The 72089-nt window shown below is 41.2% G+C and overlaps 1 protein-coding gene across 1 annotated transcript; it reads left to right on the top strand.

The window, feature by feature from the left end:
* Nucleotides 1–21099: 21099 nt before the first annotated feature.
* LOC310995709 (uncharacterized protein) lies at nucleotides 21100–33279 on the top strand (the record flags this gene model as incomplete). The annotated part of the gene is made up of 8 exons (XM_083984833.1): nucleotides 21100–21153; nucleotides 24106–24234; nucleotides 25489–25682; nucleotides 25972–26119; nucleotides 26971–27175; nucleotides 28676–28779; nucleotides 29138–29367; nucleotides 33174–33279. The coding sequence occupies 8 exons, from the start codon at nucleotides 21100–21102 to the stop codon at nucleotides 33277–33279; spliced, it is 1170 nt and encodes a 389-aa protein (XP_083840959.1).
* Between the last annotated feature and the right edge of the window lie 38810 nt (nucleotides 33280–72089).

Below are 72089 nucleotides of genomic sequence, written 5' to 3' on the forward strand. Positions count from 1 at the left end.
ATTTTCAAAAATGTAGATATTGCACTAAAAAATGTTTCTTCTGTCTCATTATCATTCTGCAAAAGAGAACCCACTTCCATACAAATAAACTTGCATTCTGTCTTTTTTTTGTCATTCAGTCACATTATAAAATGTAATTTGTCAAGTATGGGTAGAAGTAACAGCTTTCAAGAAAAAAGGGAAAAGGATGATAAGTAAGGAGGCAGGAATACAAGGCGAAGGAGATGAGATAAGAGGAGATGATTCTTTTAAATGTCAGAATTCTGTGAAATTGATTTTATGCCTCATGCTACATGCTGTCTCATCCATATACAACCATCTCCCTCTCTCTGTCTTTTGCCTGCTTCTGTAACATTCCTGTCACTTTTCCCCGTCTCCCTCGTCCCCCACCACCAACCCACACCTGTGCTCCTCCGCCTCAGTCCTGCCACCATGCTGGCCTCCATCCCTTCTCCTCATCCAGAAGTATTTCCCTGTCTTTTTCTTTCTCTGTGTCCACCTTGCGTGTCTCCTTGTGTTCTTCTCACACTTATTCCATGTCTATCTATTTCTTAGCCACATGTCCTTTTATTTCCCTCTCCCTCCGTCCCCTCCACCCCTCACCCCCCACCCCTCCATCTGTCCTGCTGCTCCGCGGTGATATGAAGTGATGTGTCAGCTGAGTTGATCATTCCCTCCAGCTGCTGTCTGCCATCCGCAACTTTCTTTCCCTCATGTGTCACTGTCCCTCTGTCTCTCTTTCTCTCTGCCTCTCCTTGTCACTCTCACGGCCTCTCTCCCCTCTGCCTTCTTTCACTCCATCACATCTACTCCCCTCTCCATCTCTCCCTCTCTCTCTTTTACCCTCCCACCCTCTCTTTTATTTCCCTCTGAGACAGGCCTGTCGGGAAGAGTCAGCCACTTGCCCGCAAGTAGTCTGATGCTGTTGTCTCTGCATATGTGCACGTGTGCATGTGTGGCATTGAGTCCATATTTGTGTATGCATAGTATGTGTGGGTGCAAGGGACAAATGAAGGGTGAGGGAAAGTGTCTGTGTCTCCTAGACATAAACCAGGTTTGATCACAACAGGGCCTTTCTCTTTATTCCAGGGGATGGGAAAGGTACAAAATCAAAAAAAAAGAGAAGACATTAGGTGTGTTTCCATCCAAGTAAAGATGAACAGACAGAGTGATCTAAACAAATTCAGGGCCCTGGATTGGATGAGAGAGAGGGGGATGGAAATAGAGCGTGAGGCTGGAAAAAGAGCGGGTGGATGTATACAGATTTAGATTGCTGTGCACAGATGGGAGAGGGGCAGAGAGCGAGGGATGTCAGATGGAAAGGGATGGATAAATATTACCACATTTAGATTCTCTGTGGAGTAAGGGAAGAAAATCGATTGAAATGCCCCTCAGATGTGCTGTGTTCTTCAACAAGTGTCTAATATACCTCGACCGTCCACTTTAACAAACTGGAGGGATGGACAAAGTGAGGGATCAGTCGATGGGAAGATACAATCTGATGTCTGCTTTTTTCTTCTTTTTTGTTCTTGTTGTTATTAGTTTTGTTTTTTATATGGAATACAGTATATGGTTCTTATGAATCCACAGTTTGATCCTATGATCCTGAAATGTGATGCAAGAATTAGATTTTGGTGAAAATGCCATCATGTTCTGTTGAAATAGTTACTGCTGGCATTGCTGCTATAACATTAATCGTGATACTGGTGTGGTGTGCACTGTGCAGGTTGCCAGATTTTGGGTATCAATATTAGGAGCTAGGAGCAGCAAATCCTGCTAATCAGGCTAATAAGTAGCAGTGATCAGTGATTAACTCCAGTGTGGGTTAGAGAGGTAAATATATAAAGGTTTTGGCACACTTGATGGGGATGATAGCTGAGGAAGGGATGAAAGGATGGGACGGAATCTCACTGTTAGAGCGTTCAAGATGCCCCTTGATTTCTCATTGTCCATTTATATTCTGTTGTGGCCAAGTATGCTTTGTGGGAAATGTAATTATACAATATGTTCAGAGGGAAATTGTTTCTCTTGTCCACCTAAATTGTAGAGAGAGATGGTGATTTGAATGGATGTACGAACTGCAGGAAAATGAGCTTTGCATCCTGAGTCTAACTTGATAGGTTCAGATGGGGTAACACTTTACAATAAGGTACACAAAATTAGAGTAGTTAATGAGGAACTAATGAAGAACTAATGAGGAACTAATGGGTAGTTAGTGAGGAATTGAGGTACACAAAATTACAGTAGTTACTGAGGAACTAAGGTACACAAAATTAGAGTAGTTACTGAGGAACTACTGATTAATTAACTATTAGTTAATGGTCAGTTCTTCAGGAACCCCTGATCAAATTTCAGAGGAGTAGTTACTGAGGAACTAATGAGGAACTATTAATGATCAGTTCTTCATTAACTCATGATCAAATTTCATAGATAGCTAACATGTTGGATGATCGCGCTGTTTTATAACTTTGAACGTAAGTTGACATTTGTCTCAAACGCCCCACCTATGCGGGTCGTTTGAGACACAGAGGAGGGACGGTTGAAACAGCATGTTTTAAACAGAAACTACTGACCTTACTCTCGTTTTTATGCAGCATATCGGACAACATACTAGTGTACTCGTTATTGCCAAAATGTCACATAATTTCTCACAATATAAATAGGTCAAATAAATATTTTTGTCCCGTGCGTAATTGTCAAGATCCGCATTTCGATTAAACTCACCTTTCTTCTTTTGTACGAGTTGTTGGACGACTGCATTTTCATTTCATTGACTTATTTCCCTGTCCTAAGTCATGTTTATGGATACACAGTTGAACATATTGTCATTTACACACAGCCCCATGATACATTCATTTAGCCTACCAAACATGTGACAAACTATCATATTTATTTCGAAGGCAACATGGATGGTCATATTAATGTGTATGTGGTGTGAAATTAATGAATAAAATCTTCTCAAGAATCCTGCTGTCTGTGATTTTTTTTAAGGAACTACTAATGTAAAGATGAAGATGAAGAAATGAAAAACCACTCATTATGTGTCACTTTAGGTCATAAAGGTTAACTACTGGACATGTTATTGAGTAATTATTCTGTACTGATGAAGTAACTAGTTCACTCATCATCAAGTTGTGATTAACTTTCTATGAAATTTGATCAGTTTTAATGAAGAACTGATCATTAATAGTTCCTCATTAGTTCCTCAGTAACTACTCCTCTGACATTTGATCAGGGGTTCCTGAAGAACTGACCATTAACTAATAGTTAATTAATCATTAGTTCCTCAGTAAATACTCTAATTTTGTGTACCTCAGTTCCCTAACTAACATCCCTAACCTCTCAATCAGAGAGGTGTGGCTTATATGGAGGAGTAAAGGTGGAACCACTATAACAATGTGACAGCCGCGACTGGAGGTTGTGAGAACATGACAAGACACAGGCCACAAATCATGACTTGGAGCTTGGCAATAAAACTGCCTAGAGGGGGTTGAAGGCCTTGCTGACAAAATATTCTGCTATCAGGTGTCACGTGACGATTTGGGTAGCTGTATCCCAGTAATTGGATGGAAAGATTGAATCCTACCACACATTTCTGTCTCTTCTATCTGCTCAGGTGCATTGCATTCCAATTAAAATAAAAGTGAAAGGAGTTCTTACAATGCTTTTTAATTGAATTCAACTTTCTTATGCATTTGTGGTACTATCTGGCATATCAAAAAAAAAAAAGTGCACGGTATACTGGACTCCAACCCACACTCATACACACACACACACACACACATGCACACGCATACACACACACAGATACAGATGGCAATAGCCTACAACTCCTTACAGCAGAACGGATCATATTATACATGCCGTGCTTGTCGCTTAACATCTGTCAGATTTGCTGGTAACCTGTAGCCTCAATCCATATGATATTGATCCAAAAGAGCAGCTGACAATTTATGGTGACTGGAGTATGGGGATACATTCAGATAGTATGATCAACAATATTACATATCAAGCCTTAACAGTTTTGAGAAACTGGCTATAAATAAAATCCAAACCATAGTGTGAAACCAACACTGCCCGTGTGAGATGTTTATTCTAATGCCTCCATCAATAAATGCTGCAGATAAAGTGGAGAGAAATTCATCTAGCTATATTATATTATAATGATATATTTTATAATTTATATAAAGTGTGGATCAAGCTACTATGAGCATCAACAAACAACATTTTTTGACCACAGCAGCCACATCTGTTGAAATAAGGCTAATTAAAATTATTTGATGTGTTGCTTTTTGAAAATAAATAATAAATGAGTAGACATATGAGTCAGTAAAGTTGGAGAATGATACTGTCAGCAGGGAGTGAGATTTGAAAATGACATACTAGATCGGGGTTTTAAAAATGCAGCCACTCAAAGTTTACAGGGATGCACTTGTTGATCTGGTATTGATCAGCCTCCTTTAACTAGATTTAATTTGGCTCTTATGATACAACACATTTTCCACTCTCTAGATACATGTACATTTGAATCATTGTTTTGTGTATCATGCTCCCAAGTGTGCATGTGTGTCAGTGCATAAATGCCAATCATTGTTGGTCTTATGTAGGCAATGGCCAATCACCAAGCTGTGAAGTGGCCAATCATGCAGTCACACTGGTGTTAAATGTCAATCATCATTGGTGAATTGACTCAGGGATGAGAGAAGCCAGCTGGCAAATTAGTCAGCTGAATTGCACATCTGCGAGGCCAATACACACACACACACACACACGCACACACACCTTCATGCATGTGCATGGCTTGAACAGGGTTCAATTATTCTTGTCTTTGCTACCTATATAGATACACACTGATGTGGACAATGTGCTCACACAAACTGTTCCTACTGTATTACCCCAGGCATTTACATAACACATACTGTACACACAAAACACTGCAGCCAACACACCACATTCTAAATTTGTGATCCTAATGAGATGAATCAACATTTAACAAACAGAACAATCTGCGCGCACAAAGATGATTGAGAATAAATATTTGACATTCTTAAAAATATATTTCATTGACCATCACTCTTAAGAAATATAATTACTTTTTCAAACACATTTCATTAGCTGTAGAGTAGTTAGCCAGTAAATTCAGCCGATATCAGCACCATGAGTTTGATTTTAAGTGTCTCGGCATGTGTTTGACGTGGATGACATGAGCGATTAGTTGCCGCATATGGCTGTTAGCAGAATAGCTATCCCTAAAGGAATATAATTAGACACTGCAATGCTTTATTTCTTGCACGTCTCAATTAAATAATGAAGGTTTGCATTTCCACTTTATTGAGATGTATTTTAATCAGCTTAATATAAAATACCAGTGTTCAGTCTCACGATTGATCATTCTTAATGTTAGCAAAGACTTTATTTGGTTTAAGTATGCATGACATTTCTAAAATGAGGCAGATCTCATTTACAGTGTTTTTCATAATATATGTAGCTTATTTTTTCCAAACAGTTTTCATCAGTGGTGCTGTTTATGCTTTTTGTTCCATTAATCAATGTCTCTGAATGTGGACAGCTTTTCGCATATTCTTTTGCCTAATTACTATAGTGTGAACACCTGGGGAGAGGATATAGAAAGAAGGTTTCTGGCAGGTTTGTTTTTGTGTGTGGTGCACAGTCCCCACATGGGGTCTTAGACAGTTCTAAGGCAAAGTAAACAAAATCCCATGCTGACGGCTACTGTGGCCTTGAGCTGATAAATTACTGTTTGAGCTTGTTGTTGTTCTTATACTGCAAATCTTTTGCTGACAACTAGTTTGTCTTATTGACCTGTGCTTGTCTGATAAACTATATTAGTCCGAAACAGATCAGTCAGGCATTATATGGCAGAATCTCTCTTAATCGTCTAAAGCTGCATTCACACCGGACCTTTTATTTTTGTCGCTGTCGCTCGTATCGCTCCAAAAAAAATCGCTCCATCGCTCAGCTGCATTCGCTTGTCAATTTGCCACAGACTCGCATTTTCGCTTTGATGGCGCCATGCCCACTGCCATGTGTCTCTGTTTACACAGGCACCACCGGGATTACAGCAGCCAATCAGTGCTGAGCGACGAGCGACTGATGGCCGGAGAGTTGGGATTTCGCACTGTCGCTGTCGCTCGGAGCCCCAGCGATTTTTCGCCTGAGCGATTAAACGCTCAATCGCTCGTTTGCATTGACTTAACATGTAAACTCGTCGCCAGCGAGAAAAACAAAAGGTCCGGTGTCAACGCAGTTTAAGGAATATTCAGGCTCTAATTTTCATTTTTGTTTATGTCTACACATTCACTTTGTCACCTAAATGTTTTCAAAGGGCCACATAGAAACAAAAAGGACAGAAGAAACAAAAAAAACAAAAAAACTTGACACAAAAGAGTGTCTGAACTTTTCAACAGTGTCCAGTTAGACTGCACATGTTGTTGCAGGGTGACAGTTCAGTCTGAGAGGAGGTGTCACCATAGATTCTGTAATGTGGCACAAGCAGCAGCAGAGGCCACAGCTGTCTTCCTGTGACAAAAAAAATGTCACTTTGACTCACAGCACATCCTCTCTATAACAGAAGACATCCCAGAAGACTCTGCTATGGACAATGAACTTTTTCAAAGTAAAATATCTAGCTCATCTTTGGTCACATTTGAAAACTAGATGTGTAATAACTTCTTATGCTTCTTCAAGAAATGATCATTCTTTTTTTCTCAATTGTGAGGGCACAATTAGTTTATCCTTGAAGACGTTTAGTTAACCATAATTATTGGGTGCAAATCAGTGAAAAACCATTGTCAGTAAGATGAAAACACAACTCGTATCATTATTTATGCAAGAGATAACATCTTGTATGGTAAACTCGTATGTGAACACTGGTATAAGACAGGGTTATATTTATGTTGTTTTATAACATTAAGATGTACATTTTGTGCTATATCTTCAGGGTTTAAAATGGAAAAAGTATCATGATGTCTGAATAACCCCTTTTTTAAATTACCTTTTAAACAAACTTTAGGATATATTTCATATCTAAAATATGTATATTTGATGTTTTCATTTTAAGAGATGGAACCTGCCACTCCAGTTAAGCTCAACAGAGGGGAACTCTAATAAGCTTTGGAGCCATAGAGTTTTCATACCATGTCCTGTCATGTTTAGTTATTTTAGCAAGGAAACTCTGAATTCAGTGCAGTCTACCCGCTTGTGACATGTGTGGAATAAGGTTTTTCTTTTTTTTCGTACTTTTAGATTTTACAGCAGAGAAACGTGGATTATTTATGCGTTGGTTACGCGTAGGCCATGACAACCAGCTAAGACACATTTGTGCAGTGGCACAGTAAGATACTGTTGTGTAAGGGTGAGAGTCTGAGCATTTCCCCATTCTCCTTATTCCTGACCCCAGTCCCTGTCATTTCCTCTTGAGCCACACGACACAGTCTGCCGTCCTTAAAGGGATAGTTCACCCAAAATCGATAATTCAGCAATTTTCTACTCAACGTCATGCCAAGGAAGGGTTGGGAAAATTTTCAGAGTCATCAAAACGCTTTTGGAGTTCCAGGGGGGATCCGGCTAGCACCAGATTTTCATATAATGACGGTGGACAGAGCTCACTTTTGAATCGTCCAAAACACACTATGAAACATCCAGATACCTCCATTTTGCTTGTCCGTACTGACCCAAGTGTCCTGAAGCCATGACATGAAAAAGTTCTTCGGAAAAAAATAATTTGAGCTCTGTTTTTAGTCTTGTTGTAGCAGTAGCTCCCAGTGGCTCTGTTGATGTTTGTGTGCATGTGCAAGATTCATTGCAAGATGTTCTTCCGTGTTTACATCCATGGTTTACAACAGGCACTCTAACAATGACGAACGAACATCCATCGATTCCAAGTAAATCCATCTTTACTTTTCGTTCTCCTTTCCTCCACAACCTTATCCACCTTGCCCCTCCTCCTCTTTTCTCTACTCTTTTGTTTATCCTTCCCTCTCTCCCTCACTTCTACTCTTCTTCAGAGCTGCCATTGTTCAATGTCTCTGAGAGCCACAAGGCAGTTATTGAACTAGCAGCTTTAACTCCTCACTGTGTCGTATAGTCACCTATAACATAGATAGCCTTTTGAACAGATACACACCCACATAACCACAATCAACTTCTTTTTTTGTACTTGAGGATATGACTGCACTTGCATCAAGGATCAGTGATGCAACTGTATTCATGTCTCACAACTGCCAGCAGTGGTAAAAGTACAAACAAAGCGTGCTCGACATCCCTCTGACAAGTAGACAAAGTTTGAAAACTCCCCAGTAAATAGGCTGGCAGGGAAACCATGTGCGAACAAAGTGACTTCACCCCCGAGATGTGGTTTTTGTGAGTGCATTTCTCTTTAGAGTGGATTTGAGGACTCACTTTAATAGGATGTTGATGTCTGATGCTGGGCTTGAATTTGGAGAGTCTAAGATGTTGCTTTGATGGAGTATCCTTTAAAGACTTGATGATGACATTGACCAATGCTGTTCTGTTGCATACAGTAGGCTACCTCACCCTGAAGAGAAACATCCTGCATCATTTTAGTTTTGTGGTTATGTGGATCACAAAACATCCACTATATTACACCACTCAATAACTTACCAAAGTAAAAGTGAGAGTGGTAGTGAGAAAGAAACTGTAGTTGTACTGAACATGTAAATCTGAGCATGTTAGCTAAAGTGTGTCCTTACATGATTACCTGTGTGGCTGCAGAGCGGGGAGAGTGGGTGACATTTAGAGCTGAAAGATTTATCACAGGAAGTGCTTCCTCTACGGTCCGCAGTAAAGTGTTGTGAGGGAAGAAAAGAAAGGCAGAGTGACAGACTAACAGAAATGATGCAGCAGAAAAAAAGGTGGAGGAGGAGCAGAGGGAAGAGGAGGTGGACAGTTAGGCACTATGGGATCTGAAAGACAGGGTGAGCTTGGGTGAACATCTCTCACAGAGGCTCTCTCCCTCACTTTCTCTCCCTATTTATCTCTTTTTGCCTTTGTCGCAGAGCTTTTTGGCCTCTTATTTATCTTATGGTGTCTAATACCAATTAGATGAGTCTGCAAGAAAAGCAACTACAAAGTAGATGAGGTTGCACTTGAAAATCCATAAGCCTCACTCACTGAGCCGAAGTTTTGGGTGGAATAATACACTTCAACAAAGAAGTAAAAGGCTTTATTTGTCTGTTTCTTGACAGTCTCATCTAAGTTTGTGAAAATGGACATGAGTTTCAGTGTTTACAGCGGAGAACTCCAAGCAATAAACAGCTTATATGTCTCTAAACCCTACAGGGGCTCCTGCAGTAAATGCTTTCTGTCAGCGATCAGCACATAACAGCTTGTCCTCATCATCATTCATCAGATGAATTAGGGAAAAAAACAAAAGGAAATTAATAAATGGAACTAAATAAACTTGACATTACTGTGGGTGTGATGTGGCTCAGCAGTAACTCCTAGTTTTAGTTTGAAAAGTCCTCTTTTATTTTGTAATTCTTTGCCATTCTATTGTTTGCTCGTCACATGGGTAAGGCACAGGGCAGATCGGCCATCTTGGATAATGTTATGAATAGAAAATGTGCTCCAGAGCAGCATCGTGCCTTTAATCGGGTTTATCCACCGCCGTTGAGCCTTGGAGAAGCTTTGTTTGTGAGTTTGTAATATATCATATTTGTATAATTCATAATTTGTGCATATTGATTGTTTATTTCATACATTTTAACTAATGATAAAAATCTTATTTCATTGTATGTAGCATGTAGCTCTATGTTTTAAGCTAACTGTGCAATTTACCTTTTTTCTGTATCCATATTTCAGTTTCACAAGAAAGAGTGGGCTTTGTAAAGCAACTGACAAGACAAACAGTAAAGCGTCATTTTACTTCTACGTCTGAGTCATCCTTTCACCTTTTCAACGCCACACCAAGTGTTTAGCTATCTGTTACTCAGTGCAGTTACGCACATGCAGTGGACAGAATAGTGGGATAATATGCAGCACAGTTGCCAACTTGCCAGACTCTTCAGAGACACACTGCTGCTGAAAATGCTAAAAGTTAAATATAATATACTGCAGTAGTTAGTCTATCAAATTATTTTTTAATTTCAGTTGAGATGATTCATCAAACATACAAAGCTTTCACTCTGAATGTAAATGGGTTACACAACCATATGAAAATAAGTAAAATAATTGCTAAAATGAAAAGAGAAAAACAGGATATAATCTTTGGCAAGAAACACATCTTTCAAATATTGATAATGATAAGCTGAGTAAAATGGGTTTTAAAGGGGACCTATTATGCTTTTCCAGCTTTTCAGACTTTTATATATGTTTAAAATGTTGGATAATGGTTCTAGAGGCCGTGGAAGTGTCATATCATGAGGTTAATGCATTTGGAGGTAAACCCTGCTAGATGATTGGGATTTCTTTTGGATTTCTCTGCACACCTGTAACACTCAGTTGCACTGAGTCCGGCACGCCATGTCACTCCCCTACATGGTCATGCCGAGGTCTCTGCTCCAGCCGGCCCCGCCTCCTCCCATGCTGCTCTGTTGTGGCTGGGGACTACTTCCTGCTTTTTCCCTGCATGTTTTAGCGCTGTAGCGTCACTTTACTAAGTTTTATTTAGAAGTTTACGTCGACGTTTCATGTAAGTGAAGCTGTACCTGTGTGAGAAGCGACGTTGTTCATCGGACCGACGTAACGCTGGACCGACGGAGCACCGGAGCTCCGGAGCTGCAGCGGCTCCTCAGAGCCCGTCTGCAGGCCTCCTTGGCCGGGCAGACGTCCGTGCTCATCGCGGTAGAGAAAACCATCGCTAATAAACATACCCGCAGGTTTTTTAGACGTTTACCACCGTGTGGTTATTCTTTTTAGGAGATAAATGTTGGTCTCATTGATGAAATCTTACAATTGTGGCAGTTGAATTAGTTTGAATGAAAAGTGAAGCTGTGAGAAGGAGGAGGATAGAGAGGAGCAGCGCTGCGGAGCTCTGTAGTCTATGTGCACAAATCACCACATTTACATCAATAAATAACTGTTTTACAATGAACTCACCAGTCTGCATATATTTTTAATTTATTTTATATATTTATTTTTGCATTTTTATATTACATGTTACATGGTTACAGTAGCCTACATGGCAAAGACTACTCTATACCATCTTTGGTTAGGGTGAGACTAGGTCATGGGCACATTTCATTACACAATGTAGACTGGTCAGATGCATACTGGAGATCTGGCAATTTGCCTACTGCAGATTTAGCTTTTGTTTGCATACTACATTTTGGCCGAATCAGTATAGGTACTAGTAGTAGACATTGTCATGGTAACGCAATGCTGAGGGAGTGGTTCATTTGCATTTAAAGGGAGGGGCCACTGAAACAGACCGTTTTGCAGCGCCCTGTTTTTGAGAGTGCTGTGATGTTTGATCTTTGGGGTATTTTGACCGAAGCACGTCACAGACATGTCTTTAAGACACCCAGGAACTATTTTAGTTTGTGCAAAAAGGAGCATAATAGGTCCCCTTTAAAAACACATATTATAGAGGAAATACAAGAGGAGTTGCAATATTAATTTCAAACAGAATACATTTTATGTTTTCCTCACAAATTACTGATAAGGAAGGGCGTTATGTACTAGTCAAAGGTTTTATCAGACATATAAAAGTCACCTTATTGAATGTCTATAGGCCGCCTAATATCCTAATATCGGTGGAAACCTCAGGTGTGCTAATATGTGTGTATGTGTTAAAAAAAACTGCCCAAAGAATTATGATCGACATATGGATAGACCTACACCCTCTGATACAGTAAATATTTTACTTTTTTTTCTCATCCCCATTCAGTGTACTCAAGAATCAATTATTGTTTTCATGTCCAACTTGGATAGACACAGGATTATAGATTGTGACATAGGAACAAGGTACATTTCTGATCATGCACTGCAGGGGTATACTTAACACTACATTAAAAGACTATACTAGACTAGTGGTACGCGATGGAGTGGGGGTGGGATTGAACCACAAAGGTGTCTGTGGGGTTGAATGGAAATAATAAAAAATAATTTAAACAAACAGATGAGTGGTACGTGGGCTCCCTCTAGATCAGTGATTGTTCATTTATGTTCATTTATGTTCTCGAATGTAAAAAAAGAAAAAGAAATAATACTATTTGTATGTACCTAATGCATTTCATGCCTGACAACTGATAAATAAAAGTTATAAAAAAATAAAAAATAAAAAAATCGCCACACAAAAATGTTTATTGCAGCTTCATTATACATTTGAGTTTGGTTTAAGGCTCCGACTTCATCACTCCCTGAGAATAGGATTTCATTTCAAGTATATAGGAGTGATGAGGGACTATCTTCACCCCGAGCCTACAGGTGGATGCTGTGGTGGTGGTGGGGCAGAAAATAGGGTAGCGCTGAGAGATACTGCTGTGTCATAGGCAAAGAGGACGATGGGTAGGTCACCCATCTTAAATAGACCGCCAAATTGAGAAGGTGTGTGTATAATGTCATGAGAGTGACACAGCGCAGCTCGAGTTGGCTGCCTGAACTCGCTCGCAGGCTTCGCTCCATTTAAAGAATGGAAATAAATGACCCTCTCTCTGGTGTGCTGCTGAAAAGTATAAAAAATATTTAAGGAAATGGAAGCATTTAAACCTTTCATAATTCATTTTCTACTTGTAATGTAATCTTTATTTCTAATATCATTTATTTAATATTATTATTTTATCATTACTATATTGTTGTTGTTTATGTTTGTGAGTTGTGCTCCATGGAGGCCCTCGGTGGGGCTGAGGAACACTGGTAGAGTTGTGAAGGACTCTGATACTATTATGGGTAACCCACAATGTTTTTTGTTTGTTCGTTTGAATGATTTTTTGCTGCATTGCACCACATGTGGAACCTGAATGTTAAGTTTCTCACTTGGCTTGATGACCCTGTCTGTTGTTTTGTTATGTTTGTTTTGTTTGTACTGTGTCTATTAAAACCAAATTTAAAAAAAATAGAATCAAGCTTTTTTTGTCTCTCCTGCAGAGGCTGCCATGAGAACATATTTTCAATGTAGTCTTTGTCTAAAGCAGGGGCCTCAAACTCCCGGCCCGGGGGCCACATCCGGCCCGCGGCCCCCCTACATCCGGCCCGCGTCTTGACGTAAAAAATAAGGCTGTCAAAGTTAGCAAAATGCTTTTAATGGCCCCTTTTTTTTTGTTACGCGCGATTAATGCGCTAACCTCGAGTCGCTCCGTAGTTTGGGGAAACAGAGAAGCTGCTTCTCTCCAGACGTGGCCACACGGGTCGGCAGCAGGGGCTCTCTCCAGGTCGGTGTACGTGTCTGTGTCTGAGTGTGTGTGAGTTACTACGGTTACCGCGGCGCTCCCGTCCCCCGGATATTTCTGCAGCTGGATTCACATGATCCGGTCTGAGAGACATGAAACTCATGGACTGAAGAGTCGTCCCACTGCGGTCTGCACGTCACACCGACGACCGTGCATTTGTAGCTACTGTGAGGAGTTGCTCTCTCTGCCCCGTGGTCCCGGTGTCAAACGGTGATAATCCACTGCAACATGTTGCTGTTGCTGTTGTTGACGTTAATTGTGGTTGTGCGCGACGTAGAGCTGCCGCTTCGACTAGCGAGTTTTTTTCCCCCCTCAATTGCCCGTTCATTCAGCCTGGTGATGGAGGGAGGGGGGTGGAGGGGGTGGTGTGTGTATGTGTGTGTGTGTGCGTGTGTGTGTGTGTGTGAGGGGGTGCGGGGGGCGCCGTTTTATAATGTTACAGAAAACCTGCATGTTTTTTCTCCTCATGTTCCTACACTAGAGAACTTCTTGTCACCAAACGAGGATGCTCTCTCTCTGACAGATGATTTTTAAATACCATGAAAATGGTATTTGGAAAGCATGGAAAGCATAAGAAACGTCCAGATCTGGATGTTTCTTATGCTTTCCATTCATATTGTTGGTATTTCAAGCAAAAACTAAAAAGATGCGATCAGGAAATTTTGAGATTAATAGCGATTAAAAATTTGAATCGTTTGACAGCCCTAATTATCATACAATATTTGAAAATAAACCCCGTTTTCAGAAATATATTTTTTTATATACTTGTCTCGAACACTGAAGTGGCCCCCCACTGAGATGACAGTGCCAGCAGTGGCCCCCAGCTCATTTGAGTTTGAGACCCCTGGTCTAAAGGCAACAATGTCGGTTGCATGTGTGTGTGTATAGGTGCGTGCATGCTGACACGAGGACACCACTGAATTAACTCTGCCCTTGATATCCCCAAGCTGCATTTGTCCACACAAAAACACAGACACACACACTCACTGAACCCTGTGTAATGCATAACATGAGCAGTTGTGGGTATCAGGGGAGCTCCTGTGTAATCTAAACAACCTCAGTGTGGACTGAGAAGAACACAAGAGTTGCTTGACCTAAACATGGCAGATTTTTTTATTTTTTATTTTTAATAAAACTGTCATCTTTTGGAAACACTACCTATTAATACAGTCTAGGGAGTGTAGGTATATTTTTAGAATTTCCCCATGGCTAAACCAAGGACTTCATAATATTGGCTCACCTAATTTACACAAGGTAAAAAAAAAAAAAAAAAGTCAACTCAAGATTTTTCAGGCTATGAATTTTAATCTTTCCCCAGAAAAATTAAGAAGTGTAACCACAGGTTAAACCACATGATTTTTCTCATGCTATATATTTTTGAAAGAAGCGTGTGTGACAGCACATTTATAGCAACATTTTTGAATTGTGTACAAAACTGCACACATTATTCCACAATAATTTGACAAGCAAGGAATGAAAGTGGATATATGGTACACACAATATATTATAAAATCTCCAGCATAATAAATTCAGCATGAAAATGTTTGTCTGTAATATTGTGATACTTTGCCACTTTGACTCAAGACAAGTGTTTGTGTGGTTACATAGATCTCCATTTGTGTATTTGTGCATCAGAGTCAGAGACTACTCATTTACCAAATCTGATTGCTTAATAGGGTCGCAATCCCAGAATCTTTCAAAAACCACAAATTATGTGATCATTCTGCTGATGCCAAGCTGGAATTCACCCCAGAGAGATATAAGGACGTCCTATATCCAACCATTACAATAAAAAGTGGAGTTATTAACCACCTATGTTGCCATCAGCATTACATTGTCTGAACTCTTATCTGTCAATCAGGCCAGGTCCTGAAATGCTTGCCTGTAATGTAACATCTTCCTGGGTTTCTTTACCCTGTGAAGTGCCCCAAGGGTCAATTTTAGGTCCTCTTTTTTTTACCACACACACATGGGGCGAATCTTGCATAACCATGACACTGTTTCCCATTGCAAAATTGATGACACCCAATCATTTGTCCAGATGAAGCCCTGTAATACAGATGCATCCATAATTTGTCCTGAAAAAAAAAAACATTATAGATGCAAAAGTTTCCTGCAGCTGAATGACAACAAAGCAAAGGTAATTATAGTGGCCCCCAGCACTTGCAGCATTAATATCTGTCTTGGTGCCTTATCCAGTAATGTGAAAGTGGTGCCGTCCTGCTTTGCCCAGCTGGGATGTGTAATCCAGATCAGGCCTTGTCTATTTTGTGTTGTGATTGTAGATGTATGTTTAAATGTACTTGTTTTAAATGTGGACCCCAGGAAGACTAGTGGTGCTCTAGAGCGCAGCTAATGGGGATCTGAACAAAAAAACAAGATCAACACCACCAAGACCAAAGAAATGGTCCTTGATTTCAGAAGGTCAAGACCTACAAAACCACTCACCGTCCTTATACTGGGTGCAGACATAAGCTGTCTCCACATACAAATACCTGGGTATGCTGCTGGTCAACAAAATGGACTGGTCCAGCCACGTGGAGGCAGTTTACAAAAAAGGGCAAAGCAGACTGTTTTTTCTCAGATGGCTGTGGTCCTTTGTCAGCTTTCGCTTTGTTCCTTTTATAAGTCTGTTGTGGCAAGTGTACTTTTCTTTTGTGTGGTGTGTTGGGGGGCCGGAGCCCATACCTCTGACCGTAACCGGCTGAACAAGCTGATTCAAAAGGCCAGCTCCACCATTGGCATTCCCCAGGACTGTGTTTAGCAGGTTGTGAACGTGAGGATGGTGAGGAAACTAAATTTCATCCTGAACAACGACAGGCACCCACTCTTTGAGGCCTTCAGACTGAGCTCACACAGCAGCAGGCTAATCCCTCCTGAATGTAAAGCTGAGAGGAACCTCAAGTCCTTTCTAACAGCTGCCATTAGGCTTTTTTAACTCACAGTAATCATGTGCCATTTGGCTTTTTAACTATCTACTGGAATCATGAGCCATTGGCTTCTCTTAACTTCTGTAATCATGTGATGGTGTCTCTCCCTCCTTTTTAAATCTTATTTTAGACCTTGCTACTTTTACTCACTTATCCATGCTTTAATGCGTTGTGCAATGTTGTTATTGTTATTGTGTATTCTGTGTATGATGCATGTGTGTGGTCTTCTGTCTCGTGCTGCTGTGGTAACAATGTAATTTGCTGCAAAGGATTAATAAAGTATCTTTAACTTTAATTTTAACTTAATAGGCCAGGACGGCCAATTCAGTTTCACCCTTTCAATTTATTTTTAAAACTGGCTTTTATAAAATTCTTAACTGATGGTATTTGTTGTCATTATTCTAAAGATGTATATTTTATAGATCTATATATTTGTATATAAAGTTCTGGTTCTTACTTATTATTTGTTGTTACAGAAAAGCACTTGTTAGGTGCTGAATAAGTACATTTAAAATTATCATAAGAAATTGATATGTTGGTATTGTTTGGGTCACTATAACAGTGCATCTGATCCAGTATCTACAAAATATGTATTCATTTACTGTACAATCACATGGGGTGAGAGGACACTTTCAGAGCTGATAATTCAGCACATTCATTTTACAGCATTTCATTTTGTGTCAACACTTTGGATCACAGGATGCTGAAATGCCCTACAGCTAGGGTGAAGGGTCAGTGACTCAATATTGCACCCCATCAGGCAGCTGAACAGTTATTGCTACACACATGTGTGTATATATAGGACCAAAGTCCAGTGACCAAGGTGGCCTCTCAAGCCAGGAAGCCGTCCTGTCACCCTTAAAGTATATAATAATATGTGAGAGTTTCATGTTTGCCTGTTGGCATTTCAGCGAATGGTGCATCTCTAATAGCTGACCTCATATAGTACACATCATGTGATAACACCCTCAGGGCAGTATCAGTCGTAGGCTTGCTTGACTTTTCATTCTGTCTTGGCCTACAGATGCATTGACTGCAGACTAACCCTGTCATTATGATTGCACAAACACACATGCAGCCTACTTCCAAACAACATTGAAATAACTCCTTGTTGTTAAATCTGTGTGCACATACAGTACTGTAGCTATCCACACACACTTTGTGCTTGCATGTGCACACATTGTTTAGGAAGCAGTTACACTGTGTTTGTCATAGTTACCTGCTGCTGTTGATCTTACTGTAATTGAGTTCAAAGTACTCTCCTAACCCATTTGTGTCTAGATTTTTCTCAATGTTTTATGTATATAATCATGTTAATTACCCCTCTAATGGTGAAAAGTGAATTACAACACAAAAAAATAACATCAAATTCAGCTGTCTTTTTTGAGAAAGACTTAGATTTTTTGAAAACTTTAACAAACTTTAATATCATGAATGACCAACCCACCAACAACCCATAAACACACATCAAAAAATTACTAGAGATGTAACGGTATGAAAATGTCATATCACTGTTATTGTGACCAAAATTATTGCAGTTATCATTATTATGTTGTTCAGAAAGTACTTATACTGTACACACACACTGAAATCTTTTAACCAAGTTTTATTTAAAAAAACAAAAACAAAAAAAACGGAGATGGCTCATCAAATTGGAAGTGTTAACCCCCTTTGCGGAGACCAAGCAGTCACATTTTATGTAAAACAAATACATTATCACGCTTCACAACAAAAAGGAAAGAAGAAGTTTATTTGAGGTGACTGGAATCACCGCTTGCCAATTACCCTACAGGTGTTATACTGTGATTCACAACTACAGATGCACACATACAATGTGTAAACACTCTGGGACGTTGTTTTTTGTTTAACATAAATAGAAATGTAGCTAGAGGATCATGTTCACACCAAACATGTTTCAAGCTGAAAACGTGAGAGCCGTTATTTTTTTAAAAGTTGGACAGGTGAGAACGATGTAACTATGAAAGCACTGCTGTATATCACCCTCTATTTGCACTGTCATGTGGTTTGTTAGGTGTTGTTTGGGTTTAAAGAAAAGAGACGAAAATAACTGACCCTGTGTAAATGTGACAGACTACATGCCATGTGCATGCAGCAAGGAGCATGAGCCCCACAGAAAACAGTTATTAAGAATCCAATAAATCAAACTCAGGCTGCACAATTTACATAATTCTTTGATGATGATAGATACTGTGTTAAGCTTGTAATGACTCGTGGGGTTTTGGGTACATTGTACAATGAATGTTTGCTATGCAAATAAATGAGTACCTGAAGGTGGTGTTCATTCTTTGTTTCTACCTGCTTAATTCTTTGTCGGTTCACAGTGGCCCTCCCCAGCATGCAGGAGACAGAATGGGTCGACACAGATAGACAATCACATTTATAAAACACCTGGAGGAAGCAAATTAAAGACCAAACTGGCATCCATTTAACACAGGCAGAACAAACCCAAGAAGGACTGTTGTGCATTGAGTTTACAGTCAGCATATTTACATTCATCAGGTAATTGTTTTACTACTGCTTTATTTAATTACGCATCCTAGTTTACTGAAATGAGATAAGTGATTAAGACAAAAATAAATCTCAGCTCAGGCAAGTTTGTGGCTGGTCTCAAAGAAAGGTTCTTAAACATGCACATGTGAAGGTGTACTCGAATGCAACCCAAGGGCCCTAGTTTCTTGGCGCAGTGCAGGTTGCGCAAGGTAACGCAGCTGGTCTAATGCAAGTTTCGACCAGCGCAGCCTAGTGCAAAGTCAGATTGGAAGATTGGTAGATTGCGCTGCGCTGAGATAGGCGTGGCCGCGCAGCAGGGGGAGGCGTCACAGATTCAGCTTGGTGCAGTGGAAGTTTTGTGCGAAAATGTCCCGCCGAGGTTGCGCTGAAAGCTCGCCACCTCAAACCAGGTCTACTCTCAGCGCAGGGCGGAGCGCAGCAGGTGCAGTGGAAGTTTGGCTGACTGACCTGCAGTGCACACACGTCACCAAGACCTCACAGGCAGATCTCCACAGTTCCAGACACATTTCAATGCAATAAATATCCACAATAACCACTATTTAATGCAACTAACGGAATCAACACGTGGATTTATATCTATATAGATTGTCCCGTCACATCTGACGTCAGATCAAAGCAGAGATCAAAGGCTGTCAGCGCGTAAAGGAAACTCCACCTGAATTAACACAGCAGGGACGAACTGGCACTGAAAAGTAGCTGTGGATGTCCCAAGCAGGACTGAGGGTGGATGACTGCATGTCGCTGCTGTGTTGAGACTACGCACTGCCGTTGTGATGATCGCTTTATTTATTTATTTACTTATTAATTCATTAGCGCGAGCGACCGCATCACGCAGCCGTATTGAAAAACAAAACACAAATCTTCATCTCTCTTAGTCCACCACAACAGCCTCGGTATCAGATAGTCAGTATATAGCCTACTACAGTATACTCAGCATCTCTATCACAGAAAAAAAAGACAAAAAAAGAGACGGACAGAGAGAGAGAGAGAGAGGAGGACAGAGAGAGAGAGAGAGAGAGAGAGAGAGAGCGCGTCCTTTACGCTGATTTCATCCCGCATGGTGTTTGTTTATGTTGTGATTAGTGTAGGCTACACCTCTCATCTGTCTTACACAGGGAATAATAAATTGAAATGAATAAATGTGAGTTTCTTCATTAGTTTATTAGTTGTTGTTTCTTAGGCTACACTGAGCACCGGTTCTCAGTGTATCAGATCAAACCTGATTAAGGATATTAGTAAACTCATTATTCGGCCACTCTGAGCTCGGACCTCCGGACCAAAACAGCTGTTTCCTCCTGGGAGAGGTTCGGCCTCTGGCGTCGCTGTCTCCTCCGTCCATGTCAAAGTATAAAATGACAAACTTGCAGCGCGCATCACCCGCGGTGCAGTTAAAGGTGAGGAGAGGAGCTCATTTGATTGGTGAAGATCCGAATCGGCTGTGTTAATCCCACTTCTCCTCCTCCTGTCTCCCTCCCGCCCTCTCTCCTCCCCCTTTGCCGTTTGCGCCGGTGGGAGGGACGAGGGGAGGGCTTGCGCTGGTCTAAGTCTGACTGCGTGGCCCACCAGACTTGCGAAATGGACCTAGCCACGCCTCGTTCGCGTGGCGAAGCTGCGCTGAGGTTAGACTTCACCCGGTCTAAGAAACTAGGGCCAGTGTTGCCAACTTGGCGACTTTGTCGCTAAATCTGGTGACTTTCCAACCCCTCTTGGTGACTTTTTTTGTCAAAAGCGACTAGCGACAAATCTAGGAACTTTTTCCCGTGATATTACAAACGTTTCTGGACCTGAAATGACGTTATCACAGCTGTTTTCAACGAGCAGCGGCGCTGCCGCGGGCACTCACAGGTATTCAGCCTACACACAGTAGTGTCACGGAGCTGCCTCCGCTGCATTCAGAGACACACTGCTCCACGCCACAGACATAAAGAGCGCCGGCAGCCCCCCCCCCCCCCCCCCCCCCGCTGAGATAATGACGTCATTTAGCGACTTTTACGACAGCCAATAGCGACTTTGCTTACTGAGGAGTTGGCAACACTGACTAGGGCCCCAAATGTTAAACATGACCTTCGGTTCAATCTCTGCATCATGTGACATGTGTTTCTACTCTCTCAAATTTAGCAGGAGGTCTTGGCAAAGCAGGGGATGTTGTCAATGTTGACTAATGCCACTGAGCGCTGTTTGGCCCTAGTCCATTACAATAATGACCCACCAGGAAACGCAGGGTTGGACTGGACATTTGGCAATTTGGTAGACCAAGGTGCGCCGAGATGGGTGTGGTGGCACAGCAAGGGGAGGAGTCGACAGATTCAGCTTGGCGCACAGTGCGCACATGTCACCAAAACCTCACAGGCAGGTTTCCAGAATGTCACAATGGCACATTTCAATGCAATAAATAATCACAACAACCACTATTTAATGTAACTATATGAATCAGCACATAAATGTATATCTTTATAGATTGTCCCGTCACATCTGATGTCAGATCAAAGGCGTTTGTCACACGTAATGGAAACTCAACCTGACTGAATTAACACAGCTGAAACTGTGATGCAAACTAACAAACAAGGGAGGGAAGTGCACGCACATCCAACTAATAGGTGCAGGACAAAAAAAGTAGTGAAAGAAAAAGAAAAAAATGTCCGCACACTGCTGAATAGAGCTCCCAATTTTGTATTGTTAACTGACAACATTTCGACCACATCTGGGTCTTCTTCAGGTCATCTGAAGGTGTGTTTGGGGTGGGGCTTATAAATAGACGCGGTGGGGGGGGGGGGGGGGGCAGTGACTTTCACCTGCTGCAATCACCAAACTCATCCCAAGCATTTATAGGCCCCACCCCAAACACACCTTCAGATGACGTGAAGAAGACCCAGACGTGGTTGAAACGTTGTCAGTTAACAATAAAAAAAAATTAGGAGCTTTACTCAGCAGTGTGTGGACATTTTTTCTTTTTCTTGCAAACTAACAAACAATCATCTCTCTCAGCCAACCACTTTCTGCGAATTCCTCTTACTCCTTGTTTCCTGTCTCTCTCCATCTGTCCCCTTAAAATAAAGGTGTAAAAGTCCAAAAAGATACTTTAAAACCTTCATCAAAGGTACAAAGGGAATGTAGACACCTATTAACGTTTAATTCATTTAGCCTAATAGACCTAAATATATTCACAAAATGTATTAATTTAATTTAAAGGGAAACTATGCAAGTCTGGTCGCTTTTCCGCTGTTTTGGTAATGCTCCTCTTGTCCATTTGTTTGGGGGAAACCGCCATTCCGACATCCCACCAGTCCAACATTGGCCTCTAACTGTCTAAATGGCAACACTTAATTTTCTATCAAACGTCATTATTCCGACAATTTTTGCCATGAGAACAAACCTTGAAAAGGCCCTTCTTTGGGGTGTGGGTCCTGGACGTCCAGCAGAAGCAGAAGCCACTGGCCTGGCACAAAACTGAAAGCGGTTGTTTGGGGCGGTTGGGGGGGTTGGTTCATCGGTTGGCTTGATGAGGGCAGAGGGGCTTCATCTCCACACACTTCATATTTTCCCCCCAGCTCAATGTCTCCTATATAGCCTGTTGAGCTGGGCAGCAGGACCACCTCAGTCTCGGCAACAAGGTAAATACTGGAATCCACCAGCTGCAAAAACAAGACAAAACAGTTGATACATATTGATGAAATGTCGTAATGTCGTTGTATTAGGCCTCGCGCTGTTAAGAGTGAACCTCCAATTGAAATAAGCAGACCTGATACTTAATATGCGAGGGCCACTATGTCCTGCTGCAGTATGAATTCATAAGACTTTTAAACTTTTTGTTTAAAAAAAAACTGACCCTGACTTATGGGACTTGCGTTGAACAAGCAGGCTTAGTTGGATAAACGGAGGCTGTAAATGTCTACAAACCTTAAAAATCCTTGAAATATTTTGTAGGCTAACATCAATTTCGCGAATGTGGACAGTCCGCTGCCCACGCCACAGCGTTATCCTCCCGATGTCCATGTCAGCGTTTGTCGTGAAAACTCCGTATGAAAATGTACGGCTCCAAAAGGGTGTGGAGATCAGCGCGCTCCAATTTATACGGCACATTACGAGCGTGCGTTCGTGCGTGTGTGGCGGGCAGTGTCGACCAATCATGCTTTAGCTGCCAAAGATAGTCAGGCGCCAAAATAGTTGTCGCCGGATCCGTGCAGATATGGAATCCAGTCTGGTGCCACACGTTGCAGTCATACAGAATATGTTGAAGAGTGGATGTACATATGCTGATATAAGTAACTATTTGATTTTTGAGTGTGGGTTGCAAAGGGGGGCGTCAGTCGAAAATATTCGCCGTTTTTGTGCAGAGCACAGTTTACAGAGACAGCGAATGACGGACCACCAACTTGAAGCTGCCGTTTTCAATGCTGTAAAGGAGGTAGGATATAACACCAAGTTTCATAAAACAAATTGATTGTCCCAAAAACAATGTATTGATGGTGGTTCACAGTAAGTAGGCCTATAAACTATTTCATGCAGGCTATTGTGAATATTTTTGTGAATGACCCCATGATTTTTGATGTCAACAGGGGCGTTTACAATGGTGAAACACCATCCATCCATCCATCCTTTTTTTTGGAGCATAACTTTAATGAGATTGTGCGCGCTTGTTCTGTTCTCAAAGAGCATTTGTGGTCAAAATGTGAAACATACGTATTCTGTGTTACCGGCCTGTGTTGACTGTGCAATAAATGACTGTGCAAATAGTGTAGGTCTATAGTGCTGTCTTGAGCATTTTCAGGTAGTGTCACCAAGACCTGACTTTTTTTTGCATTAGAAAACTTACAGAATAAAATGTCATAAAGCCATCTGACTATCTTGTTCTTTCATTGACATTAACACTTGCTTTTGAGGAAGTAACTATCCATTTTGGGCAAGTGACACTTTGCAGGTTATCAACTAGGTTTTGCAGTTTGTACTAATTGCTTTGAGATATACACTAACTTTTGTGCAAATGTTAATAGTGATGTGAGAAATGCACCATAGCGACTGAGAAAAAATATACACAGTAAGGTGACGCGCCCTATCAGGCCATGAACAACAGATTAGGTAAACAAAAGAGCCACTACTGGTATTGAGACATTACTGGACACTACTTGTAAATAAACTGTTTGATGGCAGTCTATTGAAAAACTCAATAAAACGTATTGAGTTTTACACATCTAAATAATCCCACAATTGACAACCAGTAGCGATTGAAGGACTAGACTCAGCCACCACAACAACTTCATTCTTTGTACCTTTAGACTGGTCCAATGTATGGAAGAAAGATGATGACTGTTTATCTTTCAGCTGTGGGAGTCCGTGCATCGGAAGGTCGCGTTGGACGTGCATTGCGCAACATTAACCATCCTTATCATAGGGCAAGATGTGAGGTAAGTTTCATCAAATGTAACCCTTCAATTTTACCGTGATAATACCGGTAGGCATAAAGCGTTGTGTTCAAATCCCACACTGGGCGGCCATTTACTGCATGTCATTCCCCCTCTCTCTGCCTCCCCATTTCCTGCCTCAATTGTTCTCAATTAAAGTCAAAATAGATTTCAGATCTGTTTGAGGCAGTGAAGAAAGTTTGTTGGAATTTCACCCTGTTTGTTTTGTTTCTTTTTGTGCTTTAACTGTGTAATGAGATCCTAATGTTCTCTGTTTGTCTTTAAAGCCTGCCACACACATAAAGATTTTATAAATCTCAACCGATTTATTATCTGTGAGAGACCCCACACATGAAGATAAAAAATCTGTGATTGAACAGTTTTGATCGTATTGTGTGTGGTGTGCTGCGATATTCCAAACACAGCACACCACACACATTAAGATTTTTCAGAATCTTGACCCTCTGGTCAGAAAACAATCCGGCATCAGCAGCGATACCAGGGGTGTCGTTGTAGCTACTCTTTCGGGTCTATTTCCGGAATGGACAATGAGAGCGACGTAATTTTTTTTTTAATGAAAGCGGGACACTTCAGCCTTTACAACGATCCCATCTGTGTGTGTCTGTGGCTCCGGACACCGAGCAGTCAAGCGGCTGTCCAATAGGGAGCCGTGCGCTGTCACATGACGGGCTGTGAGCGGCGGTCACATGATCGTTTAAACATGGCTGCTGTATTGCCGGCTGTTGCCGGCTACGAGCGCTACTGTCTTTGCTATCGGCTATCAGGAAACCTCCCGTGTGCGTGAATGTCTGTGTGAACCTCATGTAATGCCAGGGCTGCACCGTGGCTCTCTGTGAGGTTGCCGGTGTTGTGCGGAGAAGTGGCTTGTTGCCGCGAGCAGCATGCAGAGCTCGGCCAGCAGAGCTCGGCCAGCAGAGCTCGGCAAGCAGGCGCTTCTCCGCACAACACCGGCTCTCCACACACACACAAGATGACTTTTGATTGAAACGGCCACCGAAGTCGGCCCCGATAATCGTAAATATTGAACATGTTTAATACTTACGATTATCGGCGCCGAACGTTTTCCGAGCCGATTGTCGGGGGAATTTTGACTCTTAACACACCACACACTACAAGAGAATCTTATAAGATAATCTTAAGACCTTAAGATAATCGGGCGGTGTCTGTCCGTGGTCGGAAGGGGGGAAATCGGGGCAAAATCAGCCCGATTATCTTTATGTGTGTGGCAGGCTTAAGGGAGCCAGAAACCTCAATCCAGTTCCATATACTGCTGAATATGTGGGACATAAAATACATATTGACCAAAATGAAAAACTTGTGATGTTCGGCGTGACTCATGTACTGGCGATTGACGGCTTCTCCAGCAAAATTGTTGGACGATCCACAATGCCTATCAAAAATAATCTCACCATTCACAACAATGTCTACAGGTAACAAACAACTTAATTTAAAACACCTTTCTTTGTCCCTGTTGCAAAAATACAAAGAAGCCTACTATCTGAATATTCTGGTTTTGACCTTATTATGAAATGACTATATTCCCATAGAAGGTGTTTTACATGTTCAAATGAAGCCTTTAAAACCAGAATAATGCTGTTATTTTGGAAAACAGAACCAGAATAGGTTCATTACATGATATTGATCAACTGCTTGATGTATTTTTCCGAATAAAAGTGCATGCCCATGTAACCAGCCTTCAATGTTGTTGTTTTCTTGTAGAAGTGCAGTAGTGGAGCATGGTATATGGGACCAGGTCAGGGTGGACAATGAAAGAGAGTTCTATCTAACTCTATACATGCAGGAAAAGTTGGCCAGCCACCGCCACAACACAGAGAGGACACCTTACATGCAAACGCCATCAACCAAGGTATTTCTGATTTAAATCCCACTTGATATAGGGGATTTTTGCTAAGATAACTTTTTTTTTTAATTAAAATATATTTTTTGTAAGGTCAAACATGCAATTCAGGTAAAATGCAATTCAGCTAAAATGAGCCACCTTCAAAGTTGAGTTTTAGTAGATATTTTGATGGTTCTTCTTATGAAAAGCATATTGCAGGCCTCTTCACATTTCCCTTCTAATTATGTAGGTCCTGTGTGTGTTTTAGCTTGGTGCAGGGTGCATTGTGAGCTACGCACACACATACACAAACTAACATTAGAGTTGCTAGTTCTTGTTATTAATTCTCAATGTTTCAATCTCATTATTTGTGAAATATTTTATAGTTCTTTTAATGGAATGTTATATTGTCTTATGTGTGTTAAAATTAAATTTAATCAGATTGTTTTATCAGAAATTAAATTACGGTTTCGCTTTGAAGTTTCAGTGGCTCATTTTAGCTGATTAAGTGGCCCATTTTTCCTGGACACTGCTCATCTAAAAAAAATTGGGATATCTGTTTGAAAAGCTGTAAGACCTGATTGATTATATTTTATTACATCAATTCAACCCCAAAATATTAAAAACATCCCTATAATGTCTAAAAACACAATCCAGTGTCATACATTCTGTTTCCTAAGCAATTAACCAAATAGTAGCTGATATCACCCTATACAGTGGAGATGGATTGTACACACACTGATTGTAATTATAATGTTTTAAGTGAATAGAATCAATATAAATGTATGCCTTATTGATCATTCATATAAGGTTCTAAAATGTAAGCAAGAAATTATAACTAACAAACATGCCTAATCTTCTTTGTTCTACAATGACAGAATCACACAATTGAGAGGATCTGGCCAGAGATCAACAATAGGGTGAACTACCCTTTGAAAATCCCCTTGGTTCATCTGGTTGATCAGGGGGAGCTGGATATGGAGGACAGCCTGACCAAATTCTGCGTGTCATCATTGACATGCCAGTTGGCCCAGCTTGGAGTTGAGCGTGTTGTTCAAGCTTGGAATGCACACAGGATTCCAGGTTTGTGTTAGACTCAAGCAAAGTTTTAACAAAGTCAAATCTGATTGTATACACTTCAGTAAAAATCATATCTGAGTCACTTTGCCATTTAAAAAAAAAAGTCCTCAAATTTACAAATTTAAGTTTAGTCAAGTCATGTATAGAGTTCATGACTCTACATACATACTGTACACTGCACTCAACAACCTCCCCCAATAGCCCCGTATGGACCTAGCCCCCCTGAGTGTGTCACAAGTGTTTGGTTGTCTGGTGTGTGTGTATGTATGCACATGTATATGCTGCTTAGTGTCTGGTGGTGTTTTGGTTTTACATGTTGCTCTGTGTTGGTGATGTTTCTGTTTTTGATTATGTATTCACGTGGCTCAGTGTTGTTGATGTTTCTATGTTGCTCAGTGACAGAGTGTGAAAAAGATAATAATGTAGTGATAAAGACATATCTATCTATCTGTTCTCTGAGATATTCGATTTGATGACAAAACAATTGTTTACACTTTTTGAACATTGACTCTTTTTGAAGATGTTGGTTAAACTTTTTTTAAGCAGGGGGTGCCCCATTAGCTGAGTGGTTAAGGTTACATACCACATTGGCACAAGCACTCTGAGCAGTGTGTCCCCAGTTTGAATCCCGACCGGCCGGACCTTTACTGGAGGTCATTTCCGTCCTCTCTCCCCCACATTTCATGTTTATCTCTCCACTATCCTGTCTAATATCCCTCTATCATCCAGTGTTCCCATTAAACTGTCCTGCATGTCGTCCTCCCATCAGAAGCTGCCTTCACCAGCTTTCCATGTTTTGCATATTCTGTGTTGTAAACTGTTTTCTTGTCTGTAAGAACATCTATTGCACATCTGCCCGTCCTGGGTAAGGATCCCTTCTCTGTTGCTCACCCTGAGGTTTCTCCAAGTTAAAAGGGTTTCTGGGTGTTTGTCCTCAGTTGATGTGAGGGTCTAAGGGCAGGGTATGTTGTTATGATGCTGTGTAAAGCCCTTTGACACAAAATGTCAGTAAGTGATAGCATTATAGAGAAAAAAACACACACATTTTGTCACACCAAGTGTGTATAAACTGACGAAAAATTGACCAAAGACATCTTTTCTATTAAATCAGAAGAAACTTAAATTATTTAGAAACATTATTCTAAAGGAAACAGGCTGGAATAGATAACATGTGACTTCTAAAACAATCAAGTATCATTTCTTTACTGTTGTATAAACCCCCTTGGGTTTGTCTAAGGTGCTCTTGGATGCTAATTTAGAGTAAAAACAAAAACCTAGCTAACAAATAGCTTTAGGACAGTATTTCTTAATTAGAACCAGCTCATTTGTTAAAACATTTTTGAAAAATGGTCTAATGCTATCACTGGGTAATTTAAGTTCTCTCAGACTTTGTCAGCTATTAAAGGCATACAGAATATGGTAAATACTTCCTCAACAACACAACAATTGTTAAAAATTCAATGTACAGTTAAAGCATGTATCCTTGCCTCCACCTTATTTTAGGGAAGGGGATCCCCAATGTATTGGCCAGAGAGGGATGCCAAAAACGAGTGTGCGCAGACCTCTTACCAGATGCATCAGTGGCTGCAGACTGGTACGAGGAGGAGGTGGGATCGTTAACAAGAGTGTCATCCTTTGGAGTCAACCCCTTCAATACTGCAGAAGACCAAGAGGCTGCACAAAGAATGGTTTTTGTATTGTTGTGATTTTGTATATCTTTAATGTCTTTAAATTATTGATACATTGTATTTCATTTGTATAATATTTGTATTAGTGTGCGATGTAGAAGCCAATCATGTGAGCCTTCTGTCTATGACGCGGTTCCCTGCACTTCCAATCAGGGAGGCAGGCACGGGATTTAAATCCCCTCAGTCACAGTAGGCTCCGTTTGCTCTGAAGAAGACATTTACGTCGAAACGTCAGCAGCCGCACCAATAAATCTATTTAATTGACCGTGTGCTCCAGTGTCCTCCCTCTGTCCACGACTCGACTGTCTCCAGCCCTGAGACGCACCGGTCCACGCAGTTCGTCAAGCTGAAGCGCGGAGGTTCTCCCTTTTTTGCTGCACAAAGAATATTTGGTCAACAATGTCCAGATGTGACCATACTTCTTGACAATGTCCTCAATAATCACCCTGAATATTTTCAGGAGGGACTTAAAGGCCTGATAGACATAACCAGGAGACAGTCCCAGCAGTGAGTTCTGAACAACCCAGGAGTTTTGCTGTTGTTGTTTAGTTCAGGTCATGCTCTCTCTCTCTCTGTTCACTTTTGCCATGGTGGCACACAAGGCCGCCACAAAGCATCTCCACTTCTCCCGGCAGCAGTTGTTTTTGCTTCGGCCCATGATCTCCACCCCGCCTCCTCTCTTTCTTTCTCCTCTGTACGTCCCCTGATCACATGCACATGCAATTAAATAAATTAATTTGTGTTTTTACACTGTTAATGTGACATGCAGTGCAGTGTTGTTTTCGTTAACGATGACGATGACGAAATATTTTCGTTGACGCCCCTTTTTTTCATGACGATAACGAGACGGTGACGAGACGAACATGGCTCTCTGATGACGAAAACATGACGAGACGTGTGTGAGTTTTCGTTGACGAGACGAGAACGGACGTAAATGTTAGTGGTCGGGCTGTGATCGCCTCTACATTCCTATTATGGATTGTCATTACTCTAAGCTTCACACGATTTAGCAACGGCTCCGTCAACAACAGAACAACGCTGCTGAGACGAGCCGCGGTGCGCCGCCGCCCGGAGCGGCAGAGAGCAGCAGGCAGTGATCCGCTGCTCTGGTGACCTCGGTCAGTGCGGTGCAGCCGCTCCGCGGCGCTGACGGGTGGTCAGACGTTCAAATGCATGACATTTCTGCTTATTGTGCGTGTAATCTGTCCATTAAAATCAACAAGTGTCTGCAACACTGCTGCATCCTTGTGTGGTCACGTCCACCATTCCTTTATTGAATTAGTTTGTTGAAAGACTTTTTCTTTTTTTTTTTTACTGAAACTGACTAAAACTAGACGAAAACCTTGTTGAGTTTTCGTCGACTAAAACTAGACTAAAACTATCACATATAGGAATGACTAAAATTGACTAAAACTAATAAGTATTTTCGTCAAAAAGACTAAGACTAAATCTAAAATGCCTGCCAAAAACAACACTGATGCAGTGAGTGTCGTTTATTATTATTATTATAAGCTCTGATAGTGGTGTCACTCTCATTTCGTAAAATATTGTCTTAAGCCTGTGAACCAAGTCCAGTTGCGTTCGATTTAAATTTCCTTGCGAAAAATATTGACTTGTGTGTGGTGAAGAGACTGGTTCTTTGGTAGGAGTGGACCAACGCAATGGGTTGTTGGTTAAAATAAGGCACAAACACCGATGATCCAGTTCCTTGTTATTTATTGTTAAGCTGGTTGCTTTCTGATAGGAAGGATAAATGAAAGAACAGCACAATGTTTATCCACACAACTCAAACATCAGGGTCAATTAGCAACTGAACATAGGACACTTAATCTAAGCAAACTCAGCTAAAACTTAATAAAGGGTAGTAATCAGCATCAATATTCTTCTTTAACTATTAAATATACTAAGTGTTTGAGGAACAGAAATGGGTAACTCACATCAAATACACAGCTCAACAATTGGGGATGAGGATGAGGCCAGCCAGCTACTTTGTTCTCAGGGCAAAGGCCTCACAGGTGAGCTGGCTGCCTATAGACTCCAGACTCAATGGAGGGTGGTATTTTTTTTTTTATTTTTTTTTACAGAGAGTAGTTATGACACTTTATCAGACTTCCACATGTGTAGTAATTAAATTGTTTAGCACAAAGTATGGATAAAAATTATGAAACTTTTCTGATGACATGACCTTGAGGGTACGCTCGCAGTGCGACACCTGCTGGTGTTTTTTGGTAAATGAACAACATGGATTTTAAAAGGGGAAAATATAAAGGTTGTGACTGGATCTCCAGTGTGGAGAGAGGATTTACACTCAATGTTCTGTAAACATCACACTGGGACTAAGTCTGTCACTGACATAATCTTAACAATGATACTATTATGATTTGTATGCTTGCTGGCGCCGGAATGAGTTTCACAATGGGCGGACATAGGCTAGTGGGATAACTGTAGATTCATTGATAAGACTGTCATGCACACACAAAGCCAGTAATAGCCTACACTGTTTTCGGCATATAATAATGGTGTGTGACGCTGACGCTCAATTAATGTAGCTACGAACTAATTTCCACTCCACATTTATCCATAAATGGACGAAGACGTCCTGAACCAGCTTCCATATCAATTTTCCGCCTGATCTACCTGTCTGTATACCTCTGTGTAGGTTCCACCATGTCATGAGACAAACATGCGAGAAGTCACGCAGTTTATTGTGTTTCACCGCGAAGAGCTGTCATTACGCGCGACTATTACGCACGGGAGATCCCCTCATCTGCTGCCAATTGCACTTAACAGTACCACTACAACTCCTGAGAGTGGTGGGACAAGAAGTCCTCTTGCGCCTCGGTGTAGCTGGGACGATCAGGACAGTACAAAAGAACCATAAAGGGGCCGTTGCCACCTGCCAAATATGCCCGGGGTTGGAGATCTCAGGGTCGGATTGAATCAGCACAGTCTATGGCTATAATTCAATTCACTGGGCTTTTATTTTGAAGTTCAATGTTGTTTAAGGTCAGAAGCGGGAGTGAAGCTGACCTCATCCTCTGCTTCGAAGAGGGACAGCCTGTCGGACAGTCTCTGCTCCGTGTCCGGAGCCCGGTTGGGACCGGAGACGGGCCGCAGAACATGCTGTGAAAATGATCTGACTGAATGGAAGCGAAGCGCTGCAGCGTGCGCAGCGGAGACAGAGACCCAGCGCAGCCAGGAGAAGATGAACTAACGATGAGCTTGTCGCTGATGTGTAAAAATAAACACAGCTTTGAAGATGTATTAATGTGCTCAAAACACAACATTTACAAAGAAAAAAATATATTTTATAGGCCATTCATCTACTGTCTACGGCTAAAAACAAAATTCTCTGGGCTTTTATTTTGAAGTTCAGACACTTCCGGTCTGTCATCGGCGTTAATGTGCTGTTTAAGATCAAAAAACGAAAAGACAATCAAAATTTAACCGTAATTTGATTTTGGTTTCCTCGTTTTTTCGTTTTAAAACCAAAAAACCAAAAACGAACAGACCAGCCTGAATTTTGGTTTTTTGGTTTCTGGTTTGAAACGGAAAACCAAATTACCAGCTTAATTTCGTTTTCTGACAGTTCGGTTTAAAGGAAAAATCAAACTAACGAAACGTACACGGACCCAACACGTTGGAGAGAGTGGACCGGTGGGGAACTGCCCAAACCAAAGAAAAGAATAAAGCCAAACACTCTGCTACCTCTTGGTAAACAACCAATGAAAAATAAAGAACAAAGGAAGCTCACAGCTTAGTATTCCAAAGAAACCCAAAATACAGTGGCAGTCTCCCCCTTAACCTACTCTAACACAGTTTATCCTCACGTGTAAAGCAATGCAGTATCAGTTTTTGGAGCTCTACTCCAAAGCACGGGGACAGCCCTCCACTCCGAAACACCGCTGTTCCGAACCCCCCCATGCAGCTGTCCATGGTGCTGAACCGGGTGACGTTGTTTACTCTGTGGGAGATTTACTCCCACAGAGTAAAACAAATACAGTACACTTTCTTTTCTCTTCCCCACTCAAGCGCGGCGCGAGCCTGCTGCACTAGGGGACTAGGGGAGAAAAAAAGAGAAATGCTTTGGTTGGGATTAGGCAATGAAGAAAGGAGTTGGTTAAGTTTAGTAAAAAGACCAGATAGAGGCTCAACAGGCTAGAAGCATAATGAGCGTTATATGCCAAGGCCATTAATATAAAGTGCTTGTTTTGCAGTTAATTATGCGCATGATCTGTTTGACCCCAAAAAGGAAAAAAGGATCAATGCGCAGCCTCCGTTTCCTTTCTGATTGCGTCCGTCTGTCCGTTCAGAGTGGGGGGCACAAATCAGGAGCAGGGGACGCAAACACCTGCAGAGGGACAGTACTGGAAAGGAGCAGAGCTCAAGGAGGGAGAGGCCATCGGCCCAGGGCCGTAACATACATGACAATTTCCATAGCCGACGAAAGGAGATTGTAAAAAAAATTGAAAAAAAGGGATATGGTGTTAAGTCTCATGCCAGCTTTGACTGAAACACCATATCTACAAGAGCTCTTCTGGTCTGCGGACAATTATTTAATCTCGCTTTGACAGGAAGTCATTGTCATATGTTCAACATGTTTTTAACATCCATAACACATTTTTTAATGCTTAAAATCATTTTAATATCACTTTACTCTGATATTTATTACTGTTGCTATTTCTCTCTATCTTATTTTAATCACCAATAACTTTCTCCTCAAATCACTACTGCAGCTTTGACAGTCACAAGAAGCACATACTATACTATAGGCCTATGACACTTTAAGAGAAGCCCAGCTGCTTATAGTGGTTATTGGTTGGTTAACATACATTTTGTCATGCCTGAGTATCTTATTAGTCTCTGAATTCACCAGTGTTATCACGGCCTGTATTTTGTTATCTCTTATCCGGGTTGCTAACGCTAAAGTCATGAGAAGTTATGCAGGAGAGGCACAAACTGAGGCTGCTGTTAGCAAGTGCAGACATTAGAGTCTTTATGTAACAGCCACATGAGAAAAAGCTGTTTTTTTACTCACAGGATTAATTTTCTAGGAAAAATCCCCTTTTAATTAGTACAACATGAAAATGAAAAAAAAAAAGGGGTTTAGTTATCCAGGCAGTGGTGGAGCCTTCATGATATTCAGATAATGTCGTACAGTATAGCCTACCCACCAAGGAAAAATCTGAATTTCCATATGAACACTTATATTTGATTTCAATATTTGAAAATACGTAATAATGTAGGTTTGTGACAGACACTGCACTTCAGCAATTTGTTTGTTTGTTTGTTTTTTGTCTGTTTTATAGGACATCTGTCCTTCCCAAAGTATACCCACCAAAATAAAGTTGATTACAGCACTGCATCAAGGTCCACTGCCACAAGACACAAATTGAATACCCCACCTTCTCCATGTAGCCACAAGAACAAATCACTACAAAGATATATTTATTCTCAGAACTGTTTTCAATAGGAGAATGGATTTCAGCTTCAGGGTGGACAACGGTCAAAACAACAAACACTGAATGCAAAAACAGGAGAAAAGTTGTGTAATATGTTGTGTTGTGCTCTATTGATTGAGGTTTCCAAAAGTTTTATAAAATAAACTTGATGATGTCATTGTGATGTCATCAGGGTTATGTTTGGTTGGAGAGTAGATTTTTAATAGCACGTCTGTATAACAAATTGAATGTCTCATAGTGACTGCAGCCAACCTTTTTCCTAAGCAGCTGTTTATTTGTCAGCTGCCACAAATCCGCTCCTCAATGGTAAGATGAAAAAGGCTGTAAGGAAACACCAGAATAATGTGAACACACCATATGTGTAATGAGCCTGGCAACCATGACATCAATTTAAAATCTGCGATGCAATTTGAAAGATCTCACTAGTTTCTCCTCAAATACTGAAAAGCTGACGCTTAAGGAGATAAGATATCTCAGCATGTTCCAGATGCTGCAATATTACATGATATGGCGTATGCGCTGTGTGATATTACAGTTTCATCACCAAGCTTTATGATATGCATGTAAATCAACTAGGGAGAGAACACTCAAAATATCATGTTGTGTTAATATCAGAAATTGTATTGAAGAAATCTGGGACAATAAACATGAAACCATCGCTGATGGAGCCGGAAATGCAGCAGGAAAGATAAGGGACAAATAGGGGGGAGAGAAAAGAGGATAGACAGAGAAACAAAAAAAGTTATTGACATCAAATAGCTTTAATGTCTTACCTCACAGTGCGAGGAAAGGGGACAGAAAGGAGGCTTGAGTTAAGAGGATCTTAACATCTAGTAACAGGCAAAAAATGTAAAATCACTCAGAGATATGAAGAGAGGAAGATAGAATGAGTGTAATTAGTTTGATTCCCCTATTGCAAGATTAGGAATCCATTTTAATCTATGGAATTATTTTGCTGCAGGGATTCAAAGCATGAGAACCTGACGTGTCGACAAATCTCAAGCTATGCGGGTCACTTGTAGTTCATCTGATTTATAGACATTACATTGAATTGCAGTCAACAAGACAGAATAACATAAAGTGAAAAATACAAGAGATGAGGCATATAAAGAGATTAGTGATAGTAATGAAGAGGGGAAAAGGTAGATACAATTTATCATAAAGTGTTGTCATGTTGTTTATTCAGGTCTCATGCAAATGAGATTTTAACTGAATAAATAAAAGTAAATAAAATAAATGGGTAAATAAACAACAAAAAGCAAAGCAAATTATTTTTGTCACATCATTTGGCCTAATAGCAATTTTAATGATAAAGCAGAAGAGGAAATGACGGCTGGCTTTATGGTTTGACTGTGTTCCCCTTGAGATCATTTGTGTAGTAAGGTAAGATCCTCAGTGAAAATCTGAATAAAATGTTTGATATTTACAGAAATAGCATCTTTTAAGAGCGCAACAACCAAAACCTGGGTGCAAAATCTCCCTGCACACATGTTCATAATTAGGCCATTGGTGAACAGCGTATGTAGTCCCAACTTACAAAATGACAGATGATTTGCATTTATTTTCAACAAATTGCACAGCCTGTACTCTTTGATGTAAATTACAGTTGGTGATATGCTTATATAACCATTAAACGGGTTGAATATATTCATTCTCTGAGGAGTTTAAATGAAGATGATTGAAGGCTGTGATTTATCACACACAGGGGAGCATGATGCCTTTTCACTCATGTCTGTTGTTTTGTGAAGTTACACTGATTTGCAATGTACTGTATGTATTCAATTTTTCTTTATTACTTAAGATAATTTATTAGCTGTGGGGGCGGGCGCACATTATACAAGAGTTAGCCTGTTGCATAATTTGTGTCTTATTTATTTATTATTTAAAAACCAAGCCTATTTTCCAGGCCTTTTCTCAAAAATTGCATATCCATAATAAAATGTGTATATCTCTGCAACCACAAGGTCTATTTAAATATTTTGGTGTCATAGAAAAGGAGGAAAAATGTGAAATTGCTGAGAGTAAATGAAGATGGCACACAGAAAATTATTAATATTCGCCCCACACCCCCCCCCCAAAAAAAACAAATAAATGCTAATAAAGCTCAAAACCTCTATCAAATGATTGTACAATGTATGAACATTATCTCTGCAGTGGTTGATTCTGATTAATTGAAGCAGTACAAAATTATTGAGATTTTACTACAAAATATTCAGGCGAGCTTTCCAAAATGTCCATTTTTGGCACAGCTTGGAACCACCTGCCACTATAAACCATTGTTTAATCTTTATTTTCACACAATTTGCATAAACTAACTGAAAAAGAATCAACTGGGACTAAATAACAACTACTGCGTAAAGCTGCCCTGACCTGCTTATTTGGGTGCAGATACGCCTGGCTCTATCTCTGCAGCGGATTGGTTGATTCTAGTGATTGACAGCGTGGCTGTTGTGTGCGGCGCTCACAAAGGTCCCGCCGCTCCTAAAGCCCATCCAGACCGATTTAGATGTAACACCGGTCAAAGTTCAAACTGGAAATATTGTGGATTTACCCATAAACTTTTCATGGCAAAACAACAAAGGTAAGAGGAAATTTACAACCATGTTTTGGCCAAGCAGTGTCTGTGTTTGCTCAACCTTGCCCGTTTTTGGCTTCTCTCTCTGCCGTGCTTCTGTGTAGCTTCTGTGTTAGCCGCTGGTGCTATACCGTTCCAATCTTTGTAGCCGGCTCTTCCATATGAGCGGTAGCTGATGTGTTTTGCATAATGTACAGTAGTAAACGAGCCTGAAATGTGGCGAATGGGTCCACATACAGGTGCTTCATGAAGTTTGATGTTTAGTTGTTTATTTGAGTAGTGTTTGGGCTGTGTTTGGGTCATATAAACATGGTTTTTACACGTTGTAAACCAGCTTCTGCTGTTTAATTTGATGTAAAATATGACTATATTCTTTCATAATTAGTGCTGTAGAGACTCTGTGGTTCTTCTGTATGTCTGCCAGTGCCCCAAATGGGGACTTTGGGTCATAGCAGGTATAGTTTAGAGTCCCAAGTGCCCTGGAAAATGGAAATGTGCACTCATAGCTGATCTCATCTTTGGATCCTGTATTGGAAGATGGTTCGCATTAAGCTTAAGTGGTGTTTCTGTCATAATCAGTGAAGTGACTTTTGATCCTGATAGTATGGTTCAATTAGGAGAAACACTTAACTTGCTAGAAATTTTACACTAAAGATCAAATGCTAGCTGATGGCACACTAAAATGTAAGAAAAATACACCAGGGATAGAAACTCATCATTATTCCATTCTCATATGGTTCTGAGAAAAGTCTGACCAATCATTGCATTCAGTCCGAATGCAATGATTGCATTCAGTCCGAATGCAATGATTGGCCAAGCATCCTGAACGTTCTTATACCTGCTTGCGCACACCTTCCGGCCAGCAGCCTCCAGCTGCTAACGGTTATTGTAGGTTCTGTAATAGAGTTCTTAACAGGGCATGAAAATTAAAACCTGACCTGGCCCGACCCGTGGGTGTTGAAGCCTAGACCTAACTCACCAGCATTAATTCCCGGCTGAAAAACTGAAAAAAGCCCAAGTCAAGACATGACTCTTTTGTATACATTTGTATATTCATCCCAAACCCGGGCCGAACAAGAGCATCCATGGTCGGGTCAGCCCAGCTGCTTGATAACTGTACTCTGTTACATTTTCTTCTTTATGTGTTTCCATTTACCAGTAAAGTTACTGTCTAACAGGATATTATGAAACTCATCATTCATCACTGACCCGGTTTAAGTTTTAAAACTCCAGGGTTGCATTTGACTGTGTTGGTTGTACAGTAACCTCTAACTCAGACTCTGAATCAGAAATGTCTCTTTCTTGTTTCCTCTTCTGTTTACCGTCCGTTACCTTGCCAATGCATGCAGGTGGGGCGTGTGGAGGTAAGGCAGGAGGAAGAGGTGGGTGGGACTTTGGACTGAGGTGGAGTTCATTATCCCTGTTTCAAGAAGTAGCAGGTGAAGTTCTGATAATGCTACCTATTCAGCAGCAATGGCAAAACTATTATTATTTTAACTATAATAAATATGATACTCCGTATGGCTACATGTTTGTCAATGTCAATAAGCATGAATTATCATAGGGACACAGTGTTGCTCCATTCTCTACTGAAGTAAAATCATCATTATACAATCATCATGTCACATAAGTGCCACAGTGAGTAAAGCATTATAACTGTTACAAATTAAATTCACCTCTAACACAAGCTATTTAGTAGGCTACTGTACTGTAGCTCTATTGCATTATTCATGTGCATTATATGCACAAAGCTAAATTATCGATGACAGACCACAGTAAGTAGAGGATAATGTAGTTCAGAGAAAGCAGATGTTATTGAGTAAAGAGATTAGTCAACAAAAGAAGGACAGATTTTTTTTTTCCATTAGCAGAAAGAGAGCTGGTGATAGAAGGAAGGACATACAAACAAAGAGAGAGAGAGAGAGAGAGAGAGAGAGAGAGAGAGAGAGAGAGAGAGAGAGAGAGAGAGAGAGAGAGAGAGAGAGAGACAGGCAGGCATAGCAAGATATAACAGGGACTCTATTCTTTAGCCAAATCCTCTTGCTTCTGAAGACCAGCCAAACATTTTGTATACATGACTGCCTTTGGTGGCAGCATCACACACACACACACACACACACACACACACACACACACACACACACACACACACACACACACACGCATGAAATCACAGCCACATGCATATACACACACTTCATACGGTACAGTATAGTGTGAAAGTTATGGTAGTAATACCTCATTAGTGGAGACATGTAGAACACAAGATTGCACTTGGCGAGTGGAACAAAACACTGTTTAATGTTTGAATGATTGTCATGTACATTGTGCAAAGTATTAAAATAACCTCATACAGGTACATAAGGCACTTGTACTTTGAGATGTGATGATTACACAGACTGATGTGGAAAAGGAGGTTGCCTTCTGGGTTGCAGCCTTATCGTAAATTCCTTTCTTTTCTCTTTGTTCCACTTAATTTGTGTTTCAAAACTCTGTAGGAACTTAATGAGAAATTAATCAAAAAATAATCAAATAAACAGCATTTCAAAACATGAAAAAATGCATTTGATAAAAATCTAAATTGCACCTGGAAGTACTGGCGGGACTGGGCAGACTTTATTTGTTAGACATGTTCATGACCCCTTAAATCACCAGCAGGAAAAACTGTAAAATTTTAATGGGATGTTCTGGACGACCACGCGTAAAGTGGAAGCTTTCTTCTTTGAGGGCCATATTTTATTCTAGCACACAGATGACAAAGAAGTGAAGCTGTGCTGAGGTCGTGGTGTGGCCCCACTGCTTATTATTTAATCAATATTTCCATTACCTTAGTAATCCCATGTTTATACTACACAATCACAATGTATGATGTGAGTATAAAATGTATGTATGTGACAGGGTCAGGTCTAAACTCTGGAGAGCTTTTGACAGGACTTTGTTAAGTGCTTCTCAAATGACGTGTTTACATTATCGGCACAATCTCAGAAGTCATCGACAGTATTGCTTACATGAGACAAACGAGTCTCATGTAAGACTTGTAGATGTAGCAACGAGTGAGTGTAAATCTACATTAACCATGATCTAGTGGAAGAGTGATAATGGACATCAGGAGAGGTTTGCCCCCGAGATGTAGTCATGCTCACTCAGACGTGCATCCACTTCTGCAGGAGTTGGACACGTGTACAGTAACCTTATTGCTCATAGAACCATCCACTGACAGCTCCCTCTCATAGACACAATTTTCATCTGAACTGTTGCCTCAGTCATCTTGGCTGGAGTCTTCCCCCTCCTCCTCCTCCTCCTCCTGCACCACCTCTAGGGTATCACCTTATGCTGCATGGACGTGATGGAGGATGCTGCTTAATATGGCAAAAATAAATTAAAAGATGCTCATCACCTTAGCATGGTGTGTCGTAATATGCTTCAGCTTCTTTTGCTATAAAATGTAAGTAAATAAGTGATTTAATGCTGTAAAAGCAAAGTGACCAATGGACAGTTTCCTGTTATCCCCTCAGGATGTGTCTGTTTTAAAAGAGTTCCCACCTCCCACAGGCTGACACAGTATGGGTCATGGATGGAACAGGATGCTGCAGGCATTGGTTTCTTGCAGCTCCTTAAAGGGATAGTTCAACATTTTGGCAAATTTGCTTTACTTTTGACTTTCCCTCATTAAACTCATCAAGTACACAATCCAACAATTCCAAAACGCTCTCGTGGACAAGCTGGGACCTGCATATCACCACACTATGATGTAACATTACGAGACGGAGTTGTTTTCAAGGCAAATGCAAAGCCGGAATTACATTCCAGACACAGCTCGACAGAGTGACTTCAAAAGCACAGGTAGTTCACAGTGTTATGTGTCGTAATATTACATAATTAGGGCCCGAACGATGGGGGCGTACTGTTTCCTTTTATTATTACGCTTCTTTAAACCCCCATTTGGCCCCTTTCCCAATTTTGAAAATGTTTGCAATTTTGCACACGGCACCAAATAGCGCCCCTTCAAAACACCCTCTGCGTTGGGGTTACTTTATCGTAGGCGGACGACAACCGGTACACATATAGCCGATCAAAAAAGTCGGCCATTTTGATTTGAATTTCAAAAGTTGATCAATGATCAATGCTATGATCAAAGGTTATTAAAGCTTTTCTCTGTGTGAAGGGGTGTGGCCACTACATGCCACCAAATTGGATGCATGCATGCATATCAAGCAGCTCTCTCTCCCACATAGTTCGTCTTCGGGGATTTCCTCTCTCATGACTGTTGTTGGAGATTCTGTGCACAACTTGAATAAAGAGACATTGACTTCAGGAACCTGAGCATGGTGATTTTTTTCACCCACAGGTGGATACTGGCCCTGTTTTTACAAAGACTACCTACAGAGGACAAATATGTCATGCAGAGATGCTGGTTGTTGAGATAGCAGTCCAGTTCAGTTGGGCTCTAAACCACCATCCTGTCTGTCAGTGAAGGCAGAGCCTCGGGGGAAGACTGATGTCACCATCACTGCTTTCACTGCTTGTCAGCTGGTACTAAGTATTAGTGGTAGTAGAGTGAGTAATGCGGAATATGAACTAAACTTGCGAAATGTGAGGGCTTTTTTCCATTTCTTTGAAACTTTTCTTGCTTGTTCTTGTCCTAACCAGAACAATTAAAGCATTGTGCATCGTTGCAAACATTTCAACCTTACAAGAAGCAAAAGCATGTTGTTGAAATGCAGCCAATTGTTAAGGGCTATGGTTACTAATGGCCGTTAATAGGCTTTCTGCTTGTTTGATTTGAATGGACAGTCAAAAGACTGTTCCCTGCAGCATGCCACTTCTCAATGCCAGCGTTTCGCTCTCCATTTCCCTTTCAATCTCATTGTTTCTTATTTCATCAGTTTGTTCCTGCTGCTCCATTTCCTTCTCCATCTGTTCTCCATCTTTTTCTCAGTGCCAGCATGCCAAGGCCCCAAAAGTCGCATGTTAAACTACCTGACTCAAATCAATGCCTGTCTCCTCCTTAATGCCAGATACATTTTTTTTGTCCTCATACTGCAACCACCACAATCCCCCCACCTACCCCCCAACCCTTTCGATTTCTCTCTCTGCAGCAGGCAAGGCTCCATTTATACAAGAGCAAGGTACCTCGATGGAGGCTCATCCCTGTCAGACAAAAACATGAAAGAATACCACACTAACATGGTTGCTGAAGCTAATCATTCACAGGGCTGGTTTGGAAGAACATAACCTGGCTGTGGAAAGCAGTATAATTTCTTAGTTTGAATTACTACTATTGACTAAAATATCAAGCAGAAAGGCAGAAATTACCAGGACCCTGAAAGTGAGGCAGCTAATTTGGATGTCCCTTTAACTGCTCTACTCTCATTCATTCATTTGATTATGTTTTTCCCCATTGTGACAAATTTAAATGGCTTTAGGTCTCAAAGTCTGGCAAGACTAGAAGCCCAAACCAAGAGTTGGCCATATCCCTTTACCACTCTGTGTATTGTAACTCAACATTCTGGCCAAAAGTGGTGACATGAGCCAGCCCTGAATACTGCTGCTGGCTGTGATGTTAGGTGAAGATCAGATGTTGAAGAGGACCGATGGAAACAGAAACTCCACAAGGCCACATCCAGCTGCACCGACACAGCAGGGACAAATAGAGAAAAAATTGGAGATTCATGGTTTCAGGAGTGTGCTAATAAAATGAGTGACAAAGTGTCAAAAGTAAGCTACATTCTGTATTAACTTCTGTGTGTGTGTGTGTGTGTGTGTGTGTGTGTGTGTGTGTGTGTGTGTGTGTGTGTGTGTGTGTGTGTGTGTGTGTGTGTGTGTGTGTGTGTGTGTGTGTCACAGAGAGTGGGAGAGAGAGAGAGAGAGCTTATCTGTTTTGACTGTACTATATCATTGTCACAGCTCAGGATAGGGAAGACTCAATTGCACAAATCAAAGACAACAGTAAAACTTCAGAGCAATACATCTTTATGGAGGCTCTGCAGACAAAAGCAGACAAGGACAAAGAAAAACAAACTGACAGGTAAAATGGCAGAGGAGCAAGGATGAAGGGTGAAATCCAAAAACAAGCAGGTGGTCGAAAACAGACAAAAAACAGATATGAAAGGCTGGAAAGTGACAGCATGGTATACACAGTATAATATACCAGGATTAAGGTATTAGAAACAGGTGAGTGGGTGTACTCATGTAGGTAGGTTGGTACTTAATACTAATAGAATTAAGCTAAAAAAATAAATAAAATAAAAAATGGTCTAAGTGATAAAATACATTAGTGTTTATGAGCCAGGTGGGCAAGAGAGCAAGTGTCTGGGTTTGTGGTGTGTGTCTGGCTGCCTGGGCTGAGGAGAGGTTCATCCAGCTGTGATGGTGAGTCCAGGCATGAATTATGGAGTCTGAAGCCAATGGGCAAAAAAGGACCCCCTGCATGGCTCTGTGGTTCACCCAGGCAGGATAAATCTGTTACTGAATGTGCTCCTCTGTCCACACATTACCATGAGGTGGATGAGAGGCTTTGTCCATGATAGCCTACACTCTGCTTTTCAGCCACCACACCCACTGGGTCCAGGCTGGTCCCCATGTAGGACGGACCCCGTCTTCCTCAGCATTTTTATTTACTCTGCTGGTGTCTGTAGCTTTTATGCTGCTGCATGAGCATACAAAAGGGCACTTGCCACCACCAACTGATAGGCTGCCACTTACACAGCAGCACCATGTTTTTTTTTTCTTTTTCTTTCACTGAAATGGGGGGAGTGCTGAGGTAGGTGGTGGCGATGGTGGAGGTGAGGTGTGTGTGTGTGTGTGTGTGTGTGTGTGTGTGTGTGTGTTGCTTCTTGATGAGATGATAAAGTCTTCACATAATCTCCTGAATAGACTTTCTTTGAAAGCAGCGTAACTGCCGAACACATAAATGTACTGACACAAAAAATGAGCACACATATCGTCACATACACACACATACACACTTAACTTCAGAGTTTTGTGTAACGCTACATATGCGGCGATTGTTCTTTTTGCTGACAGCATTCTGTGGTGACACAAAAGTTGTTCACGACATCCTCTTTGATTGTGTCATTGTGTGTGTAAATTTAGACTTTGCCCCCCCTCCAAAAAAAAAACCTATCACACTCATGATGGCTCAGGCTGACAACACTGGGTGATCGTGTACGACTTGGCAGACGGTGACGTGATACGATTGTGAGTAAGAGTGTTTAGCTCAGTGCGTGACTAATTCTCAGCTCCTGTGCAACAAATATAAGTGGCCCACTTTGTGATGGCATAACTGGTTCCTCAGAGAAACTACTGCGCTTCGGGGAGGATTTTATATTGAGCTTTTAGACCCAGCATGTTGTTTTGGATACTCGCTGTGCACCACAGAGAAAACATACATTTGAAACCGTTTCTGTAGTATACTATAAAAACCAAACTGGAAAGAATGAAATATAATATAACAAAGATACTGAGATGTGTTTTTACATCACCCTCGTATTTTTGTTTCTGACACAGTGACATTTTTTCTTTCTTTGCGTGTGTGATCCCAGCTCTTTCCTTGTTGTCTTTGTGAATCTCTCTCATCTTCCTCCTCTGCTTCTCTACAAAGTCTCTCCTCTGACTTCCTCTTTTATGATTTTATGCTGATGCCTTGCCTCTCTTCTCTGCATTATCACCTTCTCAATATTTTCTCTCTGCTTTATTCCCTCTATTATCTCTGTCCTCTCCTGTTACTTTCCCATTTTATCTTCTGTCCAATTTTATCCCACTTCGCCGCTAAATATTGTTTCTATATTTATCGGCTCGGTCCTATTGTCCTGTTACCTGCCGTAAAAGACCTGTTTTCATAACGCGGAGAGCAAAGGTGTGAGCAGTACATTGATTGTTCGGCTGGTGAGAGCAAAATGTTATGGATTTTCACTTCTTTTCATAGATGTGATTACAGCGGGGTGTTCTTGTTTTCATTAGGTGACGACAGGAGGTCATCCTTCACGGTACAGTGAGGAAACATTCAACATGACTGTAGCCACAGACACACTACTGCTGCACAATCACTCACCTTTGGCAGTGCACAAGACAGTAAATCAGCACCTACATCAGCCATCCTCATGAATAACAAGACTCACTATTACACGGTGGTTGGTCTTTAGGTTAAAGCAGAAGTGAGCGGAATGTTTGTATTAAAGGATAATTTCCGTTTTTTTACAACCTGGACCTTATTTCTATCATAAAATAAGATCATTTTACTCACCCAGACAACTTTGGTGTCATTTGGAGTTGTTTTGACGAAATTAGCCCCAGTGGAGCGGCGCGTATATCCGTATAATGCGAGAGCACGGGGCACGCAATGCAGCCTCTAAATAACACATTATCCGCCGCAAAACTCGTTCATTTCGCCAATATTTTGTTATGATACACTAGTGCTATTCCCCTCCGAGCCCGTGGTGGCATGTTATCAACATGCTGCGCCTCTAGGTTGACTACTAACCTCTTATCTGGATGATGTCATCTCCGACCGCTGCCCTGCGCGGCTAACTTGCTACCGCTAATGCTATGGTTCGTTTCTGCGTGTTTCTGACTTGTCAGAACAAAATGAGCAGCTGGATGAAGTTCAGCTTCCACAGGCTTCCTCTCCTCAACCTGAACTCACTAAAGCTCCGGTTAGTTGGGCTAAAAATGGACCTGAATGCTGAAGCGGAATGATTATTATCAGAATGAGCCGGGCAGCGGTCGGAGATGACATCATCCAGATCAGAGGTTAGTAGGTCAACCTAGAGACCCCGGATGTTGATAACATGCCACCACGGGCTCGGAGGGGAATAGCACTAGTGTATCATAACAAAATATTGGCGAAATGAACGAGTTGTGCGGCGGATAATGTGTTATTTAGAGGCTGCATTGCGTGCCCCGTGCTCTCGCATTATACGGATATACGCGCCGCTCCACTGGGGCTAATTTCGTCAAAACAACTCCAAATGACACCAAAGTTGTCTGGGTGAGTAAATGATCATATTTTATGCTAGAAATAAGGTTCAGGTTGTAAAAAACGGAAATTATCCTTTAATATAAGTCTTAAATAGTTATATCTTCCGACAGCAATCACTTACAGTAGGCTATATAGAGTGTTTGGTCCGAAACACGGGTCTGTCAGTCACTCTGCTCTGCTGTAAGCTGAGGAGAAAACTTTCCTTGTTTCCTACAACCTTTATCCAATGAGGAGAGAGAACGGCATAAAGGGGCGGTCCTCTCTGTGTGTGCAGCCAAGGGATGCGCGTGCATGTGGTGATGTAGGGACGAGGGCGGGGACTGCTAACTCCATCGGCTGACAGGAAGTTAGCCAAAACGACCGGATCATTTACTTCTGCTTTAGGTAAGTTGTGTACTTGAAGTAAACAAAAAAAAGAATACCCCAAATGCTGCATGTTGGAAAATCAGGGAGTGAGTAACTGTCAGCACTTTTACACAACTCAAGGACCATTTCCTTTAGATTGTTGTTTTGTTTTTTCCTTTAAATGCTTTTTTTTGTAAGCAGCCGTTAAGGGTTAAATGTGTCACCCAAGGTTATGTGTGAGCGCGTGTGTCTATGTATGTATACTGTTTGAAGGATACTTCATTGGCCTTGCCAAAGCACAACCTAACACCTAAATTGACTACAAACTTAGGCATTAAGTGAGTGTTCGTACAAAGATGTACAAACACAGAAGAAAAACAATCCACCAAGCAGATACATCTGGGTTGTGGGTCAAAAAGGCAATGTGAGGAAAATAACTTACATTAACATCAGTTTGAACTTCAATACAAAATCTGATATTTTGTTGTAACGTAAGTGAGTTTTGGGGATGATGACCAAAATCCATTGAAAATCTAATACATTTCCCAATGTCAATTAGCCAGTAGGATTGGATCAACCAGATTTCAAATGTCAACAAATTTGCATTTCTGATGTTACAGACAAAACTTCATTGGCATCTTAATTCACTTAAATAAGTCAGCAATAAAACATTATTTTCCAAGGAAATTAAAAGTAAATTATAGCTGCAAGCATGAATACCATACTACAGGCTCCATTTAGCAATTTAACTTAGTTTCTTAGTAAACAACAGTGATATGAAACTGTAGCCTTTGTTGTGATTCAGTTCATGCCCACAGCTTAATCTTTCTGTCATTAATCTCAAAAGGCAGATATGGCCTTTAACCAAATGTTTACAGTAACATTTACATGCATGTGTTTTCAACTCGGATTGAGGATTGACTGGGATTATATTTATTTTATTCAGGTCAAAAGATCATGCACAACACTTGCACTTGGTGCAGATGTGTGTTAACTACAGGGGTGGAAGACTTTTTCATTAGTGTAATAGTTTTCAGTGAAGCACTGAAGTCCATTACCTGCAGTATACATTCTTTTGGGCCAAAAGATTAGAAATTTGTCATTGACATCAAGCAAAGTAATATGGCCATCAGTCACACACACATACACCGCGCACACACACACACAGACGTATTCATCCACAGGCAGAGGAAATGTTCTCATCTTTCATAAGGCTCCAGGCTGGTGGTACAGTTAATGCACTTCTTTACCTGCAGATTTGCGTCCATCAAGAGCCCAGACACGACTGTCTGCCCACTGTTGCCTCATTGTGCTATCAACAGTAGAAAGCATTAGAGAACATGATTAACAGGTGTTTCTCCATGACACTTCCAAGTCCAGGCAAATAACAGAGATTTCTTGAGTGCTTATATTTTTCACACATATCTGTCCACATGATGAGTAGGAAGCTTATGCCGCAGATCCTATTATACCAACCAGCTGCTTCTTGCCACACAGTACTGCACACTGCAGCCAAGATATCCTCAAAGCTATTAAATAGGTCATGTTTGGCTTCAAGATGCAAGTAAATGCAAATGAATGACAATGGCAAATGAATCCTGCAGCAGTGTGGACCAACCCACAGTGTGAGACAGCATTTGGAGGACACGAAAGCAGATTTAAAATGAATTAATCAGTATTAATTCATTTTAACATTGAGTCCAATGACTACATGTAATGTGGGAGATTTAGAGCTTATCTGTTCTATCGTTGAGTATCACCACTAAACAAGAATCCAGTGGGATGGTGAACAAATTAAATGTTTGTTTCAAAGATTAAAAAAAAAAAACAGCATGGAGACTGTCTTGGTACATGTAAGTTGTCAAAAAATACAAGGCAGTCCAAAACTGAAATGTTTGAAACTAAATGTTTGTTTGTTTTTTCAATGCGCACACAGAATAATGTTGTTTTGTCCCAGTGTATTCACTTTTAAGGCAATAGTTTGGTAACACATTTGTGACAGCATCATATGGTGGCGATAGCTTGAGTTTGAATTCTTTTGAACCACAGTAGACAATGATAAAAGGAAGAAAAAAATATAAACACTAGAGAACCATGTAATATTATATTATTTGGTTACACCCCGCCTTTCCGAAACCCCACCGTTCCCAAAATATATCTTCGTAATGGGGGGGGTTTCCCATTTTTTCTAAAGACCCCGCTATTCTGAAAAGGCTATTGGGGGAAAACCCTCCATTCCTGCTGTATAGACCATTGGACTTTCTTGCCCTAACCCTGGCTATTTTCTGAAAGCACCGAGCAAAGAAATGTCTTGCTCGAAATGCCACGCTCGAGCAGAACGGGGGAGAGAAAAAAAAGGTGTATTTCTTTTGCTCTGTGGAAGATCTCCCACAACAGAGTGGGGGAGAAAACAAGTGGGACAGATCTGCCCAGTACCTGAGCAGTGGCTCGCGCGATTTCCAAACAATCGCAGGCCGCTGCTCCGCTCGGAGTAGTAGCCTACTTTGTCTGTCACCCGGATCAGCACCCCAGACAGCTACCGCAGTGTTTCGGAATAGAGGGCTGTCCCCATATTATGCCTATACATATTTTGTTAGACCCTCATTTTTCAAATGAGAAAATATATGCAACGACACATGAAGAAATAAAATTGTTTAATGCCAGGCTTGTTTATCTTGCCGTCAACATTTTTTCTTTAATCTGAGCTGTTTTGTTGGAATGTTTGCAAAGACCTCCTCCTACAACATTTGTGGGAATGCCTGTGTGTGTGTGTGTGCGTGTGTGTGTGTGTTTGTGGCTGTGTTTCTGCATGCACAAGATTTACAACAGCCGTGTGATAAACATCCTAATCCCTTATAATTACATTGGATCATACAACTCACGCACACACACATGCTCCGACCCTCTCAGGTGGGATCTTCGTAGACTTCCTGGTAATTACCTCGTCTATCAACCAAATGAGCTGGGAGAGAAGGAACGAGGCAAAATATGTGGGAGGAAGAGAGATAAGGGGGAGGAGCTTAAGTTGAATTTGCATGGAGGGCAAAGCTGAGGGTGCCAGCAAGAAAGAGTTAAAAGGCAAGGCAAGGCAAGGCAATTTTATTTGTATAGCCCGTTTTTACAAACAGTTTGTCTCAAAGGGCTTTACATGGCATCGTAACAACATCCTCTGTCCTTAGACCCTCACATCGACTGAGGAAAAACTCCATGGAAACCCTTTTAACAGGGAAAATTCGGAGAAACCTCAGGGTGAGCAACAGAGGAGGGATCCCTCACCCAGGACGGACAGACGTGCAATAGATGTTGTTACAGACAAGAAACAGTTTACAGTTTGTCGCAGAATGTTAGCAGGAGTTGATGAAGGCAGTCTCTAGTGGGGGGGGGGGGGGGCAGGGAGAGCCGGTCAGCTCGATGGGAGGACTGGGTGGTCTGTTTCAAAATGTTACAAAGAAATTAAGTGCTTGAAGTCAAATTAAAGTGTCTACTCATCTCCACATCAGTACAAACTTGTCTTTTTTTGTTTTGTTTTTTAAAAGACTGAGGTATGAGGAGAGGGGATTGGGTCAGCAGGTGTTGCATTTAAAGAAACTCTTAACTTTCTGGCAAATCACAAAACACTTCAACATCAACAACTCCACCTCCCTTAAAGCCCCGCCTGCCTCTTCCTCCTGCCTTACCTCAACGTGTCCCTCCTGCATGTGTTGGCAACAGTAAACAGAAGAGAAAAGCGAGTGAACTGAGAACAAGACATTTCTGATTCTAAGTCAGATTCAGATGTTACTGTACAACCAACACAGACAAACGCAACCGTGGAGTTTTAAAACTTAAACGGGGTTAGTGATGAGTGATGAGTTTTATAACATAGTGTTATGGCGCTTTTCAACTAGTGTGGTATGGCACAGCACGGCTCTACTCCTTTTTTTTTGCTTTTCCACTAGCACCTGGTGTACCTGGTACTTTTTTGGTAACGCCTCAGCCCTGGTTCCAAGGGAGCCAGGTGATACTAAATGTGACGTCAGCCAACTGCCTTCCACTGATTGGCCAGAGCGTCATCACTGCTGGAAGAGTTGTGACTCACTCGTGTCGGAAGTCGTGCTGACTTCCGACACGAGTGAGTGTGGTCAATGTTGATGTTCCATCCTGGACTCCATGAGCATTTCCCTAGAATTCTGATAACTGGTCCAAACTGTGAACTGAAACTGAAACCTAATACTTGTAATCTCATCAGGCAAAGAGGGGTTACACTTATATTTTAGTGTGCCATCAGATTATTAATATCATTTTGCTATAGTGTAAATTTTTCAGAAAGTGTTGCTTTAAGTGCAAACTGTCAATTCTATCGTTTTCTCTTTCCTTCTTTTTTCCCAACAGTTCCTGCCTCCGCCAATGTTTTTTACACTCTCCGTTTTCCTCTGTCCTGTTTCCGCTGTCCCTCTGGCTTGTTCTGCACCTGTGGTTGTCAAACATAATTCTACACCTTCCCCCTCTCTCCCGATGCCACGTCATGTGAATAGCTGTGATTACGACAAACACCCCATCTGTCCTCGCTCTCTCCCAAACAACCCACTTGTTCCTCACCTTCTCCTCCTCGTTTTCCCTCAGCGCAGAGAACAGGAATGGATTTCACGTCATGTAAGATGAGATTTGCATCCCCCTCCTCTCTTCATCTTCTTTTCATCTTATTTCAGCTAATACAACCTCTCATTGATCCATAAAAAAATTACACAAGTACATGGCTTTATAGATTAAGGATTCTCATATCTGCTTTTAGAAATAATATTTTTTTTCTGAGAAGAATTGACAATTCTTTGACCATCTTGCATTCTTCAGCATCTTCTGATAGCACAAAATACGTTCATTGACCATGGATCTCTTTTTTTTTTATTATCCCCGGATCTCATTATAGTAAGTTATTAATTGATTTTTAGCCACTTAGGTGATGAACCCAAACCCCTGGCACATTAGTATCTTGATAAGTTGCTCTGGCTTGATTGTTAGCAATCAGTTGCATATTTACACATCAAATGGACATGCATCACACATAAGCTTTCACTGGCAGCATTTGTCTGCCGATATCAATCTAACATTCACTCTCATACTGTAGATCTGTCTCACGCAGCCCCGTGGGAACATATGTGGGTCTATGGCTATGTCCACACTTTCTATTTTCTCATTTCAAATCTGTGTTTCAAAACCATCTCAGTGGATATTACCATTCTAGCTCCATATTGGAAACAACCCATGCATACTATCACACCTGAAAATGTGTACACGCATCATTCCTGTACATTCACATATAATGGCCAAGTGCAAGGCTGTATGACAGGGATGCAGACTGTCGGCTTAGTTGATTAGTTGTAGGGAATACTAGGAATAACGTACAGAAAAGACAGTTGTAGAGTCATAAAGCAGAACTGAACTGCTTGAACAGAAAATTCTTGAACAGCTACTAGAAAAGACAAGTTCTGCATGTATTCAATTAGACATGTTGTATATACCACTGTGGAGACTGACATGACCCAATAAGGGTCATGGGTGTCAATATCATTGTTTCCAAAGATCTCAGCAAAACAATGAGCTAAATGAGGCTAAAAAACTGTTCAGCTTCAGCTTCTACTAGAACTGGTGATAATTGAGTTGGTTTGCTCCTGTAAGCCATTTTACACCACAAGCATAAGCATTTTATAATTAATCTGAAAACCTTTTTCCCTCCTGGTTTTTGTCTGAACATTGAGCCAGTTCATGACATGTCCAACTAACATTGTCTGGTCATTGCAAACTCTGCCCAGTAGCTGAAAACGGAGAACAGCAATTGCAGCCATTGCACCAGCTGATGCTCTATCTGTTGCCAGGAAGAAAAGAGTGAGTGTTACCAGGAGTAACACAGGACAGATGTCAGTTGCATGAGCCAGCTTCGGATGTGAGCCCAGTGATTGAGACCCAATCCCTGTCAAAACAATCAGGGCACAGTGAGAAGGTCAGCACATTTGCATGATCTGTTTCTACTCATGTTGTGAATTCCCATGTTGTGTGATAATCATTGAGAAGCTTGAGCGCAGACTCCGCATAATGGGATGTATCTTGTGTAAACAGCAACACGTTCCACTTTTTTTCAGCGAAAGCATTATTCATATTTTAAACAGGAATGCACTCTCCTCTGAGCCCTTTTCTCCACAGTGTCAAACAACACAAACATGCTTGTCATGTGTGTGTGTTTGTGTCTGTGTGTGCATTTGTGTATGTGCATGTGTCTTATCTGACAACTGGAAGTCATTTACAAGATACTGACTGCCGAGCAGTTTCCTGTCACTGGGGTAAAGAGAATGAAGCATACTGATTCTATTGCTTTATTGCTTTTGATTATAGGTCTCCGTTCACATTAAAGTGTAAACCTTTTTAAAATCATGATAACGCCATAAGAAAAGGCAAGAAAACAAACATAATATGACAAGATGATGAAGGTGAAATGAGACTTGAAAACAAGCCTTTCTGTTCTCATGACTAATAAAAAAACAAGTTATTTAGCCTGTGTTATACAACCCTTGCACTAATCCTCTATCAATTATCAATAGTACTTTATTCTGCTTTTGAACTCACATCCTTATACTGCATCCTGCTTCTCTGCCATTCTGTCTTCTATACACAATTTTTTCTGTCTCCTTTTAAGCTCCAACATGGACACGAGGCCATAATAATATAATATATAATAATATACTGTATATTCTCTGCAGCTACACCACAATGACAGATATTACATTTAAATACAAAAATGATAGAAAATAGTACATGCAGTGACTTAAGTGTATCTCAGATATGAGGCAAAGTGATATAGGGTATAAGAGCATTGCGTCCTCTCAGTCTCGATATTAAAATTGTCTCCTTGGGCAACGAATATGAGCAGATGAAACTATGAGGTTGTGGGCTGTAAGTGCTCTGAAGCCTTGCGGTGGCTTTCAGTTCTCAGTATTCAGTTCTCTACAGTATGGTGTTATATTCTGAGTCCGCTCCTCTCTATCTTCCTCTCTCCACTGCTCACTCGTCTTTTTTCCCCTTTTGTTTTTCCTTTGACTGGTGCTTCTCTCAGAAACTTCCTCCTCTTTAATTACCTATTCTGTCCTCCTTCTTTACTCACTCTCTATCACTGTATAGATGCTGACGTAACGCCATCAGACCAGCAGTAGCGCAGTGAAAATAATGCAGTGCCCGCATTCATGTTTGATGCGCTGTGTTGCGTCTGTTAATGCACCTTGTACGTTTGCATGACAGTGCATATTTCAGAGGAAGCCGTCTCTCCTATATGTAGTGATGAGGACTGTACAGTTGACAAGGTTGAGGTGTATGGGCCTGTAGCACGTTCAACTTTTCCCTGACAACCCAGCAGTCAATGTTGATTTTTACCTGCCTGAAATAGTGGAAACCTGCCTGTGAGGTTTTGGTGATGCACTGTCCACTGGTCAGCCAAACTACCACTGCACGGGATGCAGTCCGCCTTGCGCTGAGAGTAGACCAGGTTGGAGCTGGCAAGCTTTCTGCTTTCTTCTCCTAAGAAGTCAAAACCAGCCTGCTTAAATGACTTTCGCCCTGTGGCCCTAACACCAATCATAATGAAATGCTTCGAGCGGCTGGTCATGCGCCACATTAAGAACTGCCTCCCTGCAAACCTGGACCCCCTACAGTTTGCATACAGAACCAACCGATCCACAGAGGACGCCATTGCCACCACACTCCACCTCACACTGTCCCACCTAGAGAGGAAAAACACCTATGCCAGAATCCTATTTATCGACTTCAGCTCAGCCTTTAATACGCTCATTCCACAACAATTGGTGGAAAAGCTGAAGATGCTACAGGTGGACACTAGCATCTGTAACTGGATTCTCGACTTCCTGACACAGCGGCGCCAGGCAGTCAAGGTGAGCAGTCAAACATCGAGGACCATCTCAGTGAGCACAGGCTCTCCTCAGGGCTGTGTTCTGAGCCCTTTGTTGTTCAGCCTGCTGACCCACGACTGTGCTGCTAGGCACAGTACCAACCACATCATCAAGTACGCCGACGACTCAACAGTGGTGGGGCTCATCAGTGACAATGATGAGTCTGCGTACAGGACCGAGGTGGAGCTGCTCACTGCATGGTGTGAATCCCACAACCTTTTAAAAATGATTTAATCCTACTGCGCCGGCACATGTTGCGCTGCAGGAAACTAGAGCTAAATAAATAAATATATTTTACAGGTTACGCTGAGGCCTGGATAACTGACCAATAGGGAACAGGCTTGGTGAACAAGGAATTATTAGATGACTTAAGGTCAACAGTGTAAATTGTGGCAGTAAAAGGTTAAGCTGAATAAAGTGAGCATTTGAAGTCAACAGTGTGTCATGAGCTCATGACACCGAGGAAATGTAGTTTGGACTATGAAGTGTTTTGGATGTGTGAAAAATTAAATGTCAGACAGTTAGGGCAGCATTGATGCATCCATTGAACCTGTGTCAGTGGTTTTGGCATCTGTGATGGCAGTGCAGCAGGGCCGTATTAATGTGCTTTTCACATGCAAACCAAGACATTTAAGCAGAAGGGTTTATGCGTTGTTGTGTTGTGCACTGGATTCTCACAACTTCCTTTGTGTAACGTTGTATTTATTGTGACTTTTTACTCATAAACAAAGAAGTTTGGCACATGTATGTGAGGGTAGACATTCTAAACCTTTACATTTAACAGTAATTTGTTTCCATCGTGGCCCAAAGAGGGCACTGTATGTCTGTTCATTTATGTCTATTATGGGTGCTGCACTATTTCTTTTTTTTCTTCTTTTTTTGTTATTATTCTTATTTAAAGCCAATAAATAAATATAATAGCATGTGTCATTTTGCTGCAGCAGAGGTTCGTCATAAGACGGCCGAGGCAGACGGGTCTCGGTCTCAGTGACCTCCAAGTCTGCCTCGGCCGACGGACCATCACACTCCGCCGCGGGTGTCTGTGGCACAACACAGTGTTTCTCTAGACCTGAAGATCAGGCTGACCGACAGATCGATACCTTCCTGAATGGCCCGATCACTCCTGGCAGACTAAAAACCATAATACAGCCATGCTAATGCTACAGTAAACACCTGCAACCTCTGGCCGCCTGCAGTCCCTCACCCCGGAAGAGGGTTGAATTCAACACTTCTTTCTTATCCTGTGATTAAAATATTAACTTTGTGATTACTTTCTACATTTATTAAAGTAGTAGTACTAATAACTATTTTGCAGTGGGATAAGTCACATCAAACCTTCCTACATTACATTTCATCATCTCACTGGCACCTGAAGCAACAGCACCACCACGCTTTTTTCTTTTCTTTTTTTAACGCAGTGGAATTTTCTGAACCTCCTAACATGAGAGCTATATCCCACATTAGATAGTCGTAAAAAAAAATGAGTATATATATTTTTTAACACAGACACACACATTTAGCCACACATACAGACACGAAAGTAACAACTGTTTTCACACAAAGTTGTGGGTTAAGACGTCATAGCAGAGGCTTTCAAACAGCATGCAGCACTGTGGTCTTAAAACTTACACACGCACGCACACACACAAACATACACACATATCACAAGATCTTGATACACACACAGGAAACTTTCCCTGTAGCTTTTCCTTTTCTGTCCAAGCTTGAGACATATGCTAATGCAAAGTACATTTTTAATTATTCTTTTTCTCGTGAATATTATATATTATTCATCTGTTCTGTCGGCATGTTTTATTCCTGAGCAGAGCATGCTGGCAATACTGTACTGTAGGTACAGAGAGAGGAGCAAGGCAAACATCGGCATGACAACAAAGAACTCGGGGTCTCTGTGACAACATCATCATGGATGTTGAGGTGTCGTAGAGCTGTCCAAGTTCTGCTGCAACCCCATGTGTTGAACTGAAATAGCCAAAGCAGTCCAGGATTGTTTTATTCATGAATCAAAGAATTTCATTGTCTTTTAATTGCTTTGACTCCCCAGTTCTCTCATATTTTAATAATTGACAGCCTCAGTTCACTAATGCAAGTCACTGTATCATAAATGTACAGTAACAATTGTAAACAACAGAGAGACAAGAAAAAGCAAGACAGTCATTAGCCCACACTAACATTGCTGCAAAAGCGATAATCCAACTTGGGATAATACCATTTGCCAACAACTTCATATTTAACTCTATCATACTGTACCGAGAAAGCTCACTCACTCAAAGTTGGACCAGTTTTGGCTCCACGGTTGTACTGGGAAAGTAGACTTGAGGAGGTAGATGCCATGGTCAGTCCACCTGTGCTCTGGTCTTATGCTCCCCTACGTTCTCTGTCCTCAGGACACCAATTCTCCACTTTATCTTTGTTTGCCGCTATATTGTTTAAAATCTAATTGGCAGAACCTTTAAAGCTTTTATGTGCGTCCTGTTATGAATAGATTGTGATTTCCCCAAAGATTCCCAGGTGGATGTTGAATCTATGTTATGTTTGCATGAAATATTGGTACACTTGTTTATGTTTGGTCTTTGTGACAGTTAGGGCTCCTATACGCACATTTGCCATTATCTCTTTTCCATGTGCTGAATATTGCAATAAGTGAGTAGGTGAACTTTATACTGCTATTTTTCTCTTGATGACAGTGTTCTGAAAGTGTTGTCAGCAGAGACAAGTTCATCTGAACAGATAGCTCTCCTGAACAAGGCAATACACTGACACAGAGTGCTATACCCTGGTAATGACAATGCAGGCATTGCAGACTACAGTATCATTTTAATATGTGGCCATTCTTCCCAGCTGTCACATTATACCAGGCTCAAACACTTTGTGAGAGCTGGATGTAGCAGTCAGCTAGACTGATGGCAGCAGGAATCTTAAAGCTTTGGCAAGTGACAATGTTTAAAGTGACACAGAGGACCATATTTCTTCTGCTATTTCAGTGCACAGGTTGAAACCTCTGCTGGTAAAATGGCATATCCCTGAGGAGCACTTCGGTTTTTCTTCCTCACCTGTACCTGCATGCTATGTGACCCCTACAGTGGGAAGAGGATGGTTGCAGTGCAAACAGCAATTTGCTGTGAAGGTTGACTGCTTTTTGTTCCGTTCGTTTCCACCTGGCCAAACCAGGTCAACAAAACTATACACACACACACAAACGCATAACGCACGCACACACACTATGCCGGTACAATCGTGTCATATTACGTGCGCACCTATCAACTGGACGTGTCACACCCGCGTGCTTTGGGGCGATTCTTCAACTACGGGCACTTTCATGTCCTTTGGTCATATTTTATAAAAAAAAGAAAAAAAGGGAAATTTTACACTTTCATAGTCATCTTTACAGTGAAAGTGCTTTAGACAAAATTTACCGGTAGTCTACGATGACTTTTTCACCTTTTTCAACATCTTTATAGATGCCAATATTGCTGTTTTGTGCCTGTCCCACACCCAGACTTCTGATCTTCAATAATGAAAATGAAGTGTAAAAAAATGATTTATCTTCATTTTTAAAACGTGAATGAATAAAGTATCAGTAAAATAATCAAAACCTAATTGGGGTATTTAAGGTCAAACCAATATTTATGTGATTTTATACACCAAATGTAGTTGTCCCACAGTATTGCCGTAATTTCCACCACAACACTGTAATGTCCCTCTAAAAAGTTTGTATGAAAGATTGTTTGGGTAGTTTCTATGGAGATGAACAGTGACATCACAGCACATGTCAGATATGAAGGAGATTTTCAATTTCTCCATCAACTTTTGAAGAAAAGTCAAGGTAAATATCGCTTGAAATGAAAATACCTTTATTGTATGTAATTTCCAAACATGCCGTGTCGTCAATTGAGTTTGTGAATAAGTAGATTTTTTAACGTACATAGATGTATTTTGCATACATGAAATGACTGATACCAATTTATAGCTAATATGTGATGCTAGCTTAGATTTTTTCACAAAAAACTGTCGGTTTGTAATTTCCACCACCGTAATTTCCAACACACTGCCTTCTTGGGTGGAAATTACAAAGGTGTGTTGGAAATTACATTTATGCTTACAGGTGCAATTCATAGATTGTGAGGCTACATATGTGCAATTGATTTATTAGAATATACAATGTTAATGTATTTATTACATATTAAATATTAAATGTGTATTTATTGAAATGCATTTTCATCCGTTTTTAAAGGGACAACGAGGAGTTTCTATTTGGTTATAAAAAAGTCTCACGTTAATGTGGATGAATCTACGCTACCCACACTTGTTAATGGGCCCATTTTCGATAAATATATTGTTTTGTCTCTATCGTTATTTTGTTATTATTAGTGGTGGTCGAGCCGACCAGCGTTTCTTTACTTTCGGTTTCGTGGCGAGTCATGAGAATAATGCCGCCGAATCAGATACAGGTGTTACCAAGGATACTAATTAAGGCTCCATTCCATTTAGTTTAGCAGAGCGTTTTCTAATGAGCCACACCTGTCTTTGTTTATACTCTCTGAAAGGGTCTATAGGGACAGAATAAAAGAGGACCCTATCAAATATGAGGAGCACCTGAAAAGAGACAGGGAGAGATATCAAAGAAAAAAAGAAAGGGGTGTCAATAATAGTAAAACGGTGGAGTTAAAAGAAAATTCACCCCCCTCAGAGTGTGTGCGGGGGTAGAAACTATTGGTTGAGACCAAAAAACATGATGGCACCAGACTTTGATCATGTTTACTGGCACCAGCCCCCAGTGGCAGCCGAGAGGATTGCCCACACCCGCAAAATCACACAATGGAGGAAAAAAAAGTAATAAACACACATCGACACTTCTGCTATAGCGCTAACGAGCTACTAATGAGCCACTCTAACAGCACTAGTAGCGCGGACACTACTAGGAGAGGACGCCGGAGCCGTGACACAGTGCATCTACAGCTGATCCGCCGGCTACCGGCTCTGCGGCCGTGCCCGCCGGGGCGCTTTGTTTTTTTCCCAGCATGGCCAAGCCAAGACCCGCCTTACTCCGCCTCTGATTGGCTGACCTCTGCAAGGCTAGCCTACATTCATCTTACCCTAACCTTAACCACTCCCTTCTTCGTGCCTAAACCCAACCGGCAGAGTAGAGGGTATCGTGATAAGCCAATCAGAGGCCTAGTACGGCGGGTCTTGGCGTGGCCATACTGGGAAAAAAAATCCTGCCGCCAGCGCAGAGCCACAAACGATTCTCATCCAGCCAGCTGTTAGCAGCAGTTAGTCGCAGCAGAGCCGTTAGCGGCAGGCAGCAGCCGGTGCTGATTGGTCGGGGAGCTGGTGGCCGGTGACGAAAGCTGCCTCCAAAACGTCATCCGCCTCCATCTCAGCCAATAGAAAAATTTGATTGTAATAGCCGTGTTTCAACCCATAGAGGGCAGTAACTCTACATTTTTACTACAAAATACACCAAATTGAAATATTTTGACTAAAATTTCAATAGTTGGACCAGAATCAATCGACAACACTACTTCATACCCAAATACATTTGTTTTCAGCAGAAAATAGTGGTTTAGGGGTTTAGTTGCTCTTTAAGCTATTTTCTGTTATAGGTGTTATCACTAAGACTCAGTAAGTCTGTTCATCTGTTCATGGTAATAGACCAAACAGACTAAATGGATTTGTTTGATGAATTGTACTTCAGAAAGTTTTAAAATAAATGTCTTGTTTTTCTATATGGTCCATTCATTGTAATTTCCACGACACCCAGTAATTTCCACAACACCCAGTAATTTCCACCACCCCATACCTTTTTAAAAAAATAGTTACAAAATTCTAATCACTCATTAAAAACTTCTGCATAGTTTTTGAGATAATGTTCCACTTAATGTAAACACACAAGTAGTTATTTCCTGAAATGTGTCTAACCATTCCAATATTATATTTCAGGTTGTGGTGGATGTAAACTTTGTGTTTGGTCCTCATCACAATTAATTTACCTAATCCATAAATGTATGGTAATTGAAATATTGGTATGAACTGGTAAAACTATGTGTGAAAGTGGTCTTCCATTGTTGAAAAATGATGTATATCATACCATTTTTGAATAAATATCAAATATGTGCATGTGATGGAAATTACATTTGTTCAAGTCGGGTCGGTAAATCTGTTAAAAAACACCAATTTGTCTTGTAATATTAGTGCGGCCACTTATGGATCATCAAACTAGACTAGTTATACTAACCTATTAGACTGTGAAATTATTGATTTGAACACTTTTTTTCCCCTCAAGTTCACAAGGCCAAAAGTGCCCGTAGTTGAAGAATCGCCCTTTGACGCCTGTGCAGCAGACAGCGCCTGATGTGTAATGTAGTTTCCTCATTGACTTATAATGGCCCCCCGTTCACGCGCACGTTCACGCGTGATGACTGCTGCACGCCTGTAATCACACTACGCGTAGTGACCACGTGTAACATTCATGCGTTTTTTTAGCGAACGCACGCATTAACGCTCGCTGATTGAACATTTTTGTCAGGCGCTCACGCGTACACGGAAACGACGTGCGCAAACTGTGTCACGCGTGACAAGAAGCTGCGTACGTATGAAGCAGATTGTGCACGTCTGTCTGTCACTGTTTGACTAATGTTGTTAGGCGTTCACACACGCGTGCGGTCGCAGAATCTATTGCTTCACGGCTGGAAGTTGATCTGCCCGGTGCGCACCACTACGTGTAACATGACGCGTAATGTAGTTGTTCTGTGTTCCATTTTCATCCAGTAGATGGTGCAATCGATCCAATACGAGATACAGATATATAGGCTGTTGCATGACATGATTTATTTGTTCAATGAAGACAGAGAGAATAATCCGTGTCCCAGCTGGCCACAGCGGCCGGCCGGAGCCACTCTCTCCACACCTTGCGTCTGAGCCGCTGTGGACCGTGGTCCATATGCCATCCCCGGGTCACGCTGCTGCTCCACCCTGCTGACCAGGCAGCTCACAGCGGCCTCCTCCTCCAGCGCTCCACAGCGGCAGTGGCGGCTTCGGCGACGTCGCTCCCCGGTCCGGGACGGAGGGATCCGCTGTAGGAAGAGGCCGCTGCGAGCTGCCTGCTCCGCGGTTACATGCTGCTATTCCGACATGCCGCTATTTCGACATTGACTTCTAATTGTTGGAATAGCAGCATTAACATTATTTTTCAAGTGTCTCACTATTCCGACATTTTTTTTTTCATTGTCGGTGGTAGCGGCACTTTACTATTTTTCAAACATTCCGCTTTTCCGACATTGATTGATTACGTTATAGTCAGACGTGTCCTTCTGATTTTTTTTTTTTTTTCCATCTGAGACACTGTTTCTCATACACAAATACATAGGCCTATTAGAGAAGAAAAAACAAACCCTCCAAGTTTAAAAACACACCGGCAGCTGAGATTTGGGAGGTTTTGTTTTTATTGTAGCTTATTAAAATGCAAGATCATTTTTCTGACTGATTTATTGCCCGATGCCATGTATCTCGCTTTCTTTCCCCCACCCTCCGCCCGTTGTCTTCGTTGTCACTTTGTTGCCGCTCCACAGAGCGCACATGGCTAATTAATATGCACATGCTGACCATATATGGTTGTGTCATTCCGGGGGCGGAATATGAGGTGTGTTCACGTGCGCAACTGCGCACCATTCTTGGATCCAGTTTGATTTATTAAAGAGAAATTGCGGAGAGTTGTGCACGCAGTTTGATAGATCTGAAAAAGGTGTAAATATTTTGAGTGTCTTTTCGCCATAGGCCTAAGCAAAAAATTTAGTAGCAGCAGTTTTACACTGCTTACTTACAGTTTTGATAAATGAGGCCCTAAGCCCAGAGGCCCTAAGCCCAGAGGCTCACAGATGCGGCTCATCCGCGGCGCTGTCCGTGGTGCTGAAGGTGACAGGTTAACTTGACAAACAAACTGCAGCATAGTTCTGTTTGTTTATCATGTGTGTCAGTTTTGTTTGTGACTTGATAGTTGAGTTGTTGAGATTAAGAACATCACTCCCTCATCAAACCGGTGATAGGCATGCTGAAAAGAAAAAAAGAAAGAGACGCGCCTGGGTATCGCAGCTGTAAAAAAAAAAAAAAAAAAGACGACGTGTCGGAATAGCGGTATCAGAAAGTGTCGGACTACCGGCATGTCTAGATAGAGGGATGTCGTAATAGCGGGATGTCTAAATAGAGAAATTCGGAATAGCGGGATATCTGAATTGCGGGCGGACCCCCTGCTCCGCGGGGCGGATCAGCAGCGTGACCCGGGGAACTCTGGTGCATGGATGGACGGAGCTCCGGCCGGGGGGTGGGGGGGAGCGGACGCAAGCGGGGGGTGTGGGGGAGCGGACGCAAGCGGGGGGTGTGGAGAGAGTTGCTCCAGGACCCGCTGTGGAGCAAAGTTTCCAAATATCATAATAACAAAAAAATAAAAAAGTCAAAGACTTATTCTGTTTTTGTTTTAAAACAGAATAACAGAAAAACAATGTTGTTGTTTTTTTTTTGGTTTTGAAACGGAAAAACGAAAGAGTTCTGTTTCTGTTTCTTTTTACTTTGCTTACACATGGCCTGCACAGACACAAATGAATACAAACATTTGTAAGTTAACCACGCCCCCCGCACGTAATCAGTTCATTGACAACTGCTGGGACAGCTCGAGATGTGTGTTAGGTTTGTGCACCTGAATATTTATAATATATGAATAATAATTTTTTTTTTACACTTTATTAATAATTATATAGGTACTGTAACAAAACTGTCGAGCCATCAGGAAGGTTGAAATTGAAATATCAATGCAGAATCAGTGTCAACCATGGAGCATAAAAAGACATGACATCACTGAGCCTCCTCCTGTCTATAATATAATTATCTCATGGGTCTTTTCCATGGATGTATTATATTGGTCTTTTCCTTTCTCCTTCTCCTTCTCTTTCTCCTTCTCCTCCTCCTTCTGCTTCTTCTTCTTCTTCTTTTGAATTTCCGGTCCGGCAGGCAAAGTCTGGCTCACTGCTGCCTCCCCTGGTTGACTAAAATGAAAAGGCCAACTACATTACACGTTATGTTACGTGGAGTGGTGCGCACGGTGCAGATCAACTTCCTGCTGCGCAGCAACAAAATCTGCGACCACATGTGTGTGTGAACGCGTAACATAATTTGTCAAACAGTGACTGACAGACGTGCACACGCTGCTTCATATGTACGCAGCTTTTGTCACGCGTGAAATACAACCTGCGCGTAACAACGCATGCATGCACGCGTAACAAAGTAACCATGCGTGCACACACACGTCGCTGCGCGTTTTTCCGGTTGTTTTGATATCGATTTCACCCCATACACACACACACACACACACACACACACACACACACACACACACACACAGGTGAGGCCTATTGTCAAAGCACATTTAGGCATGACAGATTTACTGCTAACTAACCAGTTCAAAGGAAGTGTGATTATCATTGAATTAGGCTGGTTGGTTATGGTTCAGCATTCTTTCTAGTTCATGCAGTGCTTATTATCAGGAGAGTTGAAACCAGGAAATCATTGTACACACACACACACACACACACACAGCTCTGTGAAAAATAGTAAGGCAATTAAAAGTTCTCTCTCCTCTCTACTACCTCACAAAACGTCTTTAGGACTGCCAAATCCTACCAGTTATCTCTCTGTGCCTTAGCACATTTTAAAACAGCGGGTTAACGGACTGCAACAGCTGCGTGCATCATCTCCTTTCCAATGGATCTGGCATGTACTGCCTCAAGCATTGCGTCTTCATTGCAACAGAGATCTGCTGAAACAATTAACAATATGATGTGGCAGGGCAAAATTGTGTTCGTTCATTCTCAGAATTGCAATTTGTGTTTTTTAATGTAATTGTGATGTAAGAAACAGTACATTACAGTAAGATGAAATAGAATAATAATGGACATTGTTTGTTTGTACAACAGCATACATTAAATGTAGTTGCTGCTTTCATTATCTAGCCAGAGGTGAGCACAGCTTAAAAATTCACATTTGGTTATATTTGCACTTGTGACTCTACAACTGCAGCATAACATTTTTCAGCAGAATTCTAGCTCCTACTATCCTCACTTTAAATGTATTATGTTTCGTTTTGTCTTTTGTAACGCAATTTCACTTCTAAGTGTGCTGTGCACCTTAGGCCTTGAAAAAAACACATATTTTTCTACACTTTATTTGTTTTGTCTTCCAGAGCTGATCTTTTTCAGCTACTTAAATTACTTTTCAGAAGTGTTATACCTGCTTTGGATGGCAACAACCAGTAGAAGAAGAAGAAGAAGAAGAAGAAGAAGAAGAAGAAGAAGAAGAAGAAGGAAAGAACAAGACAGACACAGGTGTCTAAATTACTAAAACCTAAAGCAGATGAAAGCCTGATGGTGACACAACAATGGCTTGGTCAGTGAAACTATCAAAGAAAATCTAAAGAAGCCACATGACTGCTTTGATTTCTGTGAGAGAGTGAGAGAGCGCGAGAGTGTGTGTGTGTGTGTGTGTGTGTGTGTGTGTGTGTGTACGTGTGTGTCTCTGTGTGTGTGAGTGCAGTATGTATGGGATTTTGACAGCAAAGTAGGTGATAAACACCACAAACATTATCTGACGCAAAACACCTGTGTGTCAGACTGCCCTCAGAGGTTGCCATGGTGATTTTACCTGCTTGGTCTTTACTGAGTGAGATTCAGTTGAAATGTAGCCATCAAACTCAGGCTTACAGTACAACTTACTGTTATCACATAGAGGTGAGAGAGAGAGGGTTCTAATTTAGTATGCGTGAGCATTAGTAGATAACACCCAAGGCCTTGCTCAAAATTGTATGTGATTAAACAATTAAAATGTTATCTATACATTAATATTGAGGGCAATTATGATGCAATGCACAGCACAGACTACGTATATAGAGTCATGACTTTGAGAGCAAAGTAGCTGCTGCAAACAATGTTAACACTGAGCTGAACTGAGTCTGAAATGGGGAGCATACATCAGTCCGACTGCCCAAAAGTCCGACAGCTCATTTCTCTGACTACCCATTCTACAGTGTTAAGCATGGGTGCAGATCCCGGGGGGGACGGGGGGACATGTCCCCCCTAATTTCTGAAAAACATGAATTGTCCCCCCCAATAAAAATACCCCAAATTATTCAAAATTGAACAAATGTATTTTCAGACTTCACATTCTTCACATTTTAGATTCACATCTAAAAAGAAATGATTGAAATGGTGTAAAATAGCATAATGTTTGACAAATGTCTTTCTGACTTCACATCCCATCTCTGGTCTCCTCCACTATAATGCAAATTAATGGGTAGTTTCTTACACAGATGCTGATGACATCAGCAGGCCTTTAAAAAAACGACCCCCTCAATCTTAGGGCTTCATATTTTGATATTCATCCATATCAATTAATCATGCATAAAGTAGTCCCATACACTGGGAGAAAAGGAAGATGGGGAGAAGAACTGGGGATCTGGGAAGGTCGGATGGAGGCGAAAGATAAGAACGTGAGCAGACATTATACACTGAGACCCTTTAAATTATAATTTACTAGTGATACGTGCTGTTGGCTGTTTAGGACAAATACTGTAAACAAGAAAGGTAAGCACAACAAATGATTCCCTGTGCAGTACTTTATGAATGATATGGCGAGCCTCTACCAAGTTGTGATTTATGGTGGCATGTTATGAGCTGCATACGGGCAAAAAAAAAGAAAAATAAATTTTGTGTCCCCCCCAATCCTGACATGGGATCTGCACCCCTGGTGTTAAGGTTAGGTTTAGGGTAAGGTAAAGGGTTAGGGCTACTTAAGTCGGAGAAGTGGGAGGTCGGACTAATGGACGCAAAAATAAAGAAATGTATGGTTGGAGAAATGGGTAGTTGGACAGACGCCATGCGCCCGTCTGAAATCTGTGCTCAAACAGTGATGTTGCTCTCTGGAGAGACATATTATAAGCTACAGTACAGTACATACGCTGTACACAGTTGGGAATGTCAGTTCAACACAGGGTGGCCACAAGTGTTTTTTTTTGTTTGTTTGTTTTTTTTCACTTACTGTACAGAACAAGTCATCTGAGTCATTCAGTAGCAAAGTGGACCAGCTCAGTCATAAAGATTATACTGTGTGTGCTTTTGGTTTCTATCAGGACAAGTCACTGATGTTGAAAAAAGATTTAAGCAGTGATAAACCAGAAAGATACATATTCTTTCATTAAAAAAAACTATAGAATGCACACACATCCACAAAACCGGCTGGGTGCTAGGTGCCTGACAAAAAATGCATGAAATATCCGAAACACAAAGTCCACACACCAGCAGCAGCTCCAAGATAATAGTTTATTATCACCTTTGTGAGTGACATTTCGGGTGAAACCCTTCTTCAGACATGAAACAGGTGAACAAACACACCTCTATACCCGAGTGGGAGGTCACCTGACCAATCATGTGATACAATTGCTCTTACAGTATAAGTAAGCACATACAAAATTCAGAAAAATATAAAGTACAAAGATATATAAACAGTCCAATTAATATTTCTAAGTCTATCAATCATAAATACACTATATGTACACACACATATTATACAAAAAAGTAATATGTGCACTTGCATGCTACAGAAATAGGCGTCTCAATGGATCAAATCAGGTGATAAACAGCTACTAATATGGAAAAGGTCCAACAGGGGTCACCGAAGTAATAGGAAAATATGTAAACAAAAATCTCACAGCAGTGACAAATGGACAATAAGACCATAGACCGGGAGAATATGTTCCAACATTCTTTCATAAGCCACACAAAGAGGTCATCTCTGATCACTCACATGCTGGAGCTAGTGTCCAAAATATGATACTATTTTAAGATATAGTAGTTGCATTTGATTATCTTCCTGGATGGAAAATGCCTTGTGGGCTAAAGAGGCTGCTTCCTGGGAGATATACCTTTTTTTGCTGCAAGGCTAATGATGATAATGATGTACTATTTTTATTTTAATTTGTGATTATTACATTGTCATGGTTACCTTCTAACAAACGAGGAGATACAGTGAGAACACAGGTGAGAGGATGTGTGAAAAAGAAAGAGAACAAGACAGAGAGCAACACCAGCAGCTGTCTCTGTACATCTCCTAAAAACTCCTCATCTCACACACTCACACACAGGCACGTGCTTTCCCCTTCCTTCCTTCCATCCCTCTCTTTCACCCTCTCTCCCTCTCACAGACACACACAAATAGATACACATAGGCAAAGTGACATCCATCATTTCACGGTCACCATGTTACCATGGTGCCCCCGGCAATAAGAAACAGGGAGCAAGTCAGTTTAGGAGGCTGAACTGTGACAACAGACACGTACCACAACGCACAAGCACACAGCCGTCGCACACCATATTTCTCTGGGCGACACACACACACACACACACACACACACACACATCCTCTCTCTCCTCTTTGCTGCTTCTTCGCACTCCTCTTTCTGCTGATCTATGCAGGCCACACCCTCTAATGTTCCCTCAAAGCTCCACTGCTCTCTGCTGCACACTGAAATTTACATACTGCACTTACTGCCCACTGCTTACTGACCTCATTTCTGCATCCTACTCCAGCAGCAGGTGCCTTCTCCCTGCCTGCTACATCTGTAAATTGAACACCTGTGGCTGAGTTCTTCCATTGCTGACCCTCAGGACCAGAATAAGAGCTATGTTGATGGTAATGATGATGATGTTGGTGATGATGATGCCTCCATCTCTATGCCCATCGTGACAACAGAGTATGTATCCATCCATATAATGCTGAACTTTTGCCCCCGTCTCTATTTAACTGCTGCCCTGCTTGTGTGTTTGCTTTAGCCCCATTCAGAGACACTGCAGTAGCTGGGTGCACTGTTTATGGTATAAATGGATAATAATTCTCAGCATTTAGCCTGAATTAGAAGTGGACAGAGGACTTGCAGCCGTGCCACTCTGGGACTTCTGAAGTTAAAGGTTATATAAATGTTTCATTACACTGACTGCAGTAGCATGGGTCCACCTCAAGAAAAAAAAGAAAAAAAATCCCAGTGGTGCTAACACTTAAAACTGAATGTTCAAGGTTAGGATAGACTCAGATAGATGCAGAAATACACACAGTGAAAATACAGTGCAGCATGTGTGGAATCAGACCATACACCATCTGACCTTGGACAAGCCCACTCAGACCTCAGGCACTTATGAAAGGTACTTACTGTTCATGGCCGGCTGTAAATGTACAATTGATTGTGTCATGTAAAGTTTAAACACTGTCATTTAGAATCAATCATGTCAAACCTTCACACTGAAAGGTATCCATATTTTCTGTTACTCAAGTCTGTACACAGTTATTGCAGAGCTACTGCATGAGGCAAATGCCATGAAGATAGAGTCATTTTATTCTGTTTTTTTTCTCCCATTATTGTTTGTGAAAGATGCATGCTACTTTTTGTGTGCATCTGTGTGTTAGCGTGGGAGGTATGTATTATGGTGTACGTTAATTTTGGAGCGTACTGTGAAAAATAATCTGATGGAGATGGATTAATAGATAAATGGATGTTGAGTGAGTAGGCTAGTTAGTGTGTGAGGTGTGTGCTATGTGTTTATCTTGGCGTGGAGAATAATCGAATGGAGCGATGGGATGGAGGTGTGAACGAGAGGGATAATGTAATAGAAAGAAAATGATGGATGCTAAATCTCCACTTTGATTGTCTTACTGCTTTTGTTCTGCTCCTGTGCAGAACATTAAGATGAAAGCGAGTATCATATTTACAGTATTTATAGTGAAAGATGCAAATCGGGTCATCCAGATTTTAGAATTAGCTAACAAGGAAGATCCAATCACAGTAAAGTAACTGTCACTAGGCACTACAGGCCTTCAAGCTTTGGATTCCTCCACATGTTGAAGTGATGGGAATTTGCTTCACCCCAAAAAACAAGAGCTAAATTGTCAGAAAGAAACATTTTCTAATTTGACGCTCTCGACGTTCCGACGCGCGTTGACGCTCCTGACGCCCGTCGACGCCCGTCTACGCTAGTCTCCATTGAAAATGAATGACTTCTGGCCGCCTTTTTAAGTGATTCCTACCAGTGTTACATAATGATCTACTTGTAAAGTCCCAGTGATATGACACAAATGTTTGCAGGGGGGAAAACACACACACAATTGGTCTAGCTTGTCATGGTGGGAACTCATTTAACTTGACAGAAAAAACAACAGTTTTAAATGTCTCATTATTTATTTGCATTATTCCAAGTGTACATACACACATGCTCTGGTATCTCAAGGTTTTTTTTTTATTATTTATATATTTTTTTACTTCAGCCCTCAGCTTTCAGAGCACTGATTCAAGGTCTCAACCCCTTTGTATCGAATAACTCTAATTGCACACAACAGGGGAAAATGAGCATGGCATGGGAAACAAGGAGTGTGGGAAAGAAGGGTGAAGAGTGAGAAATGAGGGACATAGTGAAAGACAAGACCTTGGCAAAAAATAATTCTGCTTAAGTCTGTGAAAATATGTACCGTATATGTGCTAATACAGTGAGATATTCAAGAGCCCTACAGCCTTGCACACACAGGACAGACAAATATTGACTCCCTTTCTTGTGCCTGTTCTCCTTCAAAACCATATGTAATTATACCCATGAGACATTCATTCAGAAAGCACTGTTATACTGTATAACTCACTTTATTCTTGAGTGACACAGGCTAGTTGGGCAGCATTTCAAGTGACAAAAGCAACAAAACAGCAACACCATTCTGTCCAAATTCAAAAGTTCAAGCTAATTTTCCAAACACTGATAAAATCAAATATTAATGAGTGCATGCTTTCATTCACTTTTGGTATGCAAATGTGCCCAAGTAGATGTGGCAATGTTACATAACCAGTGAGAAAGCAGTATAACAGAATCCATTACAGATCCAGTACTATGCAGATAAAGGGATGGGGTGTATTTGGTACCACCTCAAACCTGTTGGCATGTTGTGGTGATTGGCTGTTATTTCTGTGACTGCTAAGACACCCCCACACTCCCCACCCTCATGTTCTTCTATTTTTTGAGGTTTCTATCCAAATCACCATACAATCATCGCAATCATATGCACAAGCACTGAAGTTGTTCAAAACTGCTCGGCTATTCATCCGTTACTATAATGCTGTGTAGATAATCTATGCCAAATAAACCTCAACTGGTGTAGCCATTGTTAAAGCTACTCTTTCAAGTTTGAACAATTGTTGAGAGTGATACAATGCTTGTACTTTGAATGGAGCTAATGCAATATCAGTACTGTATACTCAAAGGATGAGGAAATAGGTTGCTAGCATTTTATTTTGTCTTCTTTTCTTCTTGACTATCTCTGCTTTATCAACTTTCCAGCCATTTGTCACAGTTTTGGAGCTCTGTGGGAAAAAACTTAATTTATCATTATTATTGCGACAAATATTGCTTGTACCTAGAAAAACCATAACATCACAAAAGATGTAAAGCAGGTTTATTTGCATTGTGAATCTTGTAGAATGTAAGCAATAATTCAGAGTTACATTGTTTGCCAACAGAATACAATGACCAAGCTGTTTAAGCAGTCCTATACACACACACACACACACACACACACACACACACACACACACACACACACCTAGGTCATCCATCTAAAGCATCTAAATTTTCCACCCATATGCTGGAGTGCAGTTTGTATTGAAACAAACAGCCAGTGCTAATGTTGCCATCTGGTAGAACACACAATCCGGTCCAACACAGGACTCTGGTGCACAGTATCAACAAAACTACCACAACACTGCGGGTCACAATGACGACTGCTGAAAATGCACAGGCCCGCATTTGAACAGAAGAAAGTTAATGAAATAATAACAAAATACATCAAGACTTGTAAATCTGATGGGTGTCAGATTATGAAAAATATGAATGTCTCATTCCATTAACAAATGAATGTCTAATGCGGTGTACAATTTACAGACTGTCACCGTCCTATTACTGTAAGTCGCTGTTGTCAATCACACAAAAGCATATTAAAATGGGACCTGAAGAAAGACGGATTTTCCTCACTACATCAATTATGCCGTCACGGAGCAGCCAGTGAGAAATTCCTGTACATCAAGCAGTGACTGTTATGAGGATATTTCCACAACAGATTTGAGCTTCTGTGACATACAATACATGAGTTTATTGAATCATGCCATTTCTTAATCCTTCTTCTCCATCCCTCCTCTATCCCCTTATCCCCATACCTTCTTTTCACCCCTCTCAGTGTGCCCAGCTGTGGTCAGCCAAAACATTATTCTTATTAGAAGCGAGGTTATTTGTTTGCTCCAATAATTTATTTATTTTCCTCACACAGTTTGTTTTCTATCTGGAAGGCTCAATAAAACAACCTCTGATCAATACAAGCCTGCTGCGACTGGTGAATCTCTCTCTCTCTCTCTCCGCCTTTCCCAGTGGAACCTTGAATTCATCTCTGACCCTCAGCCAAAACCTCTGCGATAAACCAACACACAACACACACAAGTCCTCTCTAATGCACACATTAAAATGCAATCTCTCACAGTTTCCCATACATACACACATAAACACACACACACACACACACACACACACACACACACACACACACACACACACACACACACACACACACACACACACACACACACACACACACACACACACACAGGTTTGCTCCAGTTGACACAGCGATGATACGCCAACTGGCTGATTACCGACAGGCCTCTCTGTGCAAATATTTACCAGATCCCTGAATAACTGACAAAATAAAACATAAGCAGGGAATAAATTAAGAACAGGAAAACACTGATCGCAACCTGAGAGAGGAAGATATCTACCCGTGGTAAATATCCGATAAGAGGA

Source organism: Trachurus trachurus (genome assembly GCF_905171665.1).
Source record: "Trachurus trachurus genome assembly, chromosome: 13".
Lineage (NCBI taxonomy): Eukaryota > Metazoa > Chordata > Actinopteri > Carangiformes > Carangidae > Trachurus > Trachurus trachurus.